This window comes from Callithrix jacchus, chromosome 6, assembly GCF_049354715.1.
Source record: "Callithrix jacchus isolate 240 chromosome 6, calJac240_pri, whole genome shotgun sequence".
Taxonomy (NCBI): domain Eukaryota; kingdom Metazoa; phylum Chordata; class Mammalia; order Primates; family Cebidae; genus Callithrix; species Callithrix jacchus.
Genome location: NC_133507.1, coordinates 59,713,571 through 59,784,798, shown reverse-complemented (window position 1 = coordinate 59,784,798; position 71,228 = coordinate 59,713,571). Strand labels below are relative to the sequence as shown.

The following is a 71,228-nucleotide window of genomic DNA, read 5'->3' as shown; positions in this document are numbered from 1 at the left end:
TGGTGCTGCATCTCCATATGCCCAGGCTTTGTGTGAGAAGAGCCTTCAGCCACAGGCTTCCCTGGCTCCAGAGACATCATGGAATGGATAAACTTCTGCCTCCTAGTAGCTCAAATGTGCCATCCCAGACTCTGCACCACTTTCTGCTATGATCAATGACATTATAATGGAAGGGAATAATAACAGCTCATAGTGAGTAATAGCATTTATTCAGTCAGTGTGTGCCAGGCACAAACTATTCCAGTAATTGTACATGTATAGTCTGTTTAAACCTCACAATAATTCCATGAGCTAGGTACTGTTTTTATCACATTTTATAGGACACTGAAGTACAAAGAGATTAAATAAATTGCCCAGGCTACTTTGAGGTTCAAACCTAGACAGCTTGGCTTGAACTTCACTATTATCTCACTTGAACCTCATGTTAACCTTGGGAGTTAGATGTTACTATGCCTATTGTGGACAGACTTACCTTTACAAAGAAAATCCAATGCGTGAAAAGTCAGAATTCACAAATTAGAGGGCATTTATTTATGTTGTAAATTTAATGTATATGTCATTAAGAGGTTCCCTCAAAAAGTTTTGCATAACATACTTTAATTTCATATAGCTTGTTAACTACATGAAAGAGTCTGAAAGACTGTGACTTTGGAATTAATTCAAAGTATTAATAAGCCATGGCAAATTGAAAATCTGAAGTAAATGTTAAATTACAGTATAAATCAATGGTAACATAATATATATCCACATGTAAAGTTTTGGTTTACATTGAACTTTTTCCTGATGAAACATAAAAAACATTTTAAATCAGCACCTTGCATAGTATGTTTTGTTTAGCTTTCACAATGCTTAAGATATTTTTGAACTGGCTTGTTACAAATATTTAAAATTTAGGAAATTTCAAATAAGAATCATGATTTCTGTCCTTTAGAAGAGATGGGAAGACCTGGCACCCTTGGATGTATTTCTTCTAGGCAGTAGTTACGGGAGCCGGGGGGCAGCTGTTCCCCTAAATGAGGCTTGTGTGCTCCGTTTTATCACAGTCCTTCCTATTCTCCTCACGTCACTGACCTAGGGGGCCTGTGCTGTTGTTTTTCTTGCTCCTGGCCAGCTTCACTCAGCTAGTCTGTTAAATCCTTAACCCCTGAAGGCTGTGCATTTGCCTCCACTGAATTATAGCAAGGTTTGTTTCTTATGGACTTTAGCAGCACCTCCTGAGTAATATAAAATGTCATCCTTGAGTCAACCTCATGGAAATACATAGCTTACACTGAGAAGACATGACTACTATTATTTTTTAAAGATAATATAAATATTATTTTTTAAAGATAATATAAATATTATCTTTTAACCCCTTTAATGGGGTGGTTTGTATAACTGGAAAACATGGGGCTATAGTTATATTGAATTCAAGGTGACATTTATTGTGACCCTACATTGGAAAACATAGGATTCCGATAATTATGTAAGATGATTAAGTGCTAGTCTTTACTGCCATAGGAGCTCAGAATCCAGGAGGAAATATACATATATAATGGAAATATAGGACAATCTCTGCTACGTTCTATAAAAACAAAAGTGCTATTGAAATTGAGAATAAAGAGAGTGTAAGTCTAATTGAGGGCAAGAGTGTAAGTCCAATTCATCTTAGAATGCTTCCAACAGTAGGTGGTTATGATCTGGGCCTTAAAGAATGGCTCCAAATAAGGAAGGTAGTTTTTGAGGAAGGGTTTTTCTGGCAAGAAGTCAGTCCAATGGAGGAAGATGGAAAGGAAAGTTTCAGGTGTATTCCATTACCTGGGAGTAGACTGAATGAATGGAATGTAAGAGGATAAAATGGGAGATTGGATGGGAGAGCTCAGTTGGAGAGCTTTGAATGGCAGTCTGGATGCAGAACCATCAATGGTTTTTGAGCAAAAGAATGATGTGTGATCAGCTGCAGTTTGTGTTATTGTTGTTGTTGTTTTTGAGACAGAGTCTCACTCTGTTTCCCAGGCTGGAGTGCAGTGGTGCAATCTTGACTCACTGCAACCTCCCCTTCCTGGGTTCAGTGATTCTTGTGTCTCAGCCTCCCAAGTAGCTGACCTTTCAAGTATGTGCCACCACGCCTGGCTTATTTTTGTATTTCTCTGGTAGAGGCGGGGTTTCACCATGTTGGCCAGGCTGGTCTTGAATTTCTGGCCTAAAGTCATCCACACACCTTGGCCTCCCAAAGTGTTGGGATTACAGGCATGAGCCACCATGCCTAGCCCAGCTCTAGTTTTAAGGAGAAAACTCATTTTAGGTAGATTGGGAGAAAAACAGCAAGGGGATATGCTAAGACTGTTGCATTTAACCAAGGGAGAAATATTGAAAGCCTGAAGAAGTGGTAGGAGTAGAAAAGAGGGGCTAATGTGAGGAATGTCATAGATTCAGCAGCTGATTGCCTCCTTGGCTGACGGCATATAGAAGATGAGGGAGAGAAAGGAGTTGACAGTCATCTCAGGGCCTCTGGTTTATTGTATGGGAGAATGGGGAGTACTGAAGGAGGAGCTGACAGGGAGGTTAAGAGGGAAGATAATGAGCTCAATTTTGTAGTTCAGAGTGAAGGACTCATTGGATAACCCAAAAGAGCTGTCCAGCAGGCAAAGGGAAATGTGGGTCTGCAGCAGAGGAGAAGGGAGGTGGCTGAATGTAGAGATCTGGTGATTGTTTGCTTAGGTGGTGGCTGTGGGTATGGGGATGAATAAGATGCCTTGGGACGGTGGTACCAGCAGTATAGCTACAGGCAGAATCCTAGGAAACAGGCAGAGTTGAGGGATAAGCTGAGGAAGAAGAGTGTGTGAAGAGCCAAGAAGAAGCAGTATGTGATAAAGAAGGACCTGTGGAGAGCTGTGTCAAGTAGGGAGAGAGCTCTCCTGGCTCTGCCATTTAAGCTCTTGGGCCTTACTTTCCAGTAAAATCAGAAAGTTAGACTACGTAAACTTTACAGGCTCTTTAATGAGAAAAGATCTTAGGAAAAAAAGTTGAAATCAATTCAAATGGATATTGTGGTTTTCTCTGAATCCCTCTAGTTGTTTGTTCATATTGTTCATGTAACACTGAATACAGACTGCCATGTGTGGATGTTTAATACTTGTGTGTAAACTTTTGAGCTGTGACAGATGGCATCACTCCCATCCTTGATTATTCATTCGTTCGCTCATTCATGTCTAACATATCTGCTGTGTGCATCCTACATGCTGCTGTATACACAATGCTAGGAGCACAGTGAGCAAGGCGCAGTCCTGGAGCCTCAGTGGCTAGGAGGGGTTAACCAACAAGAAAAGAAGCAGTTACAGCTCAGGAAAAAAAGTTTCTATCAGCCATATCAGAACATGTGTTGTATTTGAGTAAAAGAGAAAAAGTGATTAGGATTCACTATAGATTAAATACTTTTACTGCTATAGGAGGACTGATATAGCTTTCTTAACATATGACTCAAAAATTTGGGTTTTTTGGTAAATTTTGAGTAATTTAAGAAAAGCCTAGTAAATGATGGTAAATCACTTTTACCAACTATAAAATTTTGAACTATCATTGATTTTCATAATAATCATTAATGTAATGATTCATATAATTGATATAAGCAATGTTTTCAAGTACTTGAAACAAGTGAATCCTATAAAAATTCAACATATAAATAAGTGGAAAGTAACAAATGAGTTTTTAAGAAGTAGGAGAATTACTTTCTTGGATGTCAGTAACTTGAGAAAAATATGTGGAAGCGAAGCAAAAATGCAATCTTTCAAGACTTTCCTTAGCTGTCAAAACCTAGGGAGGCCAGGGCATGGTGGGTTATGCCTGTAATCCCAGTGGATTGCTTGAGCCCAGGAGTTCAAGACCAGCACCTGGGCAGCATGGCAAAACCCCATCTCTACTAAAAATACAAAAATTAGCACCAAATGTTAAAACATGCACTCTGAATGAAGAAAATGAAAAAAAGAAAAATTAGCCAGGCATGGTGGTGTGCACCTATAGTCCCAGCTGCAGCACACATCTGTATTCCCAGCCACTTGGGTTGCTGAAGCATGAGAGTCTCTTGAACCCAGGAAGCAGAGGTTGCAGTGAACTGAGATCGTGTCACTGCACTCCAGCCTGGGAGACGGAGCGAGACTCTGTCTCAAAAAAAAAACCCAATAACAAAGAACCGAGGGAGAAGAACTTTACTGATAAGAAGTTGTCTTCCACTTCTAAAGAGGAAAACAATTTTTTTTTTTTTTTTTTACAGACAGAGTCTCACTCTATTGCCCAGACTAGCCTTGGACTCCTGAGTTCAAGCAAACCTCCAGCCTCAGCCTCCCCAGTAGCTAGGATTACAGGTGTTTGCCACCACACTCATGTAGAAATCACATTTCTGATTGTATTATTCTTTCTAAAGAGGGGCTTGCTTATAAGCTTTCCTTCCACCTTATAATGTGAGGACACATTGGGACATAGTGTAAAATACAATTCATTCATTAATTCAACAAACGTTTACTGAATTCTTGCAAGGTGTCAGACACTTGCCGTTCTCCAATTAGGAATAGATTAGCGGGCAGGACACAGTTCCTGGGCTGCCAGGAGGGAGAGAGAGATGATAAACAAACACACCTGGCCAGGTGTGGTGGCTCATACCTGTAAGTGCAGCACTTTGAGAGGCTGAGGCAGGAGGATCTCTCTTTTTTTTTTTTTAGACAGAGTCTTGCTTTGTCACTCAGGCTGGAGTGCAATGGCACGATCTTGGCTCACTGCAACCTCTACCTCCCGGGTTCAAGCAATTCTCCTGCCTCAGCCTCCCGACTAGCTGAGATTACAGGTGCCTGCCACCACACCTGGTTAATTTTTTCTGTTTTTAATAGAGATGGGGTTTCACCATGTTGGCCAGGCAAGGTAGGAGAATCTTTTGAGGCCAGGAGTTTGAGACTAGCCTGGGTAACAAAGGGAGACCCTATCTCTATAAAAAAATACAAAAATTAGCCAGTTGTGGTGATGTGTGCCTGTAGTGAACTGGGTGTCTCAAGATGCCCAGCTTCTTGAGAGGCTGAGATGGAAGGATTACTTGAGCCCAGGAGTTTGAGACTATATTGAGCTAAGATTGTGCTACTATACTCCAACCTGGATGACAGCTCAAGACCCTGTCTCTAAAAAAAGAAAAGAAAGAAACATTCCAGATAATGAGAAGTGCAATGGAGAGAATTAAAATAGGATGATGTGATAGAGACGCCTGACTGGCCACTTCAGGCTGGGTAGTCAGGGAAGGCCCTTTGAAGACATGAGAGTAAGACAAATCCTGAATGACAGGAAGAACACAGCTGTGCAGAGACCTGGGGAGGGGAGAGACTTTAAGACAGAAGGAACAGCTCAACGATAATGAGCTAAATCTTTCTTTGCTTTAATTTGAATGCACTGACTAATCCTCCTCTTCCTTCAGGGCTGCAGCTAGAGGTATTTAAGTGTAATTTTATGACTGATATTCCCAGAGAGTGAACTGACAGGTTAGGAGTGATGACAAATGTGAGGGCATGGAAGAAACAGGGCAGGCACCAGGATGAGGCAAAGGAGATGCTTCAGGCACAAAATGTGAGGTGATGCATGCAAGTGACTCACAGAGTTCTGCCTGCCTGCATTTTGCACCTTAAGCACCTTGCTAGCTCCACCCTTGTCATAGCCCTGGGAAGAAGGGAGAAGTAGAGTTGTGAGATAATCCTGGTGCTTTGAAGATCCAGTGGGTTTAGGTATAGAGGAGGAGATAAAATGGAAAACACTAAAACAGCCCCGGAGGGGGACCTCTTACATACAGACTCCCAGCCCGAGGACCCAGATCCCACACAGCAGCCCTCTGCCTGGGGTGCCTTTCACAGCTTCTAAGGATGATAGACTGTCATGTCCCACAAGTCTGGGTGTGTTTCTTTAACTTCTCGCATTTATAACTGGACCAGCAGTGTGAGAAGCACACAAGGCCACCCTTGTGGCACGTGTGGCAGCAGGCATGCCAGATTGTCTGCTACTGGCTAAGGAGACAGCTGCCAAGACCTGAAGGGACACCACCGCTTGTCGAGTGTGTCTTTCTTCTATAAGGACTCTACTGCTACTGTCTTTTACAAATAGGTGTCAAGTAAAAGTTGTCTATGTTGAGAAATTCTCAGAAAGGTGATCTGTGGGGTGAGTTCCTCCCTGGCCTCCTACAGAGCTAGCTAAACACCAGCTGAAGGATAATGGCAGCATGGCAGGAAGAGGCCATTTGAATCAGGTGATGGGGAATGATTTTCAGTCTCAGTGTTGCAGTATTGTCGGCCAGAATCAAATGTCACCACTCCCCTATTTTTTGTGTGCTAAATCGTAAAGGATTATTACATAACCACACTGTGGTATCTCTTTTGTTTGTTATCCTTTAAAATAATTATTCTTTTCTTTTTTTCTTTTTAAAAGAATATGGATTGTGCTCAGTTCCGTTTGAAAATAAGCTCTATCTAGTCGGTGGACAAACTACAATCACAGAATGTTATGATCCTGAACAAAATGAATGGAGAGAGATAGCTCCCATGATGGAAAGGAGGATGGAGTGTGGTGCTGTCATCATGAATGGATGTATTTATGTCACTGGAGGATACTCCTACTCAAAGGGGACATATCTTCAGAGCATTGAGAAATATGATCCAGATCTTAATAAGTGGGAAATAGTGGGTAATCTTCCCAGTGCCATGCGATCTCATGGGTGCGTTTGTGTGTATAATATCTGATTGAATCTGTAGAAATGACCAAGCAATCACTGTTTTGGAGTATAGTTAAAATGCAGGGTTTGAAGTTCCTTACCTGATACTGTGTCTGGCACATGATAAGGGATCAGTAAATTGTAATTCCTAACCCTACTCTACTCCCAAATGCAATGATTCATGGTCAAGAAAATCTTATGTATATACACAGTTGAATCAGTGGGATTCATACCTATAATCTCTGCTGTTCAAAGATAATATGGAATATTTGACACTTGGTAAAAGGTGAACTACCTTTGCAGTGAATCTTTTCCTCTTGGTAGCATCAACACTGGGGATATATCAGAATCATTCTGTGGAATGAAGTATCTCTCAAGAGCCTATAATATAGTAGATAGCATTATTAAGATGCCTGGCTGGGTATGGTGGCTCATTCCTGTAATCCCAGCACTTTGGGAGGCTGAGGCAGGAGGATCACTTGAGCCCAGGAGTTGGAGACCAGGCTGGTGAGACCCTGTGTCAAAAAAAAAAAAAAAAAAAAATCCATTAGCTAACAGGGATTTGAAATTTAAAGAGGGAATCTTCTCTACCTCTACAAAATCAACACTTAACACTTTTTTCACCTTTAGAATTATTTAGAATGAGGATTTACTTTGTCTAGTTTTTCCTTTATAGTATAATTTATTGTTATTATTGTCTATTTACTGACTACCAGAGATATACAAAATACTGTGCAAAAGATTGTTACTGTTCAGAGAGTTTACAAACGAAATTTAAAAGAATGGCAAGTCTGGAAAATCGATGAGAAGATAGTCAAATATTTGTTTATGCTAAGAGCTGTTTTTAATTTTCAGCTTTGATGTAAATTGCTAATTTAGGTGTCTTTAGTTCAAGCATGTTAGGAAATTCTCTTTATTCTTAAATATAGATACACATCTGCACATATGATTGGATTTTAGAGCCAGAAAGCATGTAGAGCAGTTGTGATTAGTAGAAGATACATTGACAAGAAGATATTTGCATTTATTTCCCAGCGCTGCCACTAACTAGATTGTGTAACTTGAGTTTAAATCATTTAATGTCTCCTTGATGAGAGCTTCCTGAGCCATGCACACTGGCACTGCAGTTCCTAGGTACGGATCCCCTCACCCCTTTCTACACCCAGAGGTGGCCTGAGTGGCTGGAGCCTCTGGGCCAGAACCACCTTTGTTCATTTTCCTCAGTGTGCCTACAGCATCACTTTCCATGTGTGCCATAACTTGGGAATAGTTGGGATGTGTTGCTTAACTCCTTTAAACCTTTAGTTATCTGTGAGCCTATCTATTTCACACGCTTCATTTTTTAAAAAGAGACAATAATTATTTTTAACTTTACTGAAGTTTAAAACTACCTAGCACTTTTGATTTAAAAAAAAATTTGGAAGGAAATTTTTAATGCATTTATTTCAGATGGCATTTTAAATAGATACGACCCTTTGGAAACATAATATGGTACTACATAGCAAGGGCTATACAAATAACCATATCCTTTTCCCCATAAATTCTACTTCTATACTTTTAACCTTAAAAATAATTCAGAAAAAAAAAATAAATGCATGAAGATGTTTATGTCTGCATTCTTGATAATAACAAAAATTGGGAAAAATATCTTCACGTCAAAGAAGAAAGTGGGATAATAAAAATAGTGAAATATTATACTGCCATTAAAATAATTATTTGGAAGACTGTGGACATGTTTGCGATATGGTAAGTAAAATGATCACAGTAGAAAATAGTATGCATACTATGATTGTGACTTTGTAAAATCTTTATGCATGTGGAAGGTAATATGCAAAACAAGTTCATTGTGTTAGTATAGCTGGATATGGAATGACTTTATTTAAATCTTTTCTTTAGTATCACTGCATTTTCAATAAAAGTAAATCACTATACTTAGTAAGACTGCTTGAATTTGGGCTGGTTGGGTTGAAAGATTAGCCTAAATTAATGAAAAAAACTGAATTGTAGACTGAATCTGGAATTGAATTCTAGACTATTGTATTGCTCTGAACAACATTTAGCAATTAATGCTGTAACTAATATGCTACTCAGTAGTGCTTTAGAGAGCTGCTTCATGGCACAGGTGAGTACAATTGCAGTCACCTTCCCCTCCTTTGCCAGTTTACCTAGGTCCTGTCAACTCCTGAGTCAGGTCCGGCCTTCTCTGGACAATCTTTCCTGTTTCAGCCACAGTAAGACTCCCATTGTCACATTTAAGAATTGATCATTTTATATGTGCATTTTGTATCTCTTGGCTAAGTTAGAGATTATGGACCACATCTTACTCTTGGCCTTCTCAAGATCTAGTATATCATGTGTTATGTCCAGTATTTGAGGCCGATGGTATGGATTGTTTTTACAGAAAAGCACGTTGGGGTGCTTGAAGGATCTTGAAAATAGTTTGTGATCTGAGGTATTTAATTTTCAGCTCCTTGTTTTTTAGTAGAGACAGGGTTTCATCATTTTGGCCAGGTGGGTCTCAAACTCTTAACCTCAGGTAATCCACCCACTTTGGTGTCTCAAAGTGCTAGGATTACAGGCATAGGCAACTGTGCCCAGCCTTTTTTTGAATTTTTAAAATGCTGTACTTTGTGTCAAAAGCTCCTGTTTTCTATTAATTTTTTTTGCCATAGATTTGTGCACAGCAGGAAGGATTAAGAAGAGACACAGTTTTCTGTCATTTATTTCAAATTTGAAATCACTGCAGTATGATGAAAAATATTTTACTAAGGCCAAGCACTTTAGTAATCCCAGCCTGTAATCCCAGGACTTTGGGAGGCTGGGGTGGGAGAATTGCTTGAGGCCAGGAGTTGGAGACCAGTCTGGGAAACATAGGGAGACCCTATCTCTAACAAAAAATGTAAAAATTAGCCCAGCATGGTGGTGCATGCCTGTAGCTCCAGCTACTTGGGAGGCTGAGTGGGAGAATCACTTGAGCACAGGAATTTTGAGGTTACAGTGAGCCATGCATGATCACACTGTACTCCATCCTGAGCAACAGAGTAAGACCTTGACTCTACAAGAAACAAAAATAATGCATATATATATATATGTATTTTTGTCTCGCACTAAAATCAGATGCAAGCCATTGCTTTGGGAGGGCAAACATTGTTTTACAAAATAGTGAAAATCATGGAGATTATTTTAAGCCTGGATTAAGATGTTTATCCAAATTTTAAGAAGTTGTTATTTCTCATAGGTTTTATTTTCAGTGTTTTAGTTGGAACTGAAAGAGGATTAGCATCTAGGGTACTTGCTGAAAGGCACATTGCCCTATGTTTTCACATTTATGTAAATAAATACCTGTAATCCCTAAACCTCAATGTGACTATATTTGGAGATACAGCCTTTATGGAAGTAATTAAGGTTAAATAAGGTACTGAGGATAGGGCCCTGATTTAACAGGATTAAGTGTCATTATAAGAAAAGACACCTTGCGGTCTGAAAGCCAGAAGCAAGCCCTCACCAGAACCCAACCATATTGCTACCCTGATCTCAAACTTCCAGCCTCCAGAAAGAAAAAAAATTGCTTGTTTGCCACCCATCTATGGTATTTTATTATGGTAGCGCAAGCTGACTAATACAGACTGCAGCTGATCAGTTTAGGTGCTGGATCAGCCAGTAGTAGACAGTCAGCCCTCCATCCTCCCTCCCTTCATATATACAAAGCAACAAAAACCCACTTGTTTTGTTAGTCTGAAAATGTCTGAAACTATAAATACGGCTTCATAGGTCACAGTAGGCACAGCTTGGAGCTTCTGTCTGCCTTGGAGCAGTTCTTCCAAAGGCTGTGACTGTGCCGATGCCCCAACTCCTTTTTTATTGGACACACTTTGACTATGCCATGGTTTGGATGTTTGACCTCTCCAAGTCTCATGTTGAAATTTGCTCCCCAGTGTTGGAGGTGAGGCCTAATGAGAGGTGTTTGGGTTATGGGGGCAGATCCCTCATGAATGGATTAACCCTCTCCCTTGTGGGTGAGTTCTCTGTTTGTTCCAGTGGGAGCTGGTTGTTAAAAAGAGCCTGGCACCTCCCTTCCATTCTCTTCCTTCTTTTCTCACCTTGTGATTGCTATACACACAAAGCTCCCCTTTGCTTTCCACCATGAGTGGAAGCAGGTCTGAAGTCCTCATCAGATGCAGATGCCCAATCTTGGACTTTCCGGCCATCAGAATAAACCTTGTTTTCTTAACAAATTAACAGTCTCTGGTATTGAAAAAAACGAAGTAAGACAGAAAATTGGTACTAAGGAGTGGGGTATTGATTTAATAATACCTAAATCTGTGGAAACAGCTTTGGAACTGGGTAATGGGCTGAGGTTGGAAGAGTTTGGAGTTGGCAGAATGTAACCAGACTCAGATTCAGCTGCTTGCCGCTCGAACGCCAGATATTAGAGTCATTAGAGACTAGGATTGGTGGGAGGAAAAGCAGTTTTAATTGGAGAGCCAGCAAAATTGAGAGCATGGTGAACTAGCATTCAAAAGTACCCTCTTTTTTTTGTTCTTCAACTTTTAAGTTCCCAGATACATGCGCAGGATGTGCAGATTTGTTATATAGGTAAACGTGTGTCATGGTGGTTTGCTGCACAGATCATTCCATCACTAGGTATTATGCCCAGTGCCCATTAGCTGTTCTTCCTGATGCTCTCCCTCCTCTGTCCCCCAACCCCCATCCCCAAAGACCCCAGTGTGTGTTGTCCCCTGCCATGTGTCCCTGTGTCCATATGTTCTCATCATTCAGCTCCCACTCACAATTGAGAACATGATGGTTGCTTTTTTTGCTCTTGCATTAGTTTGCTGAGGATAATGGCTTCCAGGTTCAACCATGTCCCTGCAAAGGACATGATCTCATTTTTTTTCTTTTTTTGATACAGGGTCTTACTCTATCGCCAGGCTCCACGCTGGAGTGCAGTGGTGCGATCTCGGCTCACTGCAACCTTCGCTTCCCGGGTTCAAACAATTCTCCTGCCTCAGCCTCCCGAGTAGCTGGGACTACAGATGGATGCACCATGCCCAGCTAATTTTTGTATTTTAGTAGAGATGGGGTTTCACTATGTTGGCCAGGATGGTCTCGATCTCTTGACCTCGTGATCCGCCCGCCTCAGCCTCCCAAAGTGCTGGGATTACAGGTGTGAGCCACTGCCTGGCCCCAGGACATGATCTCATTTTTTATGGCTGCATATCACATGGTGTATAAGTACCACATTTTCTTTATCTGTATTATTGATGGGCATTTAGGTTGATTCCATGTCTTTGGTATTGTGAATAGTGCTGCAGTGAAAGTACCATCTTAAATTTTAAAATTTACCATAGGGTTTTTAAAGGCAAACGTGGAAACATGTAGAGGTGCAGGGTACAGGTCTGTGTGTCTTGTTCCAGTGGTTATCTTGGGTAATGCCTGTCCAGGGGTCTTGTTGGCATTATCTTGACTTCGGCCTTGATGGTGGTGGACTAATTGTCGGTTACTCCCTCTAAGTGGGAGAATTCCTCAATGAGGACTTTGTCCCTGATTTATTTCAAGGTTAGTCTCTGGATTTCTCAGCAAGAGCCTAATTAGGTAAACATGCATTGCTGAAGGGGCGTGTCTAGAGAGGGAAGGAAGAAAAAGAAAGTGGGTGATTTTTAACACTGAGGCCCCTTGTTACAAGAAGACAAAAAGGTGAGGAATTTAGAGATTGGAACTTCCAAGAGGTTGGAACTTCTTAAAAATTGATTAATTGGTTATAACCAAAATGCTGATAGAAATGTAGACAGTATGTCAAATGGGTACTTTTAAAAAACTAAAAAAAGTTTTTAAAAATACAGACAGTGAAGGCCATGTTGACAAGGTCTCAGGTGGAAATGAGGAACTGAAGCAAAGGTCACTCATGTTACAGCACAGCAATGAACGTGGCTGCATTGTGTCCATGCCCTAGGGCTTTGTGGAAGACCAAACAGGGTAATTGGCGGAAGAAATTTCTAAGCAGCAAAGCAGTCGAGTAGTGGCATGGTTACTTTTAACAGCGTATGTTGAATTGCAGCAGCCAAGGAATGACTTTAAGACAGAATTTATAATTAAAAGCAGGGTGTGAAATATTGGGAAATTATCAGCCTAGTCATGTAATAGAGAAGGAAAGAGCATTTTCAGGAGAGGAATCCAAGGGTATGGTCAAGCTGGAGCCGCAGGTTGCTAAAGAGTTTAGAGTGACTAAAAGGGATCTAGGTATAGTCAAGACAATGGGGAAAAGGCCACAAAGGCATTTCACAAATAGAAAAAGGCTGGGCAGCCACCCTTCCCATCACAGGCCTAGGGGTGTTAGGATGATTCGTTTGCAGGGACAGGACCAGGGTACCACTGCTCCTCACTGCCTCACGATGCTGCTCCCAAGCTAGAGCAGCTGTGGCTCACATGACCCCAGGATCCCTGGATAATATTTGTGCTGCTGCTTCAGAGGGCACAAGCTGGAAGACTTGGTGGTATCCACATGGTGTTAATCCTGTGGGCCCACAGAATGCAAGGGCTACAGAGATGTGGCTTCCACCCAGATTTCAGAGGGTTTATTGGAAACCTGGGTGCCCAAGCAGAAGCCTGCTTGAAGAATCAGATCCCTCACAGCCATCCTCTGCTAGAGTAATGCCTAGTAGATTTGCGGGAGGGCCACTGCCCTCCAGCACCCGGAATGATAGACCCACCAGCAGTATGCACCTTCAGCCTGGAAAAGCCTGTGGCGTTTGACTCCACCTTATGAGAGCAGCCACATGGGCTCCACCCAGAAAAGCCATGGAGATGGGTCTGCTCGAGGCCTCAGGATCCATCAGTGTGCCCAGGTGGTGGGACATGGAGTCATAGGAGACTATTTTGGAGCTTTAAGATTTAACGTCTGCCTTGCTGGGTTTTGGACACTCGTGGGGCCTATTCCCCCTTTCTTTTCACTGATTTCTCCCTTTTGACATGGGAGATGCTTGACACGGGAATTTCTGTAGAACCATGGTATCTTGGAAGTAAATAACTTGCTTTTTATTTTACGTGCTCATAGCTGAAAGGAACTGGTTTTGAATCTTCAGATGAGATTTTGGACTTTAGACTTTTGAGTTGGTGCTGAAACAACTTAAGACATTTGGGACCATTGAGATGGATGATTGTACTTTACATGTGAGAAGGATATCAGTGTTGGGGGCCAGGGGTGCAATGCTATCTATGGTTTGAAAATTCTTCCCCTCCAAACTTCATGTTGAAATTTGATCCCCAGGATTGGAGGTGGGGCCTAATGGGAGGTGTTTGAGTCATGGGGGCAGATGCAGAGCTATGCTTGGCCAAGTTCCCTGCTATTGGGACTAAGCTGGTATGAGTGAAGAGAACAGATACAGATGCCCAGTGACTGGGGATGGGGGATGATGATGATGTCTTGGTTCTAGGCCTTCCTCACACAGTTCCATTCCCGTCTTTCCCACAGTTTGGTGATGTGACCCAATAGATCCTTTTTGGTTTTGAATCGAGTTTCTGTTTCTTGCAACCAAAAAAGTGCCATGTCAAGCAAGGGCTTTATCCCTTTTTAAAATGTAAATATTTTTGGAAAGTGTATTGGTTTTCTATTGCTTCTGTAAGAAATTGCCACACACTTAGTAGCTTAAAATAATATATTTTATTTATAAAATAATCTGCAGGATAGAAGTGTGATACATGTTTTACTGTAGACATCTTTAGGGGGCCGTTATTCTGCATGCCACAGATAGTAATATATTGTCTTATCCTGACTTTTGCAATTTCCTTTGATCTGAGAGGAGATTCTGACAGACAGACAAAGAGAGAGAGAGGAAAGAAAGAAGGAAAGAAAGAAAGAAAGAAAAAGAAAGAAAAACAAAATACAATGAGTGTCAGGAACTCCTGAGGAGTGGAAGACAGAAAGTAGGTTTAGAAAAAAAAGAAGTTGGTGACAGGGTCATTGACTATTAGACCATTCTGCCAAGGGCTGGAAACAAAATTTAATGCAAGACAAGTGACTAATTGTGTCAAAGATGTGGATTATCAAGACCTCCATGCCTTTTTGCTTATTAGGAAGCCATGTAACTTGAATATTAATTACTCTAAGCCAGTCATGGATTTTCCATCCTTCCATCCTTTTTGCCAGTGTTTGGTAGAGGAATGTATATGAAGCAGTTCTAACCTCCAGGATATTAGAAGAAGGGTTCTAGAGGGCTGGTCTTCTAGCAAAAAAAAGTTTTTGCTCCTAGGAGAGAGATAGAGAGACTCAACATGATAGAGTTCATCTTTCTTGAGGCTACTATAAAAAGTTTTTAAAATATAATTTCTTTGCCAATTATTATTATTATTAGAGACAAAGTCTTGCTCTGTTGCCCAATCTGGAATGCAGTGATGTGATCTCAGTTCTCTGCAACCTCTGCCTCCCGGGTTCAAGCAATTCTCCTGCCTCAGCCTCCCAAGTAGCTGGGATTACAGGCACCTGCCACCACCCTCAGCTAATTTTTGTATTTTTTTTTATTTTTATTTATTTATTTTTTTTTTGAGACAGAGTTTCGCTCTTGTTACCCAGGCTGGAGTGCAATGGCATGATCTCGGCTCACCACAACCTCCGCCTCCTGGGTTCAAACAATTCTCCTGCCTCAGCCTCCCAAGTTGCTGGGACTACAGGCATGCGCCACCATGCCCAGCTAATTTTTGTATTTTTAGTAGAGACGGGGTTTCACCATGTTGACCAGGATGGTCCCTATCTCTTGACCTTGTGATCCACCCGCCTCGGTCTCCCAAAGTGCTGGGATTATAGGCATGAGCCACCATGCCCGGCCAAAAATAATATTTTTTTATAAAGTTATAAATTATCAAGACTGACATTAAAGCTTCATTAGTCCAGGCATGGTGGTCACACCTATAATCCCAGCGCTTTGGGAGGCCCAGACTGGAGGACTACTTGAGGCCAGGAATTTAAGACAAGCCTGTGCAACTCTGTCTCTACAAAAAAGTCCAAACATTACTTGAGCATAGTGGCACATGCCTGTAGTTCTAGCTACTCAAGAGGTTGATGTAGGAGGATCACTTGAACCCAGCTGTTTGAGGTTGCAGTGGCTGTGATCATGCCACTGGACTCCAGCCTAGCCTGGGTGACAGAGTGAGACCCTATCTCTCTCTCTCTCTCAAAAAAAAAAAAAAGCTTCATTAACTATCACAATAGTAAAGAACACAACTTACCAATGCTTCACATTTGAAAGGCTCAGTATGGGCCAGGCATGGTGGCTGATGTCTGTAATCCCAGCACTTTGGGAGGCCAAGGTGGGAAGATCATGAGGTCAGGAGTTTGAGATCAGCCTGATATGGTGAAACCCTGTCTCTACTAAAAATACAAAAATTAGCTGGGCATGGTGGCGCGTGCCTGTAATCCCAGCTACTCAGGAGGCTGAGGCAGAATAATTGCTTGAACTTGGGAGGTGGAGGTTGCAGTGAGCCAAGATTGTGCCACTGTACTCCAGCCTGGGTGACAGAGTGAGACTGTCTCAAAAAAAAAAAAAAAAAAAAAAGAAGGTTCAATATGAAATTAATTCTATTGTCAAGAAATTAAATGAGAGGAATTTTCATTTTTATTAAAGGTAATAAATAAAGCACCACTTAACAATATATATTAAGGCAGGAGAATTGCCTGAACCCAGGAGGCGGAGGTTGTGGTGAGCCGAGATCGCACCATTGCACTCCAGCCTGGGTAACAAGAGCAAAACTCCATCTCAAAAAACAACAACAACAACAATATATACTAGTCCTTTTTCAAAAGAAGACATATATGCAGCCAATAAGCATATAAAAAAAAAGCTCAGTGTCACTATTATTAGAGAAATGCAAATCAAAACCACAGTGAGATATCATCTCACACCAGTTAGAATAGCTATTACTAAAAAAAGAAAAAATTACAGATGCTGTTGAGGTTGTGGAGAAAGGGGAACATTTGTATACTGTTAGTGGGAGTGTAAATTAGGTTCAACCATCGTGAAAAGCAGTGTGGTGTCTCCTCAAAGAGCTAAAACCAACTACCATTTGATCCAGCAATCCCATTACTGGGTACACATATACCAAAAGGAATAAAATCATTCTACCATAAAGAAGCATGCATGCAAATGCTCATTGCAGCACTGTTCACAATGGGACCAACCTAAATGTCTATCAATGACAGATTGCAAAAAGAAAATGTGATACACATACACCATGGAATACTATGCAACCTTAAAAAAGTAAGGTCATGTCTTTTGTGGGAACATGGATGGAGCTGGAGGCTATTACTATTAATTACCAAATTAATACAGGAACAGAAAACCAAATACTGTATGTTTTCACTTTTAGGTGGGAGCTGAATTATGAAAACCCATGAACACAAGGGAACAACAGACACTTGAGAGTGGAGGGTTGGAGGAGGGAGAGGAGCAGAAAAAAATAACTATTGGGGCCAGGCAGAGGGGTTCACACCTGTAACCCCAGCACTTTGGGAGGCTAAGGTGGGCAGATTACTTGAGGTCAGGAGTTCAAGACCAGCCTGGCCAACATGGCAAAACTCCGTCTCTACTAAAAATACAAAAATTAGCCAGGCATGGTTGTGCATGCCTGTAATCCCAGCTACTCGGGCGGCTGAGACACGAGAATGACTTGAACCTGGGAGGCAGAGGCTGCAGTGAGCCGAGATCACACCACTGGACTCCAGCCTGGGCAACAGAGTGAGACTCTGCCCAAAAAAACAAAACAAAAAAACACTGTTGCATACTAGGCTTAATGCCTGGGTGATGAAATAATCTGTTCAACATACCCCCATGACACAAATTTACCTGTATAACAAACCTGCACAGGTGCCCCCAAACCTAAAATTTGCAAAACAAAAACAATACAGTAGTCTTTAGTAAAATTGGGGTACATAAATTATAAAAATGCAAGAAAAGAGCAATTTATGACACAAATTTTATGGACTATATAGCAATGAATATGAAAATACGGTCAACAGGACTGTCTTCGCCTAACCCAGGGCATTATCATACAGTCGAGCTCTGAATTGAATGTTGATGGTATTTTGAAGTTGTGAGTCGTAGACTGTTAAACTCATACCTGGGCCTCTGAGTTAAAAGATAATGTTCTTTTGGGGGCCTCACTAGACAGGTGTTGAGCATCTTGCCCAAACCTTCAGTGAATATTGTAGATTCCAACTGGCCGCATCCTAAGGGTGTTCTGAGCTGGTTTAGGAAGAGTCACTACAAACTGTGCCCTGTTGGATTATACAAGATTGCCAACATTTCAGCTTTTACCTTTGAAATTCAAAATAGACCACAAGATTGTATACCTACAAGTACCTACAGAGGTTCTCATTGGGGAATCTGAAATAGCAGCACTGTATCCATCAGCCTTAATAGGGTGTAGCTAATTACTATCCACCCCCACCCTCAACCTTTGTTCACTGGCATTTAAAAGTCAGGCAGGGCGTGTGTAATCTGTGAAAACTTTTAGCAGAGACTTTCGAAATACATCTTTCATTTGAAAGTTCACAAACTCTGTTTCTAGTTCTTTCCTGGACAGATAGATACATAAAAGTGGTATTTGTGGTTTCCTGAAGGTGTGTTTCTGCAGCCCTCCTCTAACCCTTTATAGCTTTTCCTTCCTCACACCTTGACCATCACCTTCCCAGTCTAGAGAATACAGGCCCTTTTCATGCACAGGCAGACATTTGAGATAAGAGCTTTACTAGTTGTGGTATGATTTTTTGAAAACGTTTTTTACTGTTAAATATTATACAAGTACAGAAATCCACATGAGACAAACATACAGCTTAAGGAGTTATTAAAGGGCAACTACCTTGCAACTGACATCCATTTCAGGAGAGAAGACCTTGCCAACTACCCCAGACACCCTCCACACGTACCGCCCAAACCCTTGTCGATAATCTGTCTTCACTACGGGGATTGTTTTCTTTCTCTTGGATATTATCCACCTGTATTATGAGCATCCTGTGGCTGCTGTAAAAAATTAAAGTAGACGGCAACAGAAGTGCGTTCTCTCAAAGTTCTGGAGCCCAGAGATCTGAAAACAAAGTGCTAGTCAGGCTGCATCCTGGGGGGATCTAAGGAAGAATCCATTCTTTTCCAGCTTCCAGCCACTGCTGGCATTCCTTGACTTGTGGCCACAACACTCCTGCTCCCTGGTCACATTGTCCCCTCCTCTTCCATCTGTGTGAAATCTTCCTCTACCTAACTCTTTTGTTTGTTTGTTTTTTGAGATGGAGTCATTAGCCAGGCATGGTGGCACATGCCTGTAATCCCAGCTACTCGGGAGGTTGAGGCAGGAGAATCACTTGAACCTGGCCTGTAATCCCAGCGATTCCAGAGGCTGAGGCAGGAGAATCGCTTGAACCTGGGAGGCGGAGGTTGTGATGAGTGGAGATTGCACCATTGCACTCCAGCCTGGGCAACAAAAGTGAAAACCCGTCTCAAAAAAAAAAAAAAAAAAAAAGTTAAGAAAAGAGACGGAGTCTTGCTCTGTCACCCAGGCTAGAGTGTGAAATCTTGGTTCACTACAACCTACCTATACCTCCCATGTTTAAGCAATTCTCCTGCCTCAGCATCCTGAGTAGCTGGGATTACAGGCGCCTGCCACTGCTCCCGGCTAATTTTTGTATTTTTAGTAGAGATGGGGTTTCACCATATTGGCCAGGCTGGTCTCATATTCCTGATTCCAGTGTTGGGATTATAGGTGTGAGCCACCGCGCCCAGCCTCCCTCTTCCTAACTCTTATAAGGACACTTGTCATGGGATTTAGGGCCACCTGGATAATCTAGGTTGATTTTTTTTGAAACGGATTCTCACTCTGTTGCCAAGCTGCAGTGCAGGGGTGCGATCTCAGCTCACTGCAACCTCCGCCTCCTGGGTTCAAGCAATTCTTGTGCCTCAGCCTCCCAAGTAGCTGGGATACAGGCACACACCAACACACCCCACTAATTTTTTAATTTTTTCAGTAGAGATGGGGTTTTACCAGGTTAGTGAAGGTGGTCTCTATCTCCTGACCTCATGATCTGCCTGCCTGGGCCTCTCAGTGCTGGGATTATAGGTGTGAGCTACTGCATCTGGCCACTAGGATGATTTTCTTAAGATCCTTAATTACATCTACAAAGATTCTTTTTCCAATTAAGGTAACATTCATAGGTTCCAGGGAGTAGGATGTGGACATATTTGCAGGGGGAGGGAGGTGGTATTCAACTCACTACATCACCCAATTGTAAATCTCTAAACACTGTATTTAAGTTTGCTTTGTCTTTTAGCTCTCTTATTCTATAAAGTCCCCATCCATCTCTTTATTTCAACTCCTGGCAATGTATTTGTTGAAGAACCTTGATCATATATCCTACTTTTTCAATGTTGATATTTTAGAAATTTGTGTTATATAGATTAGCACATTCCTCTGTTCTCTGTATTTTTTAATTTTCTTTTTGAGACGGAGTCTCACTTTGTCACCCAGGCTGGAGTGCAATGGCTCGATCTCGGCTCACTGCAACCTCTGCCTCCTGAGTTCAAGTGATTCTCCTGCCTCAGCCTCCCGAGTAGCTGGGACTACAGGCGTGTGCCACTACGCCTGGCTAATCCTTCTTTTTTTCAGTAGAGATGGAGTTTCACTGCGTTAGCCAGCATGGTGTCTATCTCCTGACCTTGTGATCTGCCCGCCTCGGCCTCCCAAAGTGCTGGGATTACAGGCATAAGCCACCGCACCTGGCAGTTCTCTATATTTCCATAAATTGGTACTTAGATATAGAGGCCTAATCAGATTTTAGGTTTGATTTGGTTTTTGTCTATGCTACTTCATAGCTGATGTGTTTATCAAAAGATACCTATCTGGGCCAGGCACGGTGGCTCATGCCTGTAATCCCAGCATTTTGGGAGGCTGAGGCAGGTAGATCACTTGAGTTCACAAATTCGAGATCAGCCTGGCCAACACGGTGAACATCTCTACTAAAAATACAAAAAAATTAGCCAGGCATGGTGGCAGGTGTCTGTAAACCCAGGTACTTGGGAGGCTGGGGCACGAGAATCATTTGAACCTGGGAGGTGGAGATTGCAGTGAGTCGAGATGGTGCTGCTGCACTCCAGCCTGGGTAACAGTGATACTCCATTTTTTTTTTTTTTTTTTAAAAAAAGATACCTAACATCTGGTTGGCTGTGATTTTTGCAGCCATAGGTGCTCAATCTTAGATCCTTAATTCATTAAGGATTGCAAAATGGTGATTTCCAATGCCATTGTCTCGTCTGTGTATTTGTTCAAATACTTCTATGAAGAGATGTTCCCTCATTTACTGGTTGTTTGCTCAGAGTTATAGTTTGTGTAGGAAAGGTGCATTGAATGCTTCATTCTTCCCTTTATAACCAGTTTGCAAAATAGTTTTTAGCATCCTCCAAACGTGATTTATTAGGTTTATTTAAAAATCATTGGTCATTTATTTTTTAATCATTAATTTAAACATACCTGGCATTTTTTTTCAGTCCATTGCAGTGACTCTTATTCATGCATGATTTATTCCATCTTGAGCCATGGAAGCCTTTGCAAATTGTTTCCAATTACTTTAGTTAAAACCCTAATAGTTTTTGTTAGCTTCTTTGCTATCTTGTATAACATGATGGCCCATTTTGTACAATTCCTGCCTTAAACCTGGATTGAACCATTTCAATAGCATTTCTCACTAAAGACTATAGTCTGGATACTGGGGATGCTTATTGTTACTGGATTGTTAATTGTCTCTAAACCTAAAATTAAAATACATAATAACACAGGTTGGGTGGGGTGGCTCATGCCTGTAATCCCAGCACTTTGGAAGGCCAAAGCAGGAGGATTCCATGAGCTCAGGAATTTAAGACCAGCCTGGGTGATATAGTGAGCCCCGTTTCTACTAAAAACAATTCTAAGAATTAGAAAAAAAAAATACATAACATAAAAGCAGGAGAGGGGTATTAGAATTTAACATGTTTAAGGTACTAGCATTATCAGGGAAATGGCAAAAGCATCTTAAAACTATAGGTAGCCCCTTTTCCCATAGAATGTATTCTGGTTCTCAAGGTCACGTGGGATGATCTAATTAGAGTATCACATTATAACCCATTGCTTTATTCCATCACACACACACACCCCATTCTTAGAATAACAATGAGAATAGGAAGTTTGGGCATGAATTTTTAATAATTCCAGATTTTTATTTTTTTATATTTTGTTGCATTTTAAGTTTTGGGGTACATGTGAAGAACATGTTAAGATTGTTGCATAGGTACATACATGGCAGTGTGGTTTGCTGCCTTCCTCTCCATCACCTATATCTGGCATTTCTCCCCATGTTATCCCTCCCCAACTCCCCACCCCCACTGTCCCTTCCCTAGTTCCCCCCACAGACCCCAGTGTGTGGTGCTCCCCTCCCTGTGTCCATGTATTGTCACTGTTCAACACCCACCTATGAGTGAGAACATGCGGTGTTTTGATTTTCTGTTCTTGTGTCAGTTTGCTGAGAATGGTTTCCGGGTTCACCTACATCCCTACAAAGGATACGAACTCATAGTTTTTGATGGCTGCATATTATTCCATGGTGTATATGTGCCACATTTTCCCTGTCCAGTTTATCATCAATGGGAATTTGGGTTAGTTCCAAGTCTTTGCTATTGTAAACAGTGCTGCAATGAACATTCGTGTGCATGTGTCCTTAGAACAATTTACAATGAGAACAGGCAGTTTGGGCATGAAGTTTTAATAATTCCAGATTTTATTTATATTTATTTATTTGTATGTTTGAGTCTCTCTCTGTCGCTCAGGCTGGAGTGCAGTGGTATGATCTCAGCCCACTGCAACCTCCGCCCCCCAGACTCAAGAAATTCTTGCACCTCAGCCTCCCAAGTAGCTGGGAGTATAGGCACATGCCACCATACCTGGCTAATTTTTGTAAAGACAGGATATTGCCATGTTGGCCAGGCTGTTTTTTTGAGATGGAGTCTCGCTCTGTCACCCAGGCTGGAGTGCAGTGGCATGATCTTGGCTCACTGCAATCTCCATGACTTCGGGGTTCAAATGATTCTCCTGTCTCAGCCTCCCAAGTAGCTGGGACTACAGGTGCATGCCACCGTGCCTGGCTAATTTTTGTATTTTTAATAGAGATGGGGTTTCACCATATTGCTCAGTCTGGTCTTGAACTCCTGACCTCAGGTGATCCACCTGCTTAAGGGAGGATCGCTTAAGCCTTTGAGGCAGAGGTAGTGAGCTGAGATTGTGCCACTGCACTCCAGCCTGGGTGACAGAGACCCTGTCTCAACAAAACAAAATAGGAAGATTAGCATGCATTTGACTTCACACTCTGAAGCAACACCCTGATAGTCACTCACATCCATTTCAAGGAACATCATATTGGAGTACTTTTCAGAGAAGTGTCCTTCACGGTTTCTGAAGGTCTTTGAAACATGATCTTTGTTAGCACTTCCTTTTGCTTTTCTGTTTCCCAATTCCTAGTATAAAGCATTTATTCTCAGAGGCTCAGCTTTTAAAAAGGCTCTTCCAGATAACGTTTTTGCCTTGTCAACATGTTAGGAGGTCCAATCAAAAAATAAAAGTATTTTCCAGTATTTTTACACAAAGTTATTGGTTTAAATATGTCTATTCTGGTCGGATGCAGTGGCTCACATCTATAATCCCAGCACTTTGGTAGGCCAACGTGGGCGGATCACAAGGTCAAGAGTTTGAGACCAGCCTGACCAACATGGTGAAATCTCGTCTCGACTAAAAATACAAAAATCAGTCGGATGTGGTGCACATGCCTATAATCCCTGCTACTTAGGAGGCTGAGGTAGAAGAATTGCGTGAACCCAGGAGGCAGAGGTTGCAGTGAGCTGAGGTCGCCCCGCTGCACTCCAGCCTGGGAGACAGAGTGAGAATCAGTCTCAAAAAAGAAAAAAAAAAAAAGCCTATTCCCTTTTATATCTGCTTTTAAAAGAAGTTAGGAAGACAAGGTAATGGAGCCCATGAGCTTTGTCTCCTTGAACAAGAAGAAACTTCTCTAAGAAGTTTGGGGCAGGAATTACACACAGTCAAGAAGCCCCATGAATCCAAGTATTTACTTAGCCTCACTAAAATGATAGCATACAACTGGTTTTCTGAAACTGCTACAGCTGCTGAAGGGTTCAGAGGTGGACCCCAGGGTGGCCAGCTGGGCTCAAAGTGGAGCAGGGTCAGGATGGACAAGGATATGCTGACCACCCTGAAGATCCTCATCTTCGTGAGATTGGGGTAGGCAAGTCCAGCCTGCTCTTAAGGTTCACAGATGATACTTTTGATCCAGAACTTGCAGCAACAATAGCATGATGTGACTGCAAACTGTATGATTAGAATGTATGCCAGGTGAAACAAAGGGATCACTGTCACAGAAGTTGCTTCGAATTCCAGTTTTCAGGAAAGCAATATAAAGTGGACTACCTGCCACAAAAAATATACTCAGCGAGCGCCAAGCAAGTTTTGGGAACTCCCCAAAACCAGTGAAGACTTTAGCTAAAAGTAGAATTTCAGAGCACTGTAATATGGTTAGAAACCAAACCCCAAAATTAAACATGAAGATCAGTGTCTGTACTGAACAGCCCCATCTGGTGGACACAGGATTTGTGTTATCGACTGACTTGAACATTACCAAGAATTCACCATTCCTGGCATTTGCAGGTGTTAATTTCAGAGAGTTGGATACTCTACTCTCTGTACCAAATACAGTAGAGCAAACCCAGCTTTGAGGCAAGGACCCCTTGAAGTAGACATGCAGTGCTTTTGTTATGGTTCCCGGAGCAAGTCTTTCTCATCCCTGCCACCTCCTGGCCTCCTTGTAAACCTGAACTGCCAGGTACCTCACTTTTCTTCACAGCCAGATAGTTTTTAATGTTAAATTGGTGGAGGAAATGGGTGAGCCACTGCTTGCTCTTACGTCCGGGTGCTCGGTCTTCAGGTAGTATAGCAGCCACATGGCTTTGGCCCGCAGGAGTAACTGGCCCATCCCTAGTGTCCCCCAAGATGTGTCCTCCAAAGAAGCCAGTCAGGAAGAGGGGATGCCCGCTGTGGTTGTAGATGGGGAAGGTGATGCTGCTTAGGTCAAGGGTTTTGTCCACCTGCCAGGCATGCAGGAGTGGGTTGGGGGACACACAGAGCATCTGGTACTTCAGGGACAACTGCTCGTACTGGATCTGGCTTCCGTTTCCCTGTGGGACCTGCAGATCCTGCATCACGCTGTGTAATTTACTGACGTCAGCAAAGAAGTCTGGTTCCAGCTATGAGCTGCTGTGGGAGACCACCAGAATGGAGGCGAAATTGGCCTTGGGGCTCCTCCTGGAGAAGTGGTAGGAGTCGGTGGTGGTGAAATGGCCCTGTAAGAAGCCCATTCAGCCTTGGCCGGGCTGTCAGCGGCTGTACACGGCTCCTCCAGGTCTTCTTGTCCTTGGGCAGGTAGAGGAAGCCGGAGCCCAGCGCAGCCGGCAGCATCATGGGCGCCAAAGGAGGATCATGGGTGCGGGCCCACCTGCCACCGCAGCCACTGGTGGGTGCGGGACAGCTGGCCCTTCAGGCGGTTGGCGTGGCAGCGGCGCGGGTCGACGGCGACCGACTCAGGGTTTCGCGCCAGCAGGGATGCGTCCTTCCCCTCCCACGCCGGGGTGGCTGCGGCCCCTGCTCCAGCAACGGTTGCCGCTCCCAGGGCTGCCATGACGCCCAGCCCCGTCTCGATTCGGTCCCTGTCCCACACCCGGAGCTCCACTGGGCTGGACGCAGACCTCGAACAGCGCTGTCTGGGCTCCGCCCGGCTCCGGTTTCCCTTCCGATTTGGACCGACTCCGCTCGGACTCCCGGCTCGCCTCAGGCCAGTTGTCCAGTTACTCTTCCTTGGCGCCGACTCCCGCTCCCGCTTCGCCCCAGGCTCTGGTCCGGCAGCCCCGATACCTTAGAGACCAGAAGCTCATTTCCAGGAAGCACAGGCTGGACATCAGGTGAAAAAGCAGCTGTGGGGCGCAAATCTCCACCCCAACCGACGGTTTCCTGGAGACGTTCTAACGGAGTCTGCTAGAGCTCCGGCCACGCGCCCGGAAGCGGAAGAGGCGTTGGGAGCACGTGGTTGGCCTGGTAGCCCAACGAATCTGAAATTTGTTTGAGGCGTGCCTGGGCTGTCAGGGGTTCAGCAAACACAAGGAACGCTTCTTCAAGGCCATCAAACGCGTGCCTCTCCTACGGAACTCACAATTCATTGGGAGAATTTGGGTGTTTCTCCCACACACAAATGGCACAGAAATACCACGTGTCCTGACTGACAGATTTTTACCTTTCTTGGGGTTCACCCAGTAGCAGTTTCAGGTAAGGCTTTTGTGAGACTGATACACTTATCTTAGTTATTATTTTTATTCTCTGTCCACAAATGTAACATGTGCATACATTCTCCTTGTGAAAGAAGTAAATGTATATTGAGAAAAGTGGGGGAAAATTCTAAACTTTTTTATCCCATTCCTCTTAAAGGAAGTGTTAAAAAGTGGGTCTACATCCTTGCAAACCTTTTCTATGCAATAAATGCATATCAAAGATATAGCAAATATACCTTTTTCATAAATGTTATTGCACTATTCATGTTATGCAGATTATATTTTTCATTTACAGTGGCAGAGGATTTGAATATGACAGTGCATATATATTTATCTTATTTTTTTAACTGCTCTATACTTTTTCAGTGTACAGATGAAACATAATTTCACCAGAATCTTATTGATGGACCCATAGATGGTTTAGTCATTTACTTTTATAAATAGTGCTCAGTGAATGAATGTCTTTCATTTAACCTATACACAGGAACCATATCTGTGAGATAATTTTTTAGAGTGGATTCACTAGGCCAAAGCGTAGGTTCTTTTAAATTTTTGAGCTACTGAGAAAGTAAAATACAAACAAGTTATATTAATTTATACCCTCATAAGCAATATATGAATTTGCCATAGCCTACCCCACAGTGTCAGCAAAGTGTTTGGTTTGTGCCACTGGTATCTTACTTTGATTTAATTTTGAATTTATTGCTTAGTATCTTTATCTTTCCTTTTTGAGTGAACTGTCATATCTTTTGTGTGTCAATTCAATTCAGAAGTTTTCCTTTTGGATTGTTGAAATTTTCTTTTTGGTTTATAAGAACCATTTATATTTTAAAGAAATGACCACTTTTCTTGTGATTAGAGTTACAAGCTTCTCCCCATTTTGCTTATTGGCATGGCTTATTTTTGTAGTTCAATTAATGAGTACCTTTATGAGTTTCAAGTTTTACTAGAAAATTTAAACCAAAGTTGTGACCAATAGAAATTATCATTACTGGTGGGTATGGTGGCTCATGCCTGTAATCCCAGCACTTTGAGACCAGGCTGGGCAACATAATGAGATCCCAACCTTAAAAAAAAAATTTATTAGGCCAGGTGTGGTGGCTCACGCCTGTAATCCCAGCCTTTTGGGAGGCCAACCCAGGTAGATCACCTGAGTTTGAGACTAGACTGGCCAATGGGGAAATCCTGTCTCTACTAAAAATACAAAAATTCAAAAATTATCTGGGAATGATGGTTCATGCCTATAATCCCAGCTACTGGGGAAGCTGAGACAGGAGACTCACTGGAACCCAGGAGGCAGAGGTTGCAGTGAGCTGAGATCGGGCCACTGCACTTTAGCCTGGGGCATGTCTGTAATCCCAGCTACTGGGGAGGCTGAGGCAGGAGAATCACTGGAACCCAGGAGGCAGAGGTTGCAGTGAGCTGAGATCACACCACTGCACTCCAGCCTGGGCAACAGAGCAAGACTCTGCCTCAAATTAAAAAAAGAAAATTAAACATTAGCCAGGTGTAATGGTGCACAGCTGTAGTCCTAGCTACTCAGGAGGCTGAGATGGGAGGTTTGTGTGAACTCAGGAGGTGTAGGCTGCAGTGAGCTATGATTGTGCCACTGCCCTACATCCGGGGAAACAGAGCAAGACCTTGTCTCAAGAAAAAAAAAGGAAAGAAAACAGAAATTATCATTACTGCCTTGGCCGGATATAACTGCAGTCTTCAAGTATATTTTGTAGCTTTGTATTCCCTATTTGAGTTTTTCATCTTGCATACCTGTAATATTTTGAAAAGTAGTTCTAACTGGGCATCTTTCCATAGTGACGTCCGCCTTCTATGAAGCTCTGTGCTTTTATTCCATATATTATTAGTAAATAAGTTCATGGCCATTACAGTGGATGAGGTGAAACTTTGAAATTTGTTTTCAGTGAGGAAGCTCAAAGTTTGACAAGAAAACAACTGCAAAAATATAACAAAACACCTGTGGAAGTAGCACAGCATCCTGGCTCATAAAATCAGGATCGGAAACCATCAGGCTTCTTTCAGTTTCTTTTCCCTTTCTTGTCGATAAAAACCAAACATTTAGGCCAGGCACAGTGGCTCATGCCTGTTTTCCCAGCACTGTGGTAGGCCAAAATGGATGGTTTGCTTGAGGCCAGGATTTCAAGACCAGCCTGGGCAACAGGGCAAAACCCTGACTCTGTAAAAAATACAGAACATTAGCTGGGCATAGTGGCATGTGCCTGTAGTTCCAGATACTTGGGAGGCTGAGGTGGGAGGATCATCTGAGCCCAGGAGTTGAGGCTAGAATGAGCTGAGATCACACCACTGCACTGCAGCCTGGGCAGCAGAGCAATACCCTATCTCAACAGCAGCAGCAGCAGCAACAACAACAAAACAACCCCAAACATTGAGAATAATTTGAGATGAGGGAAAGGAGAGCCCCTTGCCCAGTTCTCCAGTGGCCTAGTGTCCTTATCTTGTACAGCAGCTTTACTTCCAGTCTTGGGACTACTTAGCAGTCAGTTCTTTGACTGGAGAACTGCCTTGCACTTTACCAGGCTTTCCTTATGAGCAGATAGTTACAGGTTAGTCTACAAGACATCACTCCTCTGTTCACATCCCTGCGATGACTCCACATTTCACTCAGAGCTGAAGTCAAAGTCCTTACCATTATATGCATGTGTGCTACAGCAGACTCACAAAAAGATGGGCAACCACAGGCCCGGGTGAAAAGTCAGAGAGTCTGGTTTCAAACAGGAAGATGGGATCACTGGATACTGTGACAATTGAGAGTCTCTGCCAGACATTAAAATGCCGTGAAGCCATTATAATTGAAATTCTGGGCCAGACACAGTGGCTCACACCTGTAATCCCAACATTTTGGGAGGTTGAGGCAAGCAGATCATCTGAGGTTAGGAGTTTGAGACCAGCCTGGCCAACATGGCGAAACCCCATCTCTACTAAAAATACAAAAATTAGCCAGGTGTGGTGGTACATGTCTGTAGTCCCAGCAACTTGGGAGGCTGAGGCAGGAGAATCACTTGAACTCATGAGGTGGAGGTTGCAGTGAGCCAAGATTGCGCCACTGCACTCCAGCCTGGGTGACATAGTGAGACTGTCTCAAAAATAAAATAAAATAAAAATCTGCTGTGTTATATTTCAAAATAATGAAAAAAGATTCAAGAAAAACCTCTGAGGTAGTAAGACATGAATAGGCCAAGGATAATTGAAAAACATTTATCTTATGCTAAGTTTTCTTATATTCCTGGGCGTATATCCATGCTTACTTGGAAGGAATGTATATTGACACATTTCTGGTAAACAACTGAGAAAACTTTATTAAAATTACAAAAATAAGATCCTTTTGAACATAAGAGTGTTTTGTTAGGGTGAGAATGTTTCTTGATGTGTACTCCCAGGCTGAAGTATCTCTCCTAAATGCCCCTGGCTTTTCGTCTCCTCCTCACTTGCTTCTCCCTAAGAAAGGAGGGTTGACTCCTCTAATTATTAAATTTGTGAAGAATAAGCTGGGAAGGCTCCATTCAGTCCATCATCTTCCTAAAACACGCATGGGGAGACCTGTGTTTGAAGTATATTGCCTTTGTTTAAATGGAAAGAGATTCAGAATTGGGATGCTCTCTTATCTGCAAATGTAAGCCATGTGGTTCATCATCAGCTCTCGTCAGTAATAAAGGTGATATTTTAATCACTTGTCTGCCTCTTTTGTCTTATCTCCTAATTGGCTTGGAATTTGGGTGAGGATGAGGAGAGTCATTTATTGTCATAAGATCCAAACACACATCTATGGATTTATCCTACAGACATACTTACATATGTGTGAAGTGATACGTGTACAAGGTTGTAGCATTGTTTATAATAGCAAAAGACTGAGAGCAATCTGAATGTTCATATAGAGGATTAAATAAGACACTGTTGCACAATGGACTATTATGTAGCCAAAAAAATTAGTAAGCTCCAAGATACATTAGAAAAACAAATCACAAAACAAAAACGAGGTATAGAACTGTGAGTACAATATGCTATAAATTGTGCAAGAAAAAGAAAAATATATAAATATCTGCTAATACCTTCATAGCATATTTCAGAAAGAATATGTAAGAAACTGGTCAATTTATTTATTTTATTTTGCCTCCAGGGAAGAAAACCTGGTAGGTAGGTGCATTTTCTATCTGTTACTCCCTAAAGTCACAGAAATCATGGGTGAGTGCAAATTCAGAGCAGAAATCATGTGTCTGAAAGTCCTATTAAGTACCTGTCTCTTTTAAATCTTGTTAGCAGGTGGTTACAAATTAGTCAATCTTTCTGTCAAATCAAAATGCATTTGTACTTATTTAGCTAAAGTGTGATTACTATAATTTTACTTTTTTAAAAAAACTTATGTCTTATTAAATTAGCATGTAATTGAGTATCTAAATGAAACTTTCACATAAATAGAATAAAAACAGAGGTACAAGGAGAGTTGTAGTACATTGCAAGTTTCATCCTGATGAGTTATTTATTTGCCTTATTTTCATTTACTCAAAAAATACTTACTGAGAGCCTCCTCTGTGCCCTGCTCTAAACTCGGGAAAAATGGGAGCAAGACACTCTCTTTTCTTAGTATGGCCTACTTTAGTAGGGGACATAGATAACAAGTAAACAAGCAGGTGCAGTAGGTCACACCTGTGATCCAGGCACTTTGGGAGGCTTAGGCAGGTGGATCATTGAGGCCAGGAGTTCAAGACCAGCCTGGCCAATATGGTAAAACCCCATCTCTACTAAAAATACAAAAAAATTAGCCAAGCGTGGTGGCATATGCCTGTAATCCCAGCTACTTGGGAGGCTGAGACATGACATTGCCTAAACCTGGGAGATGGGGGGTGCAGTGAACCAATATTGTCCCACTGCATTCCAGTCTGGGTGACAGAGTGAGACTCTGTTTCAAAAAAAAAAGTAAGCAAGCAGATAAGCTAATTTTTAAGTGTTAGTACTAAAAGAGAACAACACAGAGCTATGACAATACAGAGTGGCTAAAATGGGAGAGGAGAAAGGATTATTTTTTCCAAGTTAATTTTTGGGGAAAGATACAATTATTAAACAATCATGTATAATATGCCCCTCTGTGCCTACTCCTATTGTGGGCACTGGGCATAAAGCAACATAGAAAATTAAATCTTTGCTCTCAAGAAGCTTAAGACATTCCACTGATACAGACTGACGATAAACAATCAAATTGATATTTAAGATGCAGAGTCAGATTTACTGTGATACTCCAGGGAGGGCTGGTAATTGCTGGGGGCTATAGAATGTTCTAGCTGCAAGTGGAAGCCAGGTTACAACAACTAGACATTTTACGTAAGCATTTCTAGTAAATTGCCTAAAGAAATCTTAGAAGGAAGAACTGAAGCCCCAAGACTCCAGGAATTCATGATTTATTTTCACATTCTTAGTAAAAATTCACTTTCATACTTACTTTTAATTGTAATTTTTATATTTTGTTTCTTTAAAAAGTGTCCCCCCAATCATAAAAACTTCAGGCCCCACAAAACTTGGATGTTCCCATAATAAGATATCAGGTGATAACAAGTTTTATGAAGAAAAACCAGAATGAAGATGATGGAGTAAAATCGTTGTGGGGAGGTACTATTAATATAAGGTGGTCAGCAGTGGCTTCTCTAATAGATGATATTTGTGCTGAGCCCTGAAGGAAGCAAGCTATAACCTTCAAAACGGTAGGTTCACAGGCCCTGAGGCATCTGTACTGTGAAGCCATCTATAGACTTACTATCTAAGAGGATGTTCCCTAGACTAAATTAATTCTTTGAGAATATTTTATATCTCCAAACTCAGGGATCAGTTATATTAATGAATACAGACACTTACTAAGTTACCCATTTATAAGAAATACAAAAGGTGCATTTTCATGAAAACAGGTTCATTTTCTTTAGATGAGGCTGGAATTTAGAACTGTACAGAGCCTACAGGCTGACTCATACATTCACCCTTGGTCTTCTTCCACAGTGATACTCCTGAAATCCTAGAATGATTAAGTTCTGTTTCTATCAGTTGGCCCTCCTAGCACTCTGCGTCTGAGAACCAGAATGAACCTCTTTGCATTTTCTGTGAGTCATGCACTGTTTAGAGACTAAGGAGGCCTGAGCAGGAAGAATCTGCCCGATGATAACTCTTAGCTCTGTTTTTAGAGTAAACACACCCGTTTAATGAAAACAATGTGTGCACTGAGTGTTATTTTAAGGGAAACAGCACAGAAAGCAGAGATGGGAGAGAACCAAAAGAGATCAAAAGGTTATTAAACAACCTGGAATTAATAATATGTTTAAAAAAAAGTTATAACCAGAGTATCCTGTTTCTTTGCTGTCCACCTTCTATTTTAAAAATGGTCATTACAGAGAGGCATGATGAATTTAACTAGACAACAAGATTACTTGAGGCAGAAGGCAGAGCCTAAATTTTATTTCCTTTTGGATCTTCAGGGCCAAGCACATGGTAAGCACACCATACATATTTGTGCAATTAGGAATTGACGTTAAACTGTGTGAGAACAACCATAACTGTTCTACACCATCTGTTGATAACTTGGGTTTCATTTTATATATGGGTTTCTCATTGTTTTTCCAAGGCCTGCCCACAAAAAAACACAGGACGACGAGGTGAAAAATTCCTAGGCCCTGCCATGCAGCCACAGAAAATGGGAACCTGCCTGAGTGTGGACATCAAATGAATTTCAAGGCCCAGAACTTGGATAGCATGGTTCACTGAGTCTAAGAATGATCACCTTATATGGTGGTATAAGTTGTTTCTGAGCTGATATAACTGGGAATATAGAAGGCTGGGAGGTTGTCATTCTCTGCCTCTTTGACCTGGTAGATACCTCGCTGTGCAGAATAGGCAAGAATGCAAACTTTGTGTGTATTCTGGGACATACAAGGGAGGCAGTGGGAAGCCACATTTATCCTCCTGCATCTCTATCTTGTTTATATTCTTTGCTCTGCTTCTTAGTTCATCCAAAACTAAACCAAAATAAAATCAACTTGAATGAAATCCAAGTCTTTATCCTCTCCATTCCCCAAACCCAGGCCAGATTCCATAGTCTGGTTTTCAGATTACATTATGTTGTCCAGCTCTGTTTTTACAGTAAATGCATATATTTAATAAGAGGTGACAATTTGTACACAGTGAGTATTATTGTAAGAGAGACTATGGGAATATACTCCTGGCCTCAAAGAGCTGACTGCCTAGTGAGGGAGAAAAAAAGTATAAAAACCATTGCTATCTAAAGTCGAGAAAAAGTTAGAGGGTCTAAGACCTATAGTAAACTAGAGGATGTTCAATCCAATAGATGTATTAGTGTAGAAATCCGCCTTTTTGAATCATATATATATATGGTTCATATATATATACATTTTTTTTGAGACGGAGTCTTGCTCTGTCACCTGAGCTGGAGTGCAGTGGCATGATCTCAGCTCACTGCAACCTCCACCTCCCGGGTTCAAGCAATTCTCCTTTCTCAGCCTTCTGAGTAGCTGGAACTACAGGCACATGCTACCACACCTGGCTAATTTCTGTATTTTTATTAGAGACAGGGTTTCACCATGTTGGTCTTGCTAGTCTGGAACTCCTGACCTCAGGTGATCCACCCGCCTCAGCCTCACAAAGTGCTGGGATTACAGCCACTTATATTTTATAATAGGATTTTAAAGCACAACAAAGGTTTTCCAGTTTAACACTAGACCTTCTCTGAGCCTTAAATTTCTGGTGTGAAATTCTTTTTTTTTTCCGGTCAGATGGGTAATGTGCTGACATCATAATAAGGTTCAAGGATGTCACATCTCACACAAGTGTGTGAACATCCAATCATTGTGCTCATGAACTACAAAAGGATTGAAATTCTTTATCTAAACTAGACCTTGTTTATTCGTATGCCACCCACATTTTGGGTTGAGGTAGAACCTTAATCTCTCGGTGTTGTCTGTAATGACTCATTAGTCACCTTGTGGGTGTGGGTGTTCTCCATTTCCCCGGCAGCTCCCTAAGCTGTCACTGTGGCTGGATGTGATATGATGAGTCTCACTGAGGTGAGTCCCAGAGTCTCTGGCCAGAGTCGGCCTTCCAGGGTTAGGAGAATGGCGGGACAGCATTTGCCCCTGCAGTGGGAGCAGCCGTCATGGAGCTGGGAGAGAGTCTGGGGTTTAAGACCAGCCTGGCCAACATAGCGAGATCCCATCTCTGTTTTTAAAAATAAATAAACCTCAGTTGTCCTTAGATACCCTTCCAGGAGCATCTGGTTTCTTTGCTCCACTTTCTAGAAAAACTTCTAGAAGCATTGTTAACCCCACACTGTTCCACCTACTCCAGGGCTTTCACCCCATCACGTCACTGAAACTACTGTGATCAAGTCATCTGTGACGTACATGTTGCCAAATTCAATTGACACTTCTTTTTCCTCATTTTGCCTGAGTCTTGTGCAAACTGCTCTAATCTGCTTTGACCCTTCTCAATTATTAGCTTCTTTTTGTAGGTATCAGTAGCCTCCAGTAGATGCAGGTAAACGAGAGCTATGGATCTCTCCTGATTCTGACCTGGGTACTTTATGAAGAACATTTTAGCAAACTACTAATTAGCCTTCCCTATAAGCATAAAATCTTGGATTTTTCGTTCTTCCAATTTATGTTTTCCCCTGGAAACATTGATTCCAATGACTCATTCTCAGGTTCTGGTTACTGCTACCCCAAATTCCCGAATTAGCACCCTATTTCCAGTGTCACCATACTTTACCACATACTTCTCCACTGCCAGTGGAGATGTACTACTAAAACCTTGGATTTTTACCTTGTTGATGCATCTAAAAATTGTTGGTTTTCAAGAATAGTAACCACTTCGGATCTGTCATCTATAAATGATTATTCATTTTGATGATTTCTCAAGAATGAATTAATTGTTACAATAGTGTATGATTGTCTGCTGCCCTACTCCACTGGCTGAGAGACCATCAGTATCTAAGAGAACTTATCAGTTCAGTAGGGTCAGGGGTCCATTCCCCTCTGAGATAGTGCCATTTAGGGCCATCTTAGCATTGTTGGACTTGCAGCCAAACTAACTGGTTACTCTTGAAGAATGTTAAGAAACCAACTCATTCTAAAAATTGGTGAAGGAAAAAAATCAAGCACTTATTTTTCTTGTATGCAAGTCAAGTAAACAAAATTGTGAATATGGTACTTTTTTTTTTTTTTGAGAGAGAGGGTCTTGCTTTCTCACTGAGGCTGGAGTGCAGTGCAATGGCTTATTCACACACACACTGCCTGGGCCCGGTTGATCCTCCCACTTCAGTCTCCCAAGTAGCTGGAATGACAGATGCTTGCCACCATGCTCAGCACTTTTTTTTTTTTTTTTTGTAGAGATGGGGGTTTCACCATGTTGCCCAGGCTGGTCTCGAACTCCTGCACTCAAGTGATCCACCTGTCTTGGGCTCCCAAAGTTCTGGGATTACAGGCATGAGGCACTGCATCCAGCCTTTTGTTTGTTTTTTGAGACGGAGTCTCACTCTGTCACCCAAGCTGGAGTGCAGTGGCGCAATCTTGGCTCACTGCAACCTCTGCCTCCCAGATTCAAGCGATTTTCCTGCCTCAGCCTCCTGAAGCTGGAATTACAGGTGTGCACCACCACTCCTGGCTGATTTTTGTATTTTGAGTAGAGACACGGTTTCCCCATGTTGGTCAGGCTGGTCTCAAACTTCTGACACCATGATCCACCTGTCTCAGCCTCCCAAAGTGCTGGGATTACAGACGTAAACCACTGCTCCTGGCCCCAACTTTTTTTTTTTTAACAGAAGAATTCCAGCTAGTGAATGCAGAAGAAATGACAGATTATCACTATTTTGACACTTGAATGAAATAATGGATCTAGGCAATGATTATTTATAGCTGCTAAAATCAATAGGTGAGAGGCTGTTGAGGAACTTTATAATGATGGGTCAGGCTGACAACACTTGAACTCACCCATGAATTTTAATATTCCAAAAAGAGAGGGAAACAGATATTATGCACTTACTGGTGTGATGCAATAAGAACACAGCATCACCTGTGAAGTACTCCTCCAAAAAGATCTAGCCTAAATCTTTTCAAGCCTCTAGACCTAATTTTCAGTTTATATGAAATACAGAAGATGGAGAAATGTGTTAAATAACAACTCAGGATACAATTAATCAAATCTAGAATGTAACAAATTCTATAACTTGATTTCATCAACAAATAAATGGCAAGAAAAACAGAAGAAACTATCTGTTGAAAGAAATTTAAGAGCCACTGCATATTACAAAGCAATATGTGAATAGCATTTGGATTCTGATTTGAATAATGCAACTGAAAAAATATTTATAAGATAATAAAGAAAATTTAAATACTGACTGGATATTTGATGACATTAAATAATTTTGTTAATTTGTTGACTATGATAATGGTAAATATAGTTATATGTTTTTTTAAAGAGTCCTTATTATTAAAGATTCATAGATAGACTTTGTAGATTAAATCAAGATGTCTGTCATTTGCTCTAAAATTGTCTTGTGAAGGCTTTGGGAAAGTGGGTTGGCATGTAGATAAAATAAGACTGAACATATGCTGATGTATGTGGAAGGTGGATGATGGGTATTTAGAGGGTTATTATACTATTTATATTATACTTTTTACTTTTGAAGCTTGAAAATTTCCATAATAAGAACGAAGCAAGCAAAAGAAAAACAAAAAGACAAAAAAAAAAATTCAAACTCGAACCCAAAAGCTTGCAATCCTCTGAGCTCTCTCCCCTTAAGAATTCTTTTGAAATTCTATGAATGGTTTATTAGTAATATCTTTACAGTACTTTATCCGATTTTTTTCTTTTGGGACTCCTAATTCTCTCAAATTCCCCATGGCTTTTTCAAGTTAATATATTGGTTCATTTCTGTTTTTGAGTGACGAGGGTAAAATTATTTTTTCTGGGATTTTCCTACTAATTGCAGTTAGTAATGCTTTCCAATGTATGAATTAAGGTTGTCCTCCCAGTAGGAGGTGCTGCCCTCAAAGTGTGGTGGCAGCTTAGCCTTTAGAGTAGATGCCCGAGGCCTTCCAGTGCTGCTCCTGTCTCCACACTGCTTTCCTGGGACCTCTGCATCAGAATCTCTTAAAATACATTTGCTTCTGGAATTATTTTACACCAATTTGCTGCCAAACTTGTGTGGGTCAGATTTCCTCCAGACTACAATTTACCCGTCTCAGCTGGTTTTGCTTTTTGCCCCTTCTTTCCTCAATGAGCTTTGTAGACCCTTTTAAATATTCCTGGTTTGGCATGGTGGCTCACACCTGTAATCCCACCACTTTGGGAGGCTGAGGCAGGGGGATTGCTTGAGGCCAGGAGCTCGAGACCAGCTGGGCAACACGGCAAGACCTTGTTTCTACAAAAAAAAAAAAAATACAAAAGTTAGCCAGATATGGTGGTCTGTACCTGTGGTCCCAGCTACTCAGGAAGCTGAGGTGGGAGGATCGCTTGAGCTCAGGAAGTTAAGGCTACAGTGAACTATGATTGCCACTGCACTCCAGCCTGGATGACAGAGTGAGACCCTGTCATATGTGTGTTTATGTTTGTGTGTGTTGTACTTTGTTGGGAATAGATGTTGGAAATAGTTGCTTGGTGCCACAAATTAGCACAGAGACAAAGGATCTTTTAGCAACACAGTTTTTACTTCCTGGACTGCAGGAAGGGTACTCTCACTAGCCATTTTGCCATGAGAGTACAAAGAACAAAGGAAAACACACAAATTTATTTCTTACACATTTGGGGGTTGTCCTTCTGCTATGTCTGATCTCCGTTGACTGGAGTCAGACCTCACAATCTAAACTAAAACTCGATTGGCTAATAACTTAAAATTTTTTAAACAGGTAAAAGCAAAGGACAACTGGGACATGCCTGTGAGCATGTCCAGCACAGATGTCTTTGTCAAAGTACAAGGACATAGAATGCACTACGTGCCTGTAAGCATGGCATGTTCAACAGCCACATAGGATAGGGCTTAATAAAGTTATTAGGACACTTATTCTTTAACAAGAAGGAAACCTTAAAAAGGAACTTTTCTACTTGCTACAATCTTGCATATATATATCAAGCATGCACTCCAGTCTTCCACCCTAGGAGAAATGTACTCACTTTGTGGAAAGACGGGTTAAAGAAAGCTGACAGAAGATATATATCAAACATGCACATATATCAAACATGCACACCAGCCTCCCACCCTAGGGAGAGTGCTTCATGTTCTAATTTCATCACCATTGCTGTTACTGTTGAAGTTTGCCCAGTCCCTGTATCTTTAGTGTGTATTCTGAACAAGGTCACATCAGAATTCTTCCAATTCTATTAATTAGGATTCTTTATATGAATCTGGATACAAAGGCTATGTCAGATGTAGGAAAGTGGATTTCTTTCCCCCAGTCTACAGCTTTCTTCACTTTCCTATTGGTGCCTTTGGATAATTATTACTTTTTATATTGCATTTAAAAAAATCATTGCTTATTCCAAATGCACAGAGATATTCTCCCCTAATTTCTTGATTTTCCCTAATTTCTTTTAGAATCTGTATTGTTTTATTTTCACGTTTAGTTCTATGATTCATGTTAAATTAATTTGGGGGCAAAGTTTCTTCTTTTTCTATATAGATGAACAATTAATTTCTCCAGCACCATTTGTTGAACAGATTGCTACCATGTCTAATTCTAATTCTAGCATAATTAACCAAATTTGGAAAAATACTTTTTTTTTTTTGAGATGGAGTTTTGCTGTTGTTACCCAGACTGGAGTGCAATGGCATGATCTCAGCTCACCGCAACCTCCGCCTTCTGGGTTCAAGCAATTCTCCTGCCTCAGCCTCCCAAGTAGCTGGGACTACAGGTGCGCACCACCATGCCCAGCTAATTTTTTGTATTTTTAGTAGAGACGGGGTTTCACCTGTTGACGAAGATGGTCTCGATCTCTTGACCTTGTGATCCACCCGCCGCAGCCTCCCAAAGTGCTGGGATTACAGGCGTGAGCTGCTGCGCCCGGCAAGACTTTTTTTTTTTGAAACAAGGTCTAGCTCTGTTGCCCAGGTTGGAGTGCAGTGGTGTGATCATTGGCTCACTAAAGCCTCGAATGCCTGGGCTCAGGTGATCCTCCCATCTTAGCCTCCAGAGTAGCTGGGACTACAAGGCACGTACTACCACACATGCTTGGCTAATTATTAAAAAATTTTGTAAAGACAAGGTCTCACTGTGTGAGACCTCAGCTCAGGCTGGTCATGAACTCCTGGCCTCAAGCAGTCCTCCCACCTTGGTCTTCCAAAGTGCCGGGATTACAGGCGTGAGCTACCATGCCCTGCCTAAAAGGAGACTTTTTTAAAGATAAGAAATGAAAATGGCCACATAAAATATACCTAGGTATTAAGCAGATAGAAGATAATTCTCCTATGATCAAATCCACCTTAGGGGTAAGACTATGCTGATCCCTTGAAAATAATGACATTAACTAAAAATGGTTTTAGAGGAAGTTAAATGTACAGTGAAGTTACTGCCTACACAAGGCTGATGTTATTAACTGTATCAGAGTCCCAGCAAGATTTATTTTGGAGTTGGAGTCTCAACTCCAAATTCCTGGGCTCTATGGACCCTCCCTTCTCAGCCTTCTGACCAGCTGGGATTACAGACACGTGCTACCATGACCGTCTGGTGGCAGGAAAATGTAATAAACTACTTTTTACAAAGCTGTGGGAAGTGTATAAGTAAATTCTGAGGGATAGTGAGGAATTCTAAGGTTAGTAATATGAGGACTCCATTACCATCCCAAGCGCAGGGTGACATGCTTTTCACCATGTAAGGATACATGAAGAAGATGGCCGTCTGTAAACCAGGAAACAGGCCCTCATAAGACACCAGATCTAACAGCACCTTGATCTTGGGCTTCTCAGCCTCCAAAACTGTCAGCAATAAAATTCTGTTGTTGAAGACACCCAGTCTATGATATTTTGTTATGGCTGTCCAAACTGACTAAGACTCAGATATATACATACTACGTGACTAGAGCAGGAAAAGCTAATCAATGGTAGTTACTTTTAAGAAGGGCATTGACTGGGAGAAGAGCACAGAGGAACTTTCCAGAGTGCTGAAATATGCTATCTATCAATCTGGGTAGTAATTACAAGGTAGTGTTCACTTGTGAAACTCCATTGAAGCACTTAAAATTCATGCACATTATGGTTTGTGTGTTATAATTCAACTTTTTAAATGTTTAGCCCCAAATACCCTTCTTTTCTCTTTATCTGTCACAACTATTTTATTTTATATGAAGTCTTGTTAAAGAACCTGTGCCATTTTATCAACTTCCATGTATTGTCTTCTATAGAAGATCTACTTATGATTTTATGCATGCTGACCTTGTTCACTTGACAGGTGTAGCAAATTGACCCAAGTAAATTTGACTGTTCACAATTATTAGATAATTTAGGGGCCAGTGGAGGCCGCCATTGTTAGACATAGGGGTGGGCTCTTGTTCCCTCCTTAACAACCTCACTTTCAGATGACTTACTACAATGAAAGCAGTTTTTTAGACAAGGTTCACATTCAAACATCTATTAGCAGGAAAACAGAAAAATAGTCCTATAATACATTCCCAAAATTCAGGGAGACCCTAGATTTCTGGCTTTTAGGCTCTCTGATATTCATCTTGCACACGCACGCGCGTGCGCGCGCGCACACACACACACACACACACACACACACACACACACAGAAAAACTTAGGAAGCCTAGCAGCCTTCAGAGTGATACTCTTGGCCTGGATTTTGATTTAGTTGACTTTCCTGCCCCTTAGTGATGAATTCTGTCACTTGACCCTGACCAAAAGTCTAAAATATTGTCATCATCTGCCTTGAGTACTTTTTCTTTCCTTTTTTAAATGTTTTTTTCAAACGAGTGAGAAAGTTCGAGTAAAAATTATAGTAGTGAAAGAGAAAGTCCTTCAACAAATCTAAGAAAGTTGAAAGTAATTGGCTAATTTTTTTTTTGAAAGAAAGAGAAAGAGAAAGGGGGAGAGAAAACAGGAGTCTTGCTCTATTGCCCAGGCTGGAATGCAATCCAAAAATAGGTATTAAAAACCTCTTTTATGCCAATAATTGTGCTTAACCACGGAGACAGGAAGGAATAAGGAAAGAAAATAAACAAACAGACAACCAATATTTCATTTAAGTGTGTGAAATGCTATGCACATGCTGAAGAGTGATTTACTTTCAATTATGTGGTCACTTTCAAAATAGGTATAATATGATACTGAGAAAAATATATGTTCTATGGACCTGGGGTGAAGAATTCTATAAATATTCACTGAGTTTACTTGCTCCAGGTCTGAATTCAAATCATAGATGTCCCTGTTAATTTTCTATCTCGTTGATCCATCGAATATTAACAATGTGATGTCTAAGTCTCCCGCTATTATTGTGCAGGAGTCCAAGTCTCTTTATAAGTCACTAAGAACTTGTCTTATGTATCTGGGTGCTCCTATATTGGGTGCATATATATTTATGATCATTGACTCCTGTTGTTGCATTGATCCTTTTACCATTATGTAATATCCTTTGTTTCTTTTAGTCTTGTTACTATTAAAGTCTATTTTGTCAGAGACGAAAGTTACAACTCCTGTTTTTTTTTTCTCTCCATTTGATTGGTGAGTCTTCCACCAACAATTTGTTTTGAGTCTTTGTGTGTCCTTGCTTATGAGATGGATCTGGATACAGCCTACCGATGGGTTTTGACTTTTTATTCAATTTGCCCGCCTGTGTCTTTGATTGGGGCATTTAATCCATTTAAATTTAGGATTAATATTGATATTTGTGAGTTTAATATTGTTGTTTAATGCAAGCTGGCTATTTTGCCCGTTAGTTGATATAAATTCTTCATTATGGAGATACTCTTTACCTTTTGGTAAGTTTTTGGGATGACTGATACTGGTTGTTCCTTTCTGTGTGTAATGCTTCTTTCAGAAGCTCTTGTAAAGCAGTCCTGGTGGTAATCTCTGAGTCCTTGTTAGTTTGTGAAAAATTATATTTTTCCTTCATTTATGAAGCTTAATTTGGCTGCATATGAAAGTCTGGGTTGAAAATTATTTTCTTTGAGGATATTGAATATTGACCCCCACTCTCTTCTAGTTTGTAGGGTTTCAGCTGAGAGATCTGCTGTGAGTCTGATAGGCTTCCCTTTATGGGTAACCTGACCTTTTTCTCTCGCTGCCCTTAGAATTTTCTCCTTTATTTCAACCCTGGTGAATCTAACAATTATGTGTCTTGGGGTTGCTCTACTTGAGGAATATCTTTGTGGTGTTCCCTGTATTACCTGGAGTTGAGTATTGTCCTGCCTTACTAGGTTAGGAAAGTTTTCCTGAATAATATCCTGAAGAATATTTTCCAGCTTGGATTCATTCTCTTCATGGCATTTAGGTACACGTATCAAACATAAATTAGGTCTTTTCACATAGTCCCATATTTCTTGGAGACTTTGCTCATTCCTTTTTACTCTTTCTTCTCTAATCTTGTCTTCTCATTTCATTTCATTAAGTTGGTCTTCGACCTGTGATATCCTTTCTTCTGCTTGATCAATTTGACTGTTAAAACCTATACATACTTCGTGGAGGTCTCATATTGTATTCTTCAGTTCCATTAATTCACTTATATTCCTCTCTAGATTGTCTATTCTCATTAGGATGTTGTCAAACCTTTTTTCAAGGTTCTTAGTTTCTTTACATTGGGCTAATACATGTTCTTTTAACTCACAGAAGTTTCTTATTATCCACCTTCTGAATCCTAATTCTGTTAATGGAACGCACTTGTTCTCCATCAGGCCTTGTTCCCCTGTTGATGAGGAACTGTGATTCCCTGTAGAGGGAGAGGCATTCTGATTTTGGGTATTCTCAGCCTTTTTACACTGGTTTCTTCCCATCATTATAAATTTATCCACCTGTCGTCTTTGTAATTACCAGCTTTCAAGTTAGGTCTCTGAGTGGACGTCCAACTTGTTGATTCCCTGCGCCGGCTAAAACAGCAGTGTTAAGATTCGTGGTGCTTTTCTGCTCAGGAATCTCCGGTCTGGCTTTCTTCTTGAGTCCCTTCTTCAATCAGCTGAATAGGCGACTCTGCCTTCCTGGAGCTCCAAATGTCGACCAAAAGGGGACCCAGTCTCGTTTACTCTGCATCAAGAACTGCTGCACCAGGGTGCTGGCAAAACCACCGCACCCAACACGAGAGTTGTGCTGGCGACCCGTGGGGCTCCTCTGCTGGGAATCTCCTGGTTCGTGAACAACAAAAATTCATCTGAAAGTGTGGCGTCCTCTCGTTCTCTGCGCATTCACTGGGAGCTACAATCCTGAGCTGCTAGTAATCAGCGATCTTGGATCTCTCTCTTGAATACTTTTTCATGAATTTCTTTTTCCTCACATTTAAAATCCAGGTTAGAATGATAAGTCCATTCTATGAAGCCATTGCGGTTGGTATGGCACTACAGGATATTGGGACTTGGCTTCCTCATATCTTGCTGCTTTGCCACACATATGGTGTTGTCTTCATTTGCTTGGTCAGTTTTGCTCATTACCACATCCATATCTAGCTAGTTGAAGAAAGGAGAAAAGTAGATAAGAGAATAAACTCATTCTCTTTAAGAATGACCTGGAAAGCTGGGCATGGTGGCTTAGGCCTGTAATCCCAGCACTTTGGGAAGCTGAGGCAGGTGGATCACAAGGTCAGGAGATCGAGACCATCCTGGCTAACACGGTGAAAACCTGTCTCTACTAAAAATACACAAAATTATCCGGGTGTGGTGGCACACGCCTGTAGTCTCAGCTTCTCGGGAGCCTGAGGCAGGAGAATCGCTTGAACCTGGCAAGTAGAGGTTGCAGTGAGCCGAAGTCGTGCCACTAGAGTTTAGCCTGGGCAGCAGAGGGAGACTCCATCTCAAAAAAAAAAAAAAAAAGACAAGAGAGAATAAAGGACCAGGGAGCTGATGGAAACATGAAATAAATGTGTTTTTTTTTTTTTTTTCAAGATGGAGTTTCGCTCTTGTTACCCAGGCTGGAGTGCAATGGTGCAATCTGGGCTCGTTGCAACCTCCGCCTCCTGGGTTCAAGCAATTCTCCTGCCTTGGCCTCCCGAGTAGCTGGGATTACAGGCACGCGCCACCACGCCCAGCTAATTTTTTGCATTTTTAGTAGAGACGGGGTTTCACCATGTTGACCAGGATGGTCTCGATCTCTTGACCTCATGATCCACCCGCCTCAGCCTCCCAAAGTGCTGGAATTACAGGTGTGAGCCATCGCGCCTGGCCTGAAATAAATGTTTTTTTTTTTTTAGCTGGTGTGTTGGAAAAATGAAATAAATGTTTTTTTAGCTGGTGTGATTTCTGATAATAGGCTGTACCTGCAGTTCTGCCCAGATGTTGTGGGCATAAAGAAGCAGTTATATTTGTTTAGGTGCCTCTGTCTCTAGGCAGAGCCTGGCTCTTTCTATTCCCAGTGTTAAGCCTCCATACCAGCACATTAACTAGCATGTAATAAACAGTTTGCTGAATGGATGAATGAGAGTACTCTGACACTCATAAGATTTGTTCTGTTAAATACTTACATTCTCAGTGACTTGATCAAAACAAGAATTAAGGTTTAAATTGTGTTTGGCACAAAATAGAGACTAGATAAATATGCATTGATTAGATAAAGGATAATCTAATTAATTTAAATTTAAACTACCTGAGCACAACCCTGTTCAATATGTTTTTTCTCATTGGCCTTAAGAAAAGAAAAAGAGCCCAGAGGAGTCTGAACTATGTGAGGTATGCAAAATGTATCAGGCCAGAGAGAGATGAGTTTGGGACTTCAGTCATGTCCCTACATCCCTGTATTAGTCGGTTCTAACACTGCTATAAAGACATACCCAAGACTGAGTAATTTATAAAGAAAAGAGGTTTAATTGACACCCAGTTCCACATGTCTGGGAGACATCAGGAAACTTAACAATCGTGGTGGCAGGTGAGAGGGAGCAAGCAAGAGCAGAGGAAACTGCCTTATAAAACCACCAGAACAGCATGGGGGAAACCATCCCCATGATCCAGTCACCTCCCACTGTGTGTGGTTCCTCCCTTCATATGTGGGGATTATGGGGATTACAATTTGAGATGAGATCTGTGTGGGGACACAGAGCCAAACTGTATTAATCAATCACTGCGCTTGGGGGGCAATTGTTTAAAGTCACATTGCTCTTTACTACCTGCTTCATCCATATTAATGTTCTTGGAATTTGTGATATTTTAGCCAATCAATAGCTTATGTTATTTTAATGTATGTTACTGGTAAACAACTTAGGAACTGCCTCTTCTTTCTGCTTTAAAAACCTACTTGTAAGTGCTGCTAATTAGAGCATATATTCAGGGCAATTTGAATCCATGCTTTCATGCAGCAGTTCTCAAACTTGGCTCAAATAAACTCTCTACTTACATTAATTTTGCCTCAGTTTTTCCCTTTATGTTGACAATATTGCATCAAGTTGAATGCTCACAGCAATTGTATGAACGAGATGGTATTTATTATTGGCCCTACTTTATACCTGAGGAACAGAGAAGTTGAACAACTTGTCCAAGATCACAGCAGGAGGACCATTATTTGAAGCAGGCACTCTGCAGAAACCCAGTTTTTACACTTTTACATGCTGTACTATATTGTTTTCTGAACTCCAAGATTCCATGGATCTTTAACTTTTTTTTTTAAATTTCACTTTTTTTGAGAAGTACTACAGTGTGTATGTGTATTCACACATATTTTTGGAAAACATAATCTGAAAAAAAAGCCAAAACACTTCACATGAATGGAGAGCCAAAAGAAGGTGTGGGGTACAGATGCTGTCCAGAAATACTTAAAAATAAATGTATTATAGCTCACGCCTATAATCCCAGCACTTTGGGAGGCCGAAGTGGATCATGAGGTCAAGAGATCGAGACCATCCTGGTCAACATGGTGAAACCCCGTCTCTACTAAAAATACAGAAATTAGCTGGGCATGGTGGCGCGCGCCTGTCGTCCCAGCTACTTGGGAGGCTGAGGCAGGAGAATCGCTTGAACCCAGGAGACGGAGGTTGCAGTGAGCCGAGATCGCGCCATTGCACTCCAGCCTGGGTAATGAGCGAAACTCCGTTTCAAAAAATAAATAAATAAAAACAAATGTATTATATTAACACAAACTAGCAGCCATCCCCCTACACCCTGCGGTACTTTTTAACCCAATCTGCTAGGATCAAGGGCGGGACTCCACGGTCCTTGGGAGCCAGCGACAGCCGCGCATGCTCAGAGCACAGGGACCGCTCCAGCTCCTCCGTGGCCCTGCCCACCCAGACCGCAAGGACTGCCGGGACGGCTCCCATCTTCTTTGAGCGCTTTAGGCAGGCTGGCTGCGCTGGGGAGTCGGGTCGTTGCTGTTGCTGTTTGTGAGCCTGTGGCGCGGCTCTGTGGCACGAGAACCTTAAAGGTGAGAAACTCTCGGTGGCTAATGAGAAGCTACAAAAGGGCCCACTTTGCTGATGCCCGACGGCGCGTTTCCGTTCGTTATTGCCTTTCGCGGCGTTGGTCAGCCTCTCGCTTTTCTGACGTTCAGGCCGAGCGCCTCGTGGGCCGCAGCCGGAGGCGGCGAGGCAGCCCCCGCGAGGAATGCGGGAGCCTGGAGTTCCCGGCACGTGGCCAGTGCCCAGGCAGTTCGGCGATTGCTTTGAGGCGGGACTGTGGCTGCCCCATCCCCATTGCGTCCTTTCGGTTTTTTACCTCCACCGCGTTCTAGTCTCACCGAAGGCTTGTGGCCATCTCTTAAGTTTCTGGGAAGGTGGGCACGGGGTAAACGTCTGTGGAGCCTGTGAACTGACTGGAGGCCAAAGAACTTAGGGCTGCAGATACACCCCAGTGTCACTCTTTTTGGTTTTTTAGGGCCTTCATCGCTCACATCAGGTTTCGGTGTGAAACAGCAAAACGTGGGTAATATTTCACTTCCAGTCGTACATTCTGGAAAAGTAAGGGATGAAACGCAGTCCCCAAATTAGGTAGTCCAAATAGGTTTTGCAGGGACTGAATAGTTCTTTTACCTCATGGTTTGCTCTATAAGTGGCCCTAATCACGGTAGTAACTTAGGAGTGTAGATTGTGATAGACAAGACAATGCATAACACTGAGTAAATTTTCTAGGGGGATGTGCATCACGCAGTACCCCGATGCAAGTGCTTCCTTTGTGCATCCAGGGTAGTGAATGCAGTTGCATTGTGTCAGGTGATGCTTCCAAGAAGTGTACCTGTATCAGTTCATAACTAGAGTCAATTAATGGCAATATTCTCGATGGTTTGTTCACATAACTTTTGTACAATAGGGATGACTGGGTGGCTTAGTAGAGTCCTGGAGGCAAGTACTTTGTAATTAGAAGACTTGGTTTGTAATTTCTAGCAAACCAATATCATAGCCTCCTTTTTTCCTTGCAGTGTGCATGTCAGGAATGCGAAACAGGAAACTGGCTATCCAATGTATTAGTGAATCAGTAGGCATACTCCCCAGTTTAATATCGTGTTAGTGTGACCACATTCTCAAATTTTTGTTTCGTATGTTCCTTAGCATAGAGTATCTAAGGAACTGGAGTGTTTGGATTTTTTTCACCTTAAAGTTATGATACCTAACTTGCTGATAACAAGATTTGGGTAAGTTAGCTGTGACTACATTTTAAAAGAAATGAGGCAGGGCTTGGTGCCTCACGCCTGTAATCTCAACACTTTGGGAGGCCGAGGTGGGTGGATCGCCTTGAGGTCAGGAGTTCAAGACCAGCCTGAACAACATGGTGAAACCCCTTTCTACTAAAAATACAAAAATTATGCCGGGCTCAGTGGCTCATGCCTGTAATCCCAGCACTTTGGGAGGCCGAGGTGGGTGGATCACCTGAGGAGGGAAGTTCGCAACCAGCCTGACTAACATCCAGAAACCCACGTCTCTACTAAAAATACAAAATTAGTCTGGCATGATGGCGCATGCCTGTAATGCCAGCCACTCGGGAGGCTGAGGCAGGAGAATCGCCTGAACGCGGGAGCGGGAGGTTGCGGTGAGTGGATATCATGCCATTGCACTCCAGCCTGGGCAACACGAGCGAGTGAAACTCTTGTCTAAAAAAAGAAAAAAAAAAAAAAAAAAACCGAGACCAAACAAATGCACAGTGATATACTGAAAGTATCTTTTGAAGCTGGAAATGGTTGGTCAGTGATTGGAGTTGTTTTTTTTCCCCTAAAGCTTGCTTGAAGATAAAGAGTTTCTTGTTATAGAGGATGGGGTAGTGATTTACTGAAAGAGGGGCAGCTTTTTTTCATAGTTTTTAGATATTTGTCATTATTTAACTCCAAAGTGTTGCTTTGTTGAGATATTTGAGAATTGAGTAAAGAAACTGAACCTGTGAAATGAGAAATTCTTGATTTATTTAAAGAAAACAATGAGATATTAATACTTTGTAAACATTCTAGTCTTGAGTTTTATATGAAAAATAACTGTATGCTAATTTGGTAAATTTTACAGATAGCCACAATGGCTGAAAATGGTGATAATGAAAAGATGGCTGCCCTGGAGACCAAAATCTGTCATCAAATTGAGGTATGATTCCTGTGCTATAAACTGCAAAAACAAGTTCCTTGAAAGAAAATGGACGACCTCAACACAAATAGAGAAAGAACATTTAATTTCAGTATATGGACATATTCAACATTTGGCTTGTCTTTGATTCTTAGATGAACATATAATAACGTACAGTTTTATATTGGTGGAGCCAGGTTATGAAACTCAAGATGTACAAACATTTCAAAAGGTTAACACTATAAGCTAATGTTATCTTTTTAAAATTTTAGTTTCATAGTCTCATAAAATGAGAGTAGTTCCTTCCTCATGTTTGTAGTATTACATTAGTGAATAAAATGTTAAGCACTGAGAAGAAATCCTGACACATAAATAACATAAAATCCTTGGTAAAGTACCTTCCCTGTGAAATAACACTATATTTTTGGTCATCCTAGTAGTTTTTCTCTGACTAAACAGTTCTCAGCGATTGCAACTTTAATATATTTTTTTCTTTAGGCAGAGTCTCACTCTTGGCCAGGCTGGAGTGCAGTGGCACTATCTTGGCTCACTACAGCAATTTTGGCTCACTGCAGCCTCCGCCTCCTGCGTTCAAACAATTCTTCTGCCTCAGCCTCCTGAGTAGCTGGGACTACGGGAGCATACCACCACACCCGGCTAATTTTGTATTTTTAGTACAGATGGGGTTTCACCATGTTGGTCAGGCTTGGTCTCGAACTCCAGACTTCAGGTGATATGCCTGCCTCGGCCTCCGAAAGTGCTGGGATTACAAGTGTGAGCCATTGTGCCCAGCCAGTAACTTTGATAAAGTATCTGTTTTCACATTTAGGTGTTATGTTTATGTTAACATAATACCTCAAGTGATCTCTGTACCTCTGCAGCACAGAGGCAGGAGGATGGCTTGAGTCCAGGGGTTAAAGACCAGCCTAGGCAACATGATGAGACCCCATCTCTACAAAAAAAATTTAAAAAATTAGCTGAGTGTGTTAACAGTTTACCTGTAGTCCCAGCTACTTGGGAAGCCGAGGTGGGAGGATTGGTGGAGCCCAGGAGGTAGAGGTGATCATACCACTGCACTCCAGCCTGGATGACAGAGCCAGACACTCTTTAGGGGGTGGAGGGGTGATCGAAAGAAACCTCAGAGTCTTTGTGAGCATACTCTGGCTGGGGAGGCTGCCTGATTTACAAATCATTTTTCGTTCAAGTAAACTATTACATTTAAAAAGAAAAAACCTTTACAGTATCAATAATGGTTTCATGGGAAATTATCTTTAAACTTACATTCTTGCTAAGGAACCCCTCAGATCATATTGTTTGGTGTGGGGTTTTCCTGCAGTTCTCAGAACTGCTTTTTTTTAAAGCTACATCTCTCTGCATTTAACATGTCCTATGTTCCTTTTTTTTTGGTATTAATTTCTTTATGATTGTGGGGAGAAAAATTAGAAGTTATTATTCTGTGTTTAATACTTAGAACACAAAAGGTTATATCTCTCCCACAACCTGCCAACTCTCAAATCCTACTTTTCTGAGGTAATCAAGGTTAAAAGCTTTTGACATTTGCTTCATGCTCATGCTAATTTTTTTAGTGGCCCTTATACATTACAACAGTTCTAGCTTCACAGCAAAATTGAATGGAAGGTACAGAGATTTTTCATATATCCCCTGCCTCCACACAAGCATAGTGCCTTCACCTTTACAAACATCCCCCACCAGAGTGGTACATGGTACATTTCTTTCTTTTTTTTTTTTTTGAGATGGAGTTTTGCTCTTGTTACCCAGGCTGGAGTGCAATGGCGCTATCTTGGCTCACCACAACCTCTGCCTCCTGGGTTCAGGCAATTCTCCTGCCTCAGCCTCCTGAGTAGCTGGGATTACAGGCACGCCCCCACCAGACCCAGCTAATTTTTTGTATTTTTAGTAGAGACGGGGTTTCACCATGTTGATCTGGATGGTCTCGGTCTCTTGACCTCGTGATCCACCTGCCTTGGCCTCCCAAAGTGCTGGGATTATAGGTGTGAGCCACCGCGCCCAGCCCAGAGTGGTACATTTCTAATGATTTTATTTCCTTCCGTTACCCCCACTAAATATAGGATACATTTTTGTGGAGAAGTTTTGTGTCATCAATAATTTATTCTTTCTCCTCTTTAATATGTAGGATCTAATTTGTTTGTTTTTTTTTTTTTTTAGCTCTAATTGTTCTTTGACAAATATATATAAATCTTAGTAAACATGTTTCTTGATTTCTTCAAGGTAGAATTGTTAGAAGGAGCTATGCTGGCTCCAGGAGTATGCACATTAAAAAAAAAACCTGATAATTGTCAGTTTATATCTACCTGCATATCTAGTTCTCTGTGTTCAAGTCAATACTGGGTATTCTTTGTTTTTTTCCCTAATCTTAGTCAGTTTGTTAGGTGAAAAATGCTGTCTCATTGCTTTAAATTGTATTTCTTTGATTAATAATGAAATGAGGTTGGGTTTTTTTCAGTTTACAGTACATTTTTTATACTTTTTTTTTCTTTTTTGAGACAGAGTTTCACTCGTCTCCCAGGCTGGAATGCAGAGTGCGGTGGTGTGATCTTGGCTCACTGCAACCTCCACCTCCCAGGTTCACATGATTCTCCTGCCTCAGCCTCCCAAGTGGCTGGGATTACAGGTGTACACCACCATCCTTGGCTAATTTTTGTATTTTTAGGGGAAACAGGGTTTCACCATGTTGGCCAGGCTGGTTTCGAACTCCTGACCTTAAGTGATCCACCTGCTTTGGCCTCCCAAAGTGCTGGGATTACAGGCGTGAGTCACTGCTTCTGGCCTGTTTTTAATAATTAAAAAAAAAATCATTAGCTGGGCATGGTGGCATGTGCCTGTCGTCCTAGCTACTTGGAAGGATGAGGCGGAAGGATCATTTGAGCCTGGGAATTTCAGGCTGCACTGAGCTCTGATTGTACCACTGCACTACAGCTTGGGCAAAAAAGACCCTATCTCTGAAAAATTAAGTGTCTTTTTTTTTTTTTTTTTTTTTAAGACAGAGACAGAGTATTGCTCTGCGCTCAGGCTAGAGTGCAGTGGCAGTGATCTCGGCTCACTACAACCTCCACCTCCCGCGTTCAAGCTAGTCATGCCTCAGCCACATGCATAGTTGGGATTACAGGTGTGCACCACTATGTGCGGCTGAGTTCTGTATTTTTACTAGAGACAGGGTTTCACCACATTGGCCAGTCTGTTCTCAAACTCCTGGCCTCAAGAAATTGACCCAGCTCAGCCTCCCAAAGTGCTGGGAATACATTCGAGAGCCACTGTGCCAGGCCAATAAAATATCCTTTACCTATTTTCTATTTGAGTGTTCGCTTTTTACCCTCCTTTTCTGTTTGTAAGAATTCTTGACAAATTTGTTTGTCTTTTACTTTTTCTGTTACTTCTGGCATTCCAAATAGTCGTACCTGGATTTTTCCTTTGCTTGTGCATTGAGAGTGCTTCTGTGCTTATATTCAATAAACATTTACTTTAACTTTTTTTTTTAGGAAGCATCTCACTTGGTTGCCCAGGCTCTGGAGTACAGTGGTGCAATTATGCCTCACTGGAGCTTCAACCTGCCAGTCTCAAGTGATCCTCCCATTTCAGCTTTCTGAGCTGGGACTACAGGCATGTACCACCATGCCTGGTCTTTTTTTTTTTGTAGATCTGGGGTCTCACCATGTTGCTTGGGCTGGTCTTGAACTAGGCTCAAGTGATCTGCCCACCTCAGCCTCCTAAAGTGCTGAGATTAGGCATGAACCACCACCCTGGCCCTTATTTTTATTTTTTTGAGACAGAGTCACACTGTTGCCCAGGCTGGAGTGCAGTGGCACGATCTTGGCTCACTGCAACTTCCACCTCCTGGGTTCAAGTGACTCTCCTGCCTTAGCCTCCCAAGTAGCTGGGACTACAAGCGTGCACCACCACGCCCAGCTAATTTTTGTAATTTTAGTAGAGACAGGGTTTCACCATGTTGACCAGGATGGTCTCCATCTCTTGACCTCTTGATTCAGCTATAGGTGTGAGCCACCGTGCCTGGCCCCTGGCCCTTATTTTTAATTTTTAACAATTAGAAGGCAGTGGCTCACAATTGCAACCCCAGCACTTTGGGAGGCTGAGGCTTATGGATCACTTCAGATCAGTTCAAGGCCAACACGGTGAAGCCTTGTTTCTAGTAAAAATACAAAAATTAGCTGGGTGTAGTGACGCATGCCTGTAATCCCAGCTACTTGGGAGGCTGAGACAGGAGAACTGCTTGAACCTGGGAGGCAGAGGTTGCAGCGAGCCAAGATTTTGCCACTGCAGTCCAACCTGAGTGACAGAGTGAGACTACGTCTCAAAAAAAAAAAAGTGATTAACCAGTTTAATCCAGTTCTTTTAACCATCTAGTCTTTCCACAGTAATTTGCAAGAGGCTTTTCATATAATCTTTAAATACATTCTTCTTTGTTTTAAGGCTTTCTAGTCTATTAACACATCTGTTATGCTGTTTAAGTAATTGCCATTTTAGTTTTATCTTGTTAATTTGTATTGTAAACATTTTATATCGTATTTTAATTTGTATTATACACATTTTATATCATATATTTGGGGAAGATGTTTATTGCCTTTTGTAACTTGTGACATGTATTTTTAAAGAACAGAACTTAGTACTGGAAAGTAATAAGAAATGTCAGGATCGGAGTCCATATTATACAGTGTTCTGAAATACATTGTATTATCTCACAGTATTATTTTGGAGACTTCAATTTGCCACGGGACAAGTTTTTAAAGGAACAGATAAAGCTGGATGAAGGCTGGGTACCTTTGGAGATAATGATAAAATTCAACAGGTAACAAGCTTTTAAAAATAATCTTTCAGTTTTCTGTTTACAGTGAGTACTACTGCTGAGTCTTACATTTTTATATGTACACTTCAGGTTGAACCGTCTAACAACAGACTTTAATGTAATTGTGGAAGCATTGAGCAAATCCAAGGCAGAACTCATGGAGATTAGTGAAGATAAAACTAAAATCAGAAGGTCTCCAAGCAAACCGCTACCTGAAGTGACTGATGAGTATAAAAATGATGTAAAAAACAGATCTGTTTATATTGTAAGTGGGCCTTTAATGCATTTAAATATCTTACATTTATTTAGAAAGTAGAGCAGAGTAGGGAAGAGTAAGGGATCAGGAATCACAGCCTCATTAATTACTGTGTATTCTTTTGTAATATTCTTAACCTAAGTTTTTTTGTTTTGTTTTGTTCTTGAGACAGAGTCTCGTCTAGTTGCTCATGTTGGAGTGCAGTGGTGTGATCATGGCTCACTGCAGCGATCTTAAGTGATCTTCTCACCTCAGCCTCCTGAGTAGCTGGGACTATAGGCATATGTGGCTGTACTAAAAATTTGGCCATACCTGGCTAAAATTTTTTTGTAGAGACAGGGGTCTCCCTGTATTGCCCAGGCTGGTGTCGAACTCCCGGGCTCAAGTGATCCACTCACCTTGACCTCCCAAAGTGCTGGAATTATAGGTGTGAGCCACCATGCTTGGTCCTAAGTTTTATCTTCATAAACGTGAATATTTTCTACCTTGTAGAACTGTTGTGAGAATTAAATGAAAACAACAACAACAACAACAACAACAAAAACCTCATACCATTGGATGAAATCTTTGGCATATTCTAAGCACTTACAGCATATTAGCTGTTCTTATCTATCAGCTGCTAAACTTGATTGCAGTTTTCTTTAGCATATTTTTTAATAGTTTATTATGGAAAATTTCAGATACATATATAAATAGGTTGAATAATGTACCATCACCCAGCTTTAGTACTTCTTAGCAGAACACGTAAATCATCTTGTTTTATTTCTGCCTCAACTGAATTATTCTGAAGCAAATACCAGATGAGTCACTTTTATTGCACTGGAGAATAGTGGCTCCTAAACAAGGCTTTTAAGTGATTACTAAAGAGAGAAATAGAGATAGGTATATCCTGGCTTCATTTGAAGACAAAATGAATCAAATTCTCTCCAGTTGTTTATCTGAAAAGTCATTATTTCTTATTTGTACATTTCTTCCCACTCTTCACAGAAAGGCTTCCCAACTGATGCAACTCTTGATGACATAAAAGAATGGTTAGAAGATAAAGGTCAAGTACTAAATATTCAGATGAGAAGAACACTGCATAAAGCATTTAAGGTATGATGATACAGACGTTTTCTAGTTCTAAAATATATGGGACATAACTTAATATTTTCCTTCCGTTTTATAGGGATCAATTTTTATTGTGTTTGATAGCATTGAATCTGCTAAGAAGTTTGTAGAGACCCCTGGCCAGAAGTACAAAGACACAGACCTGCTAATACTTTTCAAGTAAGTCTTTTTGCTGATGTTTCTCCTGGCCTTTTAGTTATATGGAATTGACACATTAGGGTAAGGAGCATGGAAGTAGCATCCCCTCTAAGGCTAAAGATTTTTAGTATCTTTAGATGTCCTTTGACAAATGCTTGATATTTTCTCAGTGAGAACTATAGTCTTTTGAGACTAAAAGAAAAGAGTTCATTAGTATCTTTTCACTGTTAGCAATTTTTTTTTTTTTTTTTGAGATGGAGTTTCACTCTTACTGCCCAGGCTGGAGTGCAATGGTGCAATCTTGGCTCACTGCAACCTCTGCCTCCTGAGTTCAAGTGATTCTCCTGCCTCAGCCTCCTGAGTAGCTGGGATTACAGGTGGCTGCCCCACACCCAGATAATCTTTGTACTTTTAGTAGAGCTGGGTTTCACCATGTTGGCCTCGAACTCCTGACCTCAGGCGATCTACCTACCTTTGCCTCTCAAAGTGTTGGGATTACAGGTTTGAGCCACTGTACCCAGCCACTGTTAGCCATTATAAAGGAGGTTATATTTTAGTACTGATTTTGCATCTAAAACTTTTAGTCAGTCTGGGTATTAAAATTTGGGCTTTTGTGTGTTTGGAAAATATATCAGTGCAGTTTTCTTCTTAATTTTTCATAGCCTATATATATATATATTTCAACAGTAGAAAGGATTATTGGAGATTTGGATCACATTCTTTGTGTGTATGTGTGTGTGTTTGTCTAAGTGTCTGAAAATGGGGATGAACCAGAGCATTTTCATGATAAAATTAGTTGTAGGACCATAGTTGCTTACTTTAGAAGCCTGTGTATAGTCTTTTAAATGGTATATACAAAACCTGATTGACTTCAGAGATGCACTGTGATGGATCCTAGTATCGGTGTTAAATCCTCAAACATTATTTAACATTGTTTTCATCATTGCTGTTATTCTTGGGTCTTAGGGATTTTAGAATTTTCTCCTTTTGTGAAATTAACACTGAAATATTATTTGCATGACTTCTGATGCACTTCCCCCCCCCATACATGAATGATAAATCAACATGACATTGCTAATGGGCAGGGGGTTTCTTTTTGGGGTCATGAAAATGTTCCGAAATTAGTAGTGATGGTTGTACAACTCTGAATATACTAAAAGACATTCGAGGTACACTTTAAGAGAGTGAATTTTGTGGCACATGGATTTCTTTTCCTTAGTAAGGCTGTTATTTAAAAAAATACCAGTAACTTCCTTGGCGTATTTTGAATTTTTAGTTGGTGATTATGTTGATAGTAAATGTGTACAACATTCATTGCTGTGCCATGTCTTAAGTTACTCAAAATATTCTGCAGTCTTAACTTTGTTCTCATGAACTTTAGCCTTTGTACTGTGTGTTCTTTAGGGATGATTACTTTGCCAAAAAAAATGAAGAAAGAAAACAAAATAAAGTGGAAGCAAAATTAAGGGCTAAACAGTAAGTACATTGAACTAATAGTGACATAATTTGAATTCCTTAAAGCTTTGACAAAAGTATAGTTGGTGAGCTCTGAAATAATGGCAATAGGCCTTTCTCTTTGCTAGTGAAACATTGAGATCTTAAACTGCCTTGACAATCTGGGGGTGAAATTGCATTTCCATCTAGCATTGCATGATCAAAAAACTTAAGGACTTCTGGCTTTGGTTAAATAGTTTAGTGATCATGAGTGGTTAACTTTATTAGGACTTTGTTTTCTTAAATAGTAAGTGGAAATATGTTAAAATTACCGTATTTTTATTTGTAGAGAGCAAGAAGCAAAACAAAAGTTAGAAGAAGATGCTGAAATGGTAAGTACATATATTACTGGTAGCTAGTACATCTGTAATTCAAAGTTAAATGAATAGGTTTTAAATCTGAGGACTTTAAAAAAAAAATGGTAAGCAAAGCTATCTATAGTTGTCATCGCACTAAGTAATATATCAGGTACTATATTGAAGGAAAAGAGAACACTAACGATAAGAAATGTGTTTTAAAATAAGGAAAAGGCTGGGCACAGTGGCTAACGCCTGTAATCCCAGCACTTTGGAAGGCCAAGGTGGGCAGATCATTTGAGGTGAGGGGTTTGAGACCAGCCTGGCCAATATGGTGATACCCCGTCTCTACTAAAAACACAAAAATTAGCCAGGCGTGGTGGTGCATGCCTGTATTCCCAGCTACTCAGCAGGCTGAGTGAGTCACAAAGAGTTGCTTGAACCTGGGAGGCAGAGGTTGCAGTGAGCCAAGATCACACTATTGCACTACAGCCTGGGTGACAGAGTGAGACCCTGTCTAAAAATAAAAAATAAAATACAGGAAATTGTATTTTGAAATATTCAGGAAAAAGTTCATTTATGCCTAGAACTTATTTTTATGAGAAAATGTTGTATAACTTCTAGAGATTCTAATCATAGTTTAATACTAATGTGACTTTTAATTTTGACTTTATAAGATGCTGTTGTGTATTTCCATTTAGAAAATTAAAAATAAAAATTTTTATTTGGGGAAAATAATGACTATAAAAAAATTTTAGAAGTATGATAATACTCCCTAGAATTATTTTCCAAGGTAGTTTAATAATCAGACTTATGTAGTTTATAACTAATTAAATACCAGTTGTATAAGAGATCAAATAAGTTAAAATTGAAAGCCATTGTACAATAAACGATGACAAAGGAAAACACCCAACTTTGTGAAACTACTTTAAAATAGCATTTTGGTTTCTAGTCTTTTTCTTATATAGGTATAATGTGGTGTGAGTCATATCTGGTCTGTTGTTGCTTTTAAGAAACTTTTTGATCGCTTTGTATATTTTTACAGAAATCTCTAGAAGAAAAGATTGGATGCTTGTTGAAATTTTCAGGTGATTTAGATGATCAGACCTGTAGAGAAGATTTACACATCCTTTTCTCAAATCATGGTGAAATAAAATGGGTAGACTTCGTCAGAGGCGCAAAAGAGGTTTGGAAACATTCCTATGCTTTCTAGCAATCAGTTTGAAAATCTGTAGAAACTTATCTTATACAAGACAAAATTAATAGAAAGTAATTTTAAAATTGTGTTTATTAGTTTCTACTTGATCATTTGTTGTTAACTGTCACTAGATGTGAAGTCTGATACTTTCTGGATTATACTAGTTTTTACTTGATCATTTACTTTGTTGTTATTGTTACTATATGTGATATCTGATAGTTTCTGAATCATATGAATGACTGTTCATATTGGTGATTGCAGTTTTACTTCTGTAGCATAACTTTTCTAATGTTCAGTAAAATTTAAACTGGTAAAGGCATGGCAGGTTTGCAGGGTAGAAAAAATTACTTTGAACAAAGAAATTGTGGGACTAAAAACTAAGGGTGTGGCTTTCATTTTCTATCTCTGATATAGGGGATAATTCTATTTAAAGAAAAAGCCAAGGAAGCCTTGAGTAAAGCCAAAGATGCAAATAATGGTAACCTACAATTAAGGAACAAAGAAGTGACTTGGGAAATACTAGAAGGAGAGGTGGAAAAAGAAGCACTGAAAAAAATAATAGAAGACCAACAAGAATCCCTAAACAAATGGAAGTCAAAAGGTCATTTATTCTGATTTTTCTTTAATAGTCTGGTTGTTTAACCCATTTACTTGAGGAAAAACTTTAATCAGTGTTCAAAAACACTGACAAGAGACTTTAAAAAAAAAAAATTTACGAAGTGCTCAATTGTGTCTGTACAGGTCGCAGATTTAAAGGAAAAGGAAAGGGTAATAAAGCTGCCCAGCCTGGGTCTGGTAAAGGAAAAGTACAGTTTCAGGGCAAGAAAACGAAATTTGCTAGTGATGATGAACATGATGAAAATGGTACAACTGGTAAGTTTTTTCTAAGTTCTTTGGTAGTTTCATGAGAAAATGTGTACTACTTCCATAAATAAATGATTTGTCAGACAGAATAGGGATTTGGCTTTTCAACTCCTGGATAAGTGCCATTCGTGGATTATTATTATTTACCTCAGTCATGCTGTTGTATAAGTCAGGGACAGGATATTTGGAAGATGAATCTGGAGGTCAGATGGTCTGTACTGAGAAAAACCTTTTCTCATTGGTGCAAGGAAGTTGTTATGCCTTTTTCAACAGTATCATTATTAGTGATTGTGCTCAGTATTAAAATAGAGCAGTACTTATGTTGAATTTAACAAAAATTGTTATTTTATAGGACCTATGAAAAGAGCAAGAGAAGAAACAGACAAAGAAGAACCTGCATCCAAACAACAGAAAACAGAAAATGGTGCTGGAGACCAGTAGTTTAGTAAACCAATTTTTTATTCATTTTAAATAGGTTTTAAACTGCTTTTGTTTGTGGGGGCTTTTAAAAGGAAAACCGAATTAGGTCCACTTCAATATCCACCTGTGAGAAAGAAAAAGTTTTTTTGTTGTTTAACTTGTCTTTTTTTCTTAACCAAATGAGAATTTTTTTGAATGTATAGTTCTGTTTGTGTTATTTCAGATGAATTAAATATCAGAAGAAAGGTTCTTCCACTAAATTGCCTTTGTAATATGAGAATGTATTAGTACAAACTAATAAAATATATACTGTATAAAAAGAGTAAAAACATAGTTTTTTGTTTTGTTTTCTTTTTGTACCCAGAGCATTTAAAACAGAACTAGAATACTAGCTATTGACTATGGGCCCTTCCCACAGGCTATTTATTGTGTCTCCTAGGCTGGCTTTCTGTATTTACACAGGAAAATTGAAAACACTAGAAATAATTACTTGTTACAAAGCTTTTCTTTTTTTTCCTTTTGAGATTGAGTCTTGCTGTGTCTACCAGGCTGGAGTGCAGTGGCACAATCTCAGCTTACTGCAACCTCCACCTCTTGGGTTCAAGTGATTCTCCTGCCTCAGCCTCCCAAGTAGCTGGGATTACAGGTTTGAGCCCACAAAGCTTTTCAATACCGAATGTAAACCAGCCAAAATCAAGAGACTTACTGATTTCTTTTTGTGAAACTTGTATGATGCCGGCAGGTCATATCGAAGCTCTGTAAAACAAAAGCCACCTAAAGATAAAATTATATTTTCAAACATTTACCACCCTTGACTAAACAACAAATTAAGAAAAACATTAAGTACTGGTAAACTGAACATTTTAGAACTTTTAACATATCCAAGTAGTGACTTGTTATATTCCCAGCATTGGCCATGGAAGCTTGACATTTCTGCCATTATGGCTGTTTATACTGTAATTTGAGGTTATAAATGAAGAGTTTAGAAGGATAAAAGGTGGACAAAAAGTATATCCTATGAAAATATTGGTACCTTTCTATTTTTAATTTCCTAATAGTCTGTATAATTAACTTCATCTCATAATAACCGTGCTTATTTCAAAAGTTTAGAGTTTAATAATGGTAATAAATAGCTAATTATTTTCCTCCTAAGCTCTAAAATGAAAACCAATTTTTCATATTTCTTCCTTCTAAAGAATAATGTAGGCTGTGTGTAGTGGCTCATGCCTGTAATCCCAGCACTTTGAGAGGCCAAGGTGGGTGGATCACGAGGTCAGGAGTTCCAAGACCAACCTGGCCTAGATGGTGAAACCCCATCTCTACTAAAAATACAAAAAAATTAGCCAAGCATGGTGGCGGGTGCCTGTAATTCAGCTGCTCAGAAGGCTGAGGCAGAGAAATGCTTGAAACCGGGAGGAAGAGCTTGCAGTGAGCCAAGACTGCACCACTGCACTCCAGCCTGGGTGACAGAGCAAGACTCTGTCTCAAAAAGAAAATAGATTCTCCAAACTCTTTACTATCAATCTATTTTAGAGGGATGACAATGAATCTACCCCTGTCTGTCACAGCTTTCAAGTTTTAATGTGCAATCAAATCACCTGGGGATCTTGTTGAAATGCAGATTCTAATATAGTAGGTCTGGGTGGAGCCAGAAATTCATTTCTAACAAGGAAATCCCAGGGATTTTAATGCTGATGGTGTGAGGACCACATTTAATTTAGATTATAATTAGCTTCTAGTTACATGATTTTCCTATTTTGATGTTTGTGACTATTACCCAATTTAGTAATAGGAGGAGCAAGGCTCTGGCATGGTCTATTGGGACTGTTCTAAGTTGTTCCATACTGCATATACTACCAAAAACTGGCCGGGTGCAGTGGCTCATGCCTGAAATCCAGCACTTTGGGAGGCCAAGGCAGGAGGATAACCTGAGGTCGAGTTCAAGACCAGCCTGGCCAACGTCGTGAAACTTCATCTCTACTAAAAGAAGTTAGCTGGGCATGGTGGCATGCGCCTGTATTCCCAGCTACTCAGGAGGTTGAGGCAGGAGAATTGCTTGAACCCAGGAGGCAGGGGTTGCAGTGAGCCAAGATCACGCCACTGCGCTCCAGCCTGGGCGACAGAGGGATACTCTGTCTCAAAAACAAAAACAAAAAACCTAAAACTCTGTAAGTAATGCAACACTGAAAATAACAGGAAGATGAACAAATTACTATGAACAGTATTAAATTAGTTGTACATTTAACACTACAGTGTCAATTCATTGTTAGTTTATTGTGAAAAATCATGTTCCCTTATTGTACTCTTATTTCAGGCTTAGATTATAATTAGCTTCTAGTTATATCCTTTCCTGTTTTGATGTTTGTGACTATTACCCAATTTAGTAATAAAAATGTATCAAATGTAATTTACTCATAGTGTTGATGTTTAGTAGAAAACGATAAATGTTATTTGATACCAGGGCAATTAGAAAATGGAATTAGAGGCCGGGTGTGGTGGCTCACACCTGTAATCCCATCACTTTGGGAGGCCAACAGTGGAGGACCACCTGAGGTCAGGAGTTCGAGACCAGCCCTGCCAACATTGTAAACCCTGTCTCTACTGAAAATACAAAATTTGTGCTGGACATGGTGCGTACCTGTAGTCCCAGCTACTCGGGAGATTGAGGCAGGAGCATTGCTTGAACCCGGGAGGCAGAGGTTGCAGTGAGCTGAGATTATGCCACTGCACACTAGCCAGGGCAACAGAGCAAGACTGTCTCAAAAAAAAAAAAAAAAAAAAATTAGAAAAATATCCAGGTGGCATTTTCCATGAATTAATTTCAAACCAAGATCTGACCAACTCCAAGCTCATGTTTTTAATCACTGTGCTGCTATAGTGTTCTGCCTGAGTCTGGAGTGACCAAATACCTGAATGCTATTATAAATTTTCAGTAAATTGCATAAATTAAGATAGTCTCAGGCTAAGTGATCACTCTGCTTTTACTCCATTTGCAATCTATTACCAATCATGCACATTTTGCCACACTGTGAAGTATACTTTATAGTATATTTCCTCAGCACCTGCATGAAAGTTTTGGTTGAGTGAAAGCATGTTGGCCCTTTTGGATACTAGCATTGAGATTTGTCTTACCTGCAATAATATCTATCTTGATTTTCCATTCTGCAGCTTTCTTTTGAATATGCTAAACATAAATAATAAAGTAATTATGAACTGATTTTTAAATGATTTTTTTTTAAATTGCTTTTTGCTAATACTTGAGATTGGGTTTTTAAGCTTAAAATTTCATTAGAATCTAGATCCTTATAAACATTTCAATTGAATGGATTGTATTCTGAAAATAAGAAATCAAGCCATTTCAGTATATTTAACAATCAGAACCAAATCACACAATAAATCCAATTGATAGAAAGCTATGCACCATATAATGCCATCTGGGGTTATCTAGGGACTGCATATATTTTGGTAGTCCCATAAAATTATAAAGGGATCTGAAAAATTCCTGTCTAGTGATGTAGCTATCTTGACATCATAGTACAACACACATCTTTTTGGTGTTTATATATCTTTAGATTAAAAAATACGATGGTGTTACAATTGCTTGTAGTATTCAACACAGCAACATGTTGACAGGTTTGTAGCCTAGGAACAATAGATTAGAACCATAGAGACTCAGTGGTCTGCTCTGTTTGTACAATGATGAAATCACCTCATGATGCATTTCTCAATGTATTAGTCAGAACATATCCCTGTTGTTAAGGGATGCATGACTATTTCAGAAATCAAGAGATGTGTAATGTTCTCATGGTTTCTATAGCAATAATTTCTTTAATATATACAGCTAGTTATCCTAGAAACCATTTAGCAGAGATCTATGTACATGGGCAATTCAGTTCATGCAATTTTACTGCATGAACTGAATATGAGTTGTATAAAATTCATGTTATGCCAAGCTGTGCAGAAAAGAGTTCACAGCAGGCCTGACTGCTTATCTTTAGAAAGGCCTGCTTATAAGTTTGGCCCTTGACTGGAGATTGGGAACTTAGATTTTGGGAGGGTTCCCACTGCCTACTTCCTTAATAATAGGTCTCACTGTGCCTAACCCTGTTGTTGCTGAACACCTGTTTTCCTACTGGGCGTCTAGAGTTTGGGTATGTGTCAGAAAGGGAACTGCTATTCAATCAGTCCCCAATAAAAGTCCTGGGCGCTGAGTCTCTGATGAGTTTCCCTGGTTGGCAGTATTGCATATGTGTTGTCAATAATTCATGCTGGGGAAATTAAGTGTGTTCTGTGTTATTCCACTGGGTGAAGACTTGGGAAGCTTGCCCCTGTTTTCTCCTATTCTCTGCCCAATGTACCTTTCTTTTTGCTGATTTTGCTCTATATCCTTTCACTGTGATACATCATGGTCATGAATAAGACTATATGCTGAGTCCTATGAGATTTCCTAGTGAATCATCAAACCTGAGGGTGTTCTTGGGAACACACGTTTGGATACCAATATTTACTGGTGTTTGCTTTCATATATAGTGAGTGAGGATTTATTCACTAGCTATGTTGTGTCCTGTTGCTTGCCTACTTAACCACTGCTCATTGTTAGCAGTATGTTTTTTTTAGCTGTTTTATTTTATGCTTTTTAAAGGGTTATCAGATTACCATGTAACTAGAATGTATTTTTTTCCGACTGGGTTTTTTGTATTTATATTAATTAAGTATTTTTTTTCCTACAAAATCACTAAAATCTTTGAATACATTTATGATTTAAATAATAACTAACATGCAATTACACATGTCAGACACTGATCTAAGTGCTTTGTAAATATTAACTCATGTAATCCTCACAATTCTTATGAACTATTGGGCACTCTTAGTCCCTTACACTTAGAGTACAGGTGAGAAGAGTATAAATGACAAAACTGAAGCTCAATTACCTTGACCAAGGTAACAGCTAGGAAGCAGTAAAGCTTGGATCTGAACCCAGGGAGTCTGGTCTGGCTTCAGAATCTCTGTTCCTAACCACCATGTTATTCCCACATTAAAAAAATGTACTGCCCCTCCTCTCAGTTTCCTGGAATACAACTTATACACCCCTCCATGTGTTATATGCTGCAAAAATAAGAATAGATGATTTCTGAACTCAGATCTGTTTAGCTCCAGGCTCAGTGTTCTGAAAACCTGGCCTTACTGCCTCCCTTAAGTACATCAGGCCACACAAGGACAATGGGACAAAAAGCATCAACTAAGACTTACAGAGAAACCAAAACATACTGTAATCCTAGTTATAACACACTTCCCTACTCCTGAGTTATACTGTCTCGTGACAACAGTTCCTGTCTGAAAGAACCTTTGAGAAAAAGCAGTCTTATAGCCTGGAAAAAGACCAATCGTGGATGCTAGCTGGTTAAATGGAAAATTTAGTTCCTAAGTTTCAGATGTCAAAAAGGTCAGGAGAAATAGATACTATGGTATCTAGTATTCACAGCAAATCCTAAAAACACTGTCATGAATTTAAAAATAAATGCCACTGAATATCAGATGATTTGAACTTACTTCTCTAGTTGAGGATTTGTGTAAAGAATATACTGCTGTTCTTGCCATTTCCAGAGCAGTCTTTAGAAAAGTCATATCTGTCCCTGTGAAGAGTAGGAAAAAAGCTCCTCTTTACCTCTTATCAAAATAGAAGATTAAGTTAGCAGGATTTAGCAACATTTTCTTCCAAACTTCAAAATAGCCACCTTGAAATCTTTTAGCAATAAGTATACAAATAAACTATCAAAACATTTTAAGATTGGTAGAATAAAACCAGAATTATACTGTCTTGGTTAAATAAGGCTAAAGTAAAAATTATAATATTCCAACATTAATGACTTTAAAAAAGGGGAGAGGAAACATGTATAGTAGTATTCAGAATCATCTTGGTGGGGGCCAGGTACTTTTTGAACTATGCATATCTTTTCCTACCCTTGCTGACTTCCTAAGCTCCTTGCCCATGGTACACACAAAATTAGCAGCCACAGTGAGTCACTGTTACTGATGGGGACATGCAGAAATCCTTGGGTCTGTTAAGACATTAAAAAATAGGTTCTAAAAGTATAAAATTCTTCGTATGTTTCATATTCATTCAAAAGTGTTACGCAAATTATTCTTGAAAACGAATGGGAGACATACATTAAATGAAATGACTCGGTTTACTTAATAGAAATTTGTAAAAACAAAAGTTGAAAAACTCAATTTCTTAGCTATGCATTAAACAAATTGAAATTTAAATTATAAGAACTATACAGGTAAGAGATTTGTTTACTTAATGAAGAGTAGTAAAATGACTTACCCTTAGTTTAATGAAGAGTGATAAAATCACCTAGCCCAAACAATCAGTGATAAAAATGGTTTTTATTTTTTCTAGACACGGTTTTGCTGTTACCAAGGCTGGAGTGCAGTGGCACATTCATAGCTCATGGCAGCCTTGAATATGTGAGCTCCAGGGATCCTTCCACCTCAGCCTCCTGAACAGCTAGGACTATAGGCTCACCATCACACTTAGCTAATTAAAAAAAATTCTTCTTGTTGTTGAGGCAGGGTCTAACTGTGTTGCCCAGGCTGGCTTTCAACTCCTGGCCTCAAAGGATCCTCCTGTATCAGCCTCCCAAAGCACTGGGATTACACACCTTAGCCACTGTGCCTGGCCTTAAAAATAGTTTTAAAAATGTGTCTATAAATATAGCAGTATACCTGATTCTTCTTACAAACCTTTATTATTTTTGGTTCCAAAGGGAGGATTCATAATTACTGTATCAAATGACTTGGACATTCTGTTAGATAATAAGCACACATCACATTGAATCATGTCAATATTTGTTAACTCAAACTCTTCCACATTCCTGTTAAATATTTCCAATGCGTCTTCATCTATGTCAAATCCAACACACAACCTATAAATACAAAACACATAAGACTTATAGCTCCCAAGTAAAAACAAAAACAAAATTAGCTTTTTTTTAAAAAAAACCCATATATCTTTTTAATCCAATTAGCAAAATAAGAATTTTTTTTTTTTTTTTCCAGATAGGATCTTGCTGTGTCACCCAGATGAGTGTAGGGGTGCCATCCTGATGCACTGCAGCCGCAACCTCTTGGGCTCAAGCAGTCCTCCCACCTCAGCCTCCCAAGTAGCTAGGACCACAGGTACATGACACCACACCCAGCTAATTTTTGTATTTTTGGTAGACATGGGGTTTCACCATGTTGCGCAGGCTGGTCTCAAGCTCCTGGGCTCAAGTAATCTGCCCACCTTGGTCTCCCAAAGTGCTGGGATTACAGGCATGAGCCACTGTGCCCGGTCAAGTGCTGCTTTCAATAACATAATTTCCCAACCTGAAAGAGGTTGGAAACTCAGGTTTGTATAAAAGAAACTACTGCTTTTACAATTTTAATTTATTTTTTGTAGTTTGTTTAGATCTTCTGCCCATTCAAAATCTATTCAGTATCAGATTTTTGCTCCCTATATCTCATTCTGTGGAGCCTCATAAATATAATTCAGTTAATCACATTGCTGCTCCTTATTAAAACCACCCAATACCCAAATAGTATATATTGCATTACGTACCCTGCTCCTAACATTGCACTTCCGATGCTAAGTACTCCACAGCCACATCCTAGATCGGCAATGACTTTATTTTCAATGTCATCATAAGTGTTATGGATTGTATACAGCATACATGCTAAAAAAATAAAAATTAGAGAATAAGCAAGCTGATGACTAAAACCAAATTGTGCAAATGACTCTTTCTAAAATAATTTCTTGTCTTGCATTACTTAGTCCTTTCCCAAATGGCATTCCAGATTATTTTTTTAAAAAGATAAGGTGTAATAATTTGGTATGTAGTAAAGAGGCACCACAAAGAAGGTTGATACCCATCCATGGTTCTCAAAAAATAGTCTCTGTTAGCAATGCCAAGAATGACAAAACTGTGACCAGTCTCTGATGTAAAATGAGGAAAAAGTCAAAATGTTTAATTTTTCCTCAGCTTGTTCAAAACATTGCCATACACTCATATCAGTTCTTTCTTTGATGCTGAAATATTTTTATGAAAGAATGGTAAGAGTAAATAGGTTTTAAAAAAAATCCTTCCTCGTCAACATAAATTTGGCAACTCTGTATCAGTTTCCAAAATTATTTGAAATTTTACTTATCTGTGAAATCTCTAAGACTAGGAACCACTATCAAACCAGCATTAGCATCACAAAGACACAGAACCTTTTTTTTTCCTTTTGTTTTTTAAAACACAGACAGCGTTTCACTATACTGCCCAGGCTGGTCTGGAACTCCAGGACTCAAGCAATCCTCCTACCTCAGCCTCCCAAAGTGTTGGGATTACAGACATGAGCCACTGTGCTCAGCCACAGAAATGTTTTAACAAGTTTGTCACCAGAACACAAGCACCATAAGCTTCACAATATAGCCTTTAGACACATATATTCATGATCTACAGACATGTATATTCATAATCTACAAATGAGACCTGATAATAGAACTACTGGGTATTAGATATACTGAAGGTTAAACATGAATAACATTACCACTGACATCTCCCTGAAGATATCTGAATCCAGTAAAGGCTGTTGGCCATTGATACCTGAGGATCCAGAGGGGTTTTTTTGTTTTGTTTTTTTCAGAGATAGGGTCTATCTCTATCACCCAGACTGGAGTGCAGTGGCAGGATCAGCACTCACTGCAGCCTGAAGCTCCAGGGCTCAGGCAATTCTCCTGACTTAGTAACAGCAGCTGGGACTATAGGCGAATACTACCACACCCAACTAATTTATTATTTTTTTTAAGAGCTGGGTCTCACTGTGTTGCCCAGGCTGATCTTGACCTCCTGGCCTCAAGTCATCCTCTTGCCTCAGCCTCCCAAATTGCTGGGCTCATAGGGGTGAGTCACCATACTTGGTCAGATTGTTACTATTTTTTAAATTGGATTCCACTAAAAAAACTACAGTCAGAAAACTAGCAAGTCATTATTTCAGAAAACTGGTCTTAACCTAGACACAGTAATTTTGTGCAAATTTTTGGTTGGAATCATGACAGTATCTTGAAGTTTAAATGTAAATACACATATATTCTCCTTGACTTTCATTGGCAGCTTAGAAACAAATATTTTGGAACTGGAAAAAACTCCTCCTTGCAAGTGCTCTCAGAAAATTAATTTTCCTAAGGGGCCAGGCTCAGTGGCTCATGCCTATAATCCCAGCACTTTGAGAGGCTAAGGTGGGAGGATCACTTCAGCCCAGGAGTTTGAGACCAGCTTGGGCAACATAGCAAGACCCTGTGTCTACAAAAAATAATAAAAAAAAATATTAGCCAGGCATGATGGTGTGTGCCTATAGTCCCAGCTGCTCAGGGGGCTTAGGTGGGAAGATCACTTGAGTCCTGGAGGTCAAGGCTGCCATAGCCTTGATCATGCCACTGCACTCCAGCCTGGGTGACAGAGTGAAACCCCTATCTCAAAAACTAATAAAAATATTTTTTTCTAAGGCTTCCCAATAACTTCGGTAACACAGATCCATGTTTTCCTGCATTCTCTCTTGTACTCCCAGTTATCAGTGTCTGGCATGAAATGACAATGCTAATGCTCAGAAAAATCTCTTAAAATTAATATGCACACCCACTTTTATACAGCACAAATTCTGACTCTGTTAAACTATCCTTCCATTATCAACTCTGGTATTCATTTCTAGGGCACAGTATAGCACAAGAATCCTAGTTGCAGTAGGAAATTGATCTTTACTTAGCAAATATTTACTGAGCTCCTAAATAGTACCAGCAACTCTTCCAGGCACTGGGAATTCAAGTATGAACGAGACCAACAAATACCTTGCACTCAAAAGAGTTTATAACGTGAGAAGAGGGGGAAAAAAAAACACATTTAAAAGGTGTCTGGCAGTGTTAAGGGACCTGCGGAAAACTAGACAGTAAAACGATAAAGTGTGTGTGCGTCTGTGGAGGGCGTGCCTTGAGGTGCAGTGTCAAGAAAGAACTCTAACACGATAGGTGATCTTAGGGCTGAATTTCTCTAGACATTCTCTGTATCCAAATAACTTCTAATTTTTATCAGAGTAGACTGGACTAACGCCGAAGGCAGGGCGTGGTGAACCAGCCGCCCTACCTGCAATGTGCGGCCTGGTGGGATACTGTTCTAGAAGCAGCTTGGGCTTTTCGAATTCATCCACTTGTTGCAGGCGACTCTCTAGTTCCTTAAGCCTTAATTTCTTCATTTTGTTTTAAAGTCTGGGCTCGCAGGTTTCGAAGGCACAGGACCTGCGGAGAAATCTATTGAACTGGGATGTTTCCTCCCTACCCCCAACATTCTCCCCTCTTTCAGCACCGCTGGCCAGACCCAAAGATGCGCTCTAAGGAGACGCCGCGATGCTGGGCACAGGACGAGCCGCGGACCCACCTCCTGGGTAACCCATGCAGTCCCAGGAGACTGCGGAAGCGCCTGGCTGAAGCCCCAGAATACCTCGCGCCAGGGACCTCTGGAAGCGACCCGCGCTTCGGCCGGGGCCGGAAGCGCCAGCTCGTACCCGCGCACGCGTTCGCCGCCCAGCGGCCTGGCGCCGAGCGGCAACGTCTGTCCTGCGCCGGGGTTCAGCTGGCCACCTGGGGGCCTCATCGCCCCATCGGCGCCACCTGCAAAGCCTTTGCTACTCGCAGATCCACGGCCAGCCCTCGCCATCTGTCGAGTGATCACTAATTACCCCCTAGTTTGCCCTGAGTACCTGCGGGCCCTCAAAGGATGGGGAAAGGTAGAGAGTGAAGGGGAAGCGGGAGAGAAAGTCACAGTCACTTTGTTGTCTGGCCCAGAGTGACTCTTTTTGTTTCCCAAGTTTCGGCTCGGAAAGTAGCGGTTTCCATTCACCTTTACTTCCTTCGCCATTCTCATGCCTCACTTTATTGTAACTTTGTTTCCCAATTTTTAGGTCATTTTTGTCACTTGGAATTCTCACAGGAATGGTGATATCAGAGAAACCCAAAGAAGAGAGAGTGGAAATGAAAGAATAGATAGTGGTGTCAAATACTGCAAAGAGGTCGGGCTTCATAAAGTAGGAGTAGAAATCAAGTTGTGGCTGATCGTGGAGCGAATGGAAGTTTAGGTATAAGAAATAGTGACGCCAGGCGCGGTGGTTCACCCCTGTAATCCCAGCACTTTAGGAGGCCGAGGTGGGCGGATCACGAGGTCAGGAGATAGAGACTATCCTGGCAAACATGGTGAAACCCTGACTCTACTAAAAATACAAAAATTAGCTGGGCATGGTGGCACGTGCCTGTAATCCCAGCTACGTGGGAGACTCAGGCAGGAGAATTCCTTGAGCCAGCGAGTCGGAGGTTGCAGTGAGCCGATATCGCACCACTGCACTCCAGCCTGGGGACAAAAAAAAAAAAAAAAAAAAAAAAAAAGGCAAGAAAGAAAGAGAAATGTGGCCTACGAAAAGAAGAGAATGGTTGATAGTAAGGTTGGGGGAAGCCTAATTATTTTTTCGAAATATTTTAAGATAGGAGGAGAGAAATTCTGAAACAATTGAGCTAATAGAAAGAGGTTTAAAATACAAGAGGATATTGGATGGAGTTGGGAAGAAGGCAGGGTCCAATGCTTAAGCAAAAGGATTATCTTTAAGCCTGTGGATGGACACCTCTGCATTATTAAAGGAAAACGAAAAAGAGTGAATGGATTATGATGAAGTAGAAAATTGTCTGAGGCTGCTACTTCCTAGGAATAGTAGAATTCAAAGTTACCTGTTAGAATCAAATGAGTTAAAACACAGTTTTTAGCACATAAA

At 40.7% G+C, this 71,228-nt stretch overlaps 3 protein-coding genes, 1 non-coding gene and 1 pseudogene across 18 annotated transcripts in view; 2 read left to right on the top strand and 3 right to left on the bottom strand.

Moving 5' to 3' along the window:
* KLHL23 (kelch like family member 23) overlaps window positions 1-8,643 on the top strand; it is a 54,730-nt gene extending 46,087 nt beyond the window's left edge. For all 4 annotated transcript variants that reach the window (XM_054257550.2, XM_054257551.2, XM_078327425.1 and 1 more), the window contains one exon: window positions 6,430-8,643. In XM_054257550.2, coding sequence (XP_054113525.1) covers window positions 6,430-6,740 — 311 coding nt within the window. In that variant the 3' untranslated portion in view covers window positions 6,741-8,643. The remainder of the gene's footprint in view (window positions 1-6,429) is intronic.
* Window positions 8,644-24,314: 15,671 nt separating this feature from the next.
* Window positions 24,315-46,557, bottom strand: LOC144582936 (patched domain-containing protein 3-like; annotated as a pseudogene).
* On the top strand, window positions 25,859-59,722 carry SSB (small RNA binding exonuclease protection factor La). 2 transcript variants are annotated; one of them, XM_035304582.3, is made up of 12 exons: window positions 25,859-26,098; window positions 48,724-48,798; window positions 53,517-53,620; window positions 53,708-53,882; window positions 54,861-54,968; window positions 55,042-55,142; window positions 56,526-56,597; window positions 56,905-56,947; window positions 57,957-58,097; window positions 58,524-58,710; window positions 58,851-58,982; window positions 59,326-59,722. In XM_035304582.3, the coding sequence occupies exons 2-12, from the start codon at window positions 48,733-48,735 to the stop codon at window positions 59,412-59,414; spliced, it is 1,218 nt and encodes a 405-aa protein (XP_035160473.1). In that variant the 5' UTR covers window positions 25,859-26,098; window positions 48,724-48,732; the 3' UTR covers window positions 59,415-59,722. The 2 variants fall into 2 exon arrangements, with proteins under 2 accessions (XP_035160473.1, XP_002749328.1); XM_002749282.7 differs by lacking the exon at window positions 25,859-26,098 and adding an exon at window positions 46,565-46,661.
* Window positions 33,894-33,997, bottom strand: LOC118155165 (small nucleolar RNA U13). The gene has a single exon (XR_004745384.1). It is a non-coding gene; the product is annotated as a small nucleolar RNA U13 (small nucleolar RNA).
* Window positions 59,415-69,970, bottom strand: METTL5 (methyltransferase 5, N6-adenosine). Of its 11 annotated transcripts, none has more exons than XM_078327427.1 (9): window positions 69,911-69,970; window positions 69,557-69,708; window positions 66,997-67,111; window positions 66,141-66,322; window positions 64,944-65,026; window positions 62,526-62,577; window positions 62,032-62,151; window positions 60,100-60,167; window positions 59,415-59,517 (listed from the first exon to the last, which is right to left on the bottom strand). In XM_078327427.1, exons 2-9 carry the CDS (start codon window positions 69,663-69,665, stop codon window positions 59,479-59,481), a joined length of 768 nt encoding a protein of 255 aa, XP_078183553.1. In that variant the 5' UTR covers window positions 69,666-69,708; window positions 69,911-69,970; the 3' UTR covers window positions 59,415-59,478. The 11 variants fall into 11 exon arrangements, 10 of the variants coding, with proteins under 10 accessions (XP_078183553.1, XP_078183552.1, XP_078183554.1 ...); XM_078327426.1 differs by lacking the exon at window positions 69,911-69,970 and adding an exon at window positions 69,848-69,879; XM_078327428.1 differs by lacking the exon at window positions 69,911-69,970 and adding an exon at window positions 69,848-69,879 and having other exon boundaries at window positions 60,100-60,149.
* Between the last annotated feature and the right edge of the window lie 1,258 nt (window positions 69,971-71,228).

Coding starts and splice junctions, on each gene's coding strand:
- SSB (XM_035304582.3), top strand. CDS start 48,733: ATGGCTGAAAATGGTGATAATGAAAAGATGGCTGCCCTGGAGACCAAA. Junction 48,799..53,516: donor AAATCTGTCATCAAATTGAG/GTATGATTCCTG, acceptor ATTATCTCACAG/TATTATTTTGGAGACTTCAA. Junction 58,983..59,325: donor TGATGAAAATGGTACAACTG/GTAAGTTTTTTC, acceptor GTTATTTTATAG/GACCTATGAAAAGAGCAAGA.
- METTL5 (XM_078327427.1), bottom strand. CDS start 69,665: ATGAAGAAATTAAGGCTTAAGGAACTAGAGAGTCGCCTGCAACAAGTG. Junction 65,027..66,140: donor TGGAACCAAAAATAATAAAG/GTTTGTAAGAAG, acceptor TACTCTTCACAG/GGACAGATATGACTTTTCTA. Junction 62,578..64,943: donor ACAAATCCTCAACTAGAGAA/GTAAGTTCAAAT, acceptor ATTTATGTTTAG/CATATTCAAAAGAAAGCTGC.